Here is a 72089-nt window from a genome sequence, read left to right as displayed (position 1 = left end):
TCTAGAAAATAATCCATCAATAATTGGTAAAATTAATTTTTAAGAAAAAATGCATTTTATCTTGGGACAACATGTGCCACTGACTTAATTATATTTTTCTTCCTCCACCCCCTTTGTTTTTTTTGGTCTTATATAGTATATTTGTTTGGGCAGTTGTAACAAAATGCCACACGCCAGATGGATTAAATGGAAGAAATTCATTGTCTCCCAATTCTGAATACTAGAAACATGATTTTTTTTTTAAAAAAAAACAAAAAATAAAACAAAAATGAAGAAAAAGAAAGACGATGAGAAATTTCAACAAAATTCTGGAGATAGAAAGCTGATGGAGAGTAGTGCCCAGTAAAGGAAGCTATAACCCAGTGCCTATATAGAAAGTTATCTATAAGAAACATCCTTTCTTTCCTTTTTCTTCTGTTTTCTTTTTAGTCTTATTTGCCCTCCAGACACCCAGAAAGGTTTAAGACATGGAGACACAACGTGCTGGAATGTTGGTAGTGAGGTTTGCTGAAAACAACGAGAATGTTTGAAAGTGGCTAGGTTTCCAGATTTTGTCTCCTGTCTCACAACCCTAAGCTAACTATTTTTTTCCCTGTTTTCTCCTGACTTTTCACTCTGCAGGATACCAATGTCCTAACCTCTAGTTGAATTATTAGATATGAGAAGCTCTGGAACAGGGGCATTGGTCAGAGTGAAGTACGAGCAGGGAAAAGGGACTGAAGCCGAAGGGATTAAGTACAAGTTTTCATAGTGATTACTGGAACACCAGCCCCATTCCTCTACATTGCTCCTGGAACACAAGCACTAAGAGAGAATGTGATGGTTAATACTGAGGTGTCAACTTGATTGGATTGAAGGACGCAAAGTACTGATCCCAGGTGTGTCTGAGAATGTTGCCAAAGGAGATTAACATTTGAGTGAGTGGGCTGGTAAAGGCAGATCCACCCTCCTTAATCTGGGTGGGCACCATCTAATCAGCTGCCAGTGCAGCTAGAAAATAAGCAGGCAGAAAAACGTGAAAAGACTAGTCTCCTAGTCTACATCTTTCTCCCCTGCTTGATGCTTCCTGTCTGCAAACATCAGACTCCAAGTTTTTCAGTGTTGGGACTCAAACTGGCTCTCCTTGTTCCTCAGCTTGCAGCCAGCCTATTGTGGGACCTTATGATCCTATGAGTTAATATGTAATAAACTCTCCTTTATACATATATCTATCCTATTAGTTCTGTCCCTCTAGAAAACCCTGACTAATACAGAGAAGAAGAGAATTCTTCTCTGAGGAACCAAATGACCGCTAAAGAAAAAGATCTATTAACAACAACAATTATAACAATATACTGTTTACAATTTCACAGACAGAGGGTTCATTCTTACTGTAGATCCTAGCAACCTCAGCATACAATTTTCTTTCCTTATTGAGTCAAGAACTTTCACCTTTTCATCTAAGGGACACACTTAAAGGTTTCTCTTTGGCATATCTGAATGGCCAGCATCATTATGCTTGCTCTTTGGGACAACTGTTAAGTAAAATAAGGGTTACTACAACACAAGCACTGCAATACTGAGATAGCCGATTTGATAACAAAGAAGGCTACTAAGTGATTAACAGGTGGGTAGTACGTGCAGTGTAGATAAGGCGGACAAAGGGATGATTTGTGTGCCTGGTGGGAGAGAGCTGGATAGCATGATACTTAATCATGCTACTCAGAATGCTGTGGAATTTAAAACTTATTATTTCTAGAATTTTCCATTGAATATTTTTGGGGTTGACCATGGATAACTGAAACTGTGCAAAGGGAAACCATGGGAAGTCGGGGAACCACCCTACTTTATTCTTTCTATTCTCTTTCTGCAGGGCCCACAGGGACTCTCATCTCTTCAACTTTCTGTGTGCCTGATTCATTACTCTCTTTCTCTACAGAATAGATGTCTCTGTGTTACTTAATCAAACCCAAACATAGCCATTCCAAGGTCAACTTAAGTGATCTCCCTAAATAATTCAAAATTGCTGACTAGGATTTCTAAATTCCAATTCCAAATGCTTGCAAGGGAGAATCCGATTGGCTCAGCTTGAGCCAATCAGCTGTGTGTGTGTGTGTGTGTGTGTGTGTGTGTGTGTGTGTGTGTGTGTGTGCGCGCGCGTGCGCGCGCCCATGGAGGATGTCATATGACCTAACCATTTGCTCTACTTACTCAGCTCTCTTTATAAGGACTCAAAAGGTTTCTTTCTATCCCTAGCCCCATTTCCCAACAAAGTGGACACTCAATAAATACGGAGTGATTGATAAAGATTTCAAATGAGATGGAAATGTGAAAAGTGTAAAGAAGAATGTATGTTTCCCTTCTCATTTTTGAGTAACTTTTTTTTCACATGTATGCCTGGGAATTCTAAATCAGGGGTGTAACAGGAACCTCCTGGTCCCATTCTATTTTTTTATTTCCTAGAGATATTCCCACAATTGACCAGCATTTTAGGCAAAAATGATTCCCTGGTGCTGTGAGTTGTTACTTAATTTTCACTGTGGCTACCAGTGGTATGAGAAAAGAGTCTGTGTCATGGGAAAGGTTTCCAGAAGTTATTGTTCATGAGTTTGTTGCTTTGCCTATTATTACAGAATATAAAAATTACACATATATTTCCTGCTATATAAAACCAATTCTTACATCTCTATCCATTTTATACTGTATGCAGGCAAACAATAAGGAACACGGTTAAGATAATGAGTGATGGGCTGGAAGAAATATATTAGATTCTAAAATGCAAGATACTTGAACTAGCATGTTAGCCCCATTAAAATATCATAAATATTCATTTCTTGAAAATTGTCATTTCCTTCTAAAGTTGAAAACAATTTTAAATTACAATTATGTTAAATGACACTCATATCTTGGCTTTCCCACCTAAGGATATTAAGGGAAAAATTTCAAAAAGAAGAGTGAGAGGAAAACCCCTGTGTCTTAGCAGGGTTTATCAGCAGTGTTTTTATCGGTTAAAGAGGTTTCATTTTAGGTTATAATATGTGGCAAAAGACATGAAACAGTGTGTTTACAATTTCATTTCATTTCAAGTATTCATAGAAAAGATAGTTTAGAGTAGGTAAGTGGTTATTTTATAAGGGTAGGAAACCATCTGGGCTTCCTGGATATCTGGCTGAAAATTCAAGACAACTGTCTTTAGATTTTACAGATATAAAGTAGGTGTATTAAAGTGCGGATAAAAATGTAACTAATAAAAATTACCTTTGCTTCCTCTGAAATATTATTTCAAATATACATGAGACTTCTATTTAACAGTCACCAATAAAATATTACACAGTTTGCTAGATCATCTTGTACTACAGCTGAATGATGAATGGAAAAGAAAATAGAAATCATTCATGAAGTGATGACTTCATTGCAGTGATTATTTTTAACCACTTAAAATTTATTTTAAATGGTTAAAACATTCATGTTTATTTTTAACCACTTAAAAATCAGGTAATATGTGCTTTCAGGTATTGTCACATTTAATCTTCTTACGAACCTTCTGAGATAGGTATTATTACCTTCCATCAAATGTGACAGTCAAGGATTTATGCAAGATCACATTGTTAATAGCTGATGTAGCCAGAAATCAAGTCAAAGTTTCAGGATTCTAAGAATATCAGTGTTTTAGTATGTTGGCTACAATTGAAAAAATAACTATTTCAACACAGTTTCTCTTTGGCAGTAACTGTGAGAAATGGCATGTCCTTATTTTTGTTATGTATTCATTCACATCATTATTTGCATGCCTACAATTTCATTTGGGTGTCTATTCCTTAATGACAATTTCTTCAAAAACAACTGTCTCCTTATAGGCTTGTCCACTGGTAATTCAAAGATACATTTCAGAAGCTCAGCTACATGAGTCTTTCAGCAAAATACTTTTATATTTTACTGATTAATATTATAATTTTTCTTCCTCAAATTAATCATTTCTTTCTATCTTCTCACTTAAAAAACCTGCCTATTTAAGTTAGTTTCATGTAACTAATCTTAAACGATCATAATTTGAAGCTTTACAGAAATACTCTCAACATCAGACTAGTGCACTCTGGTTGAACTTTTGTTTTTCAGTTAATTGTGCTGAGTGTGCAGCTCAGGTTGATAATCTTGTCTGTGTTGACACTCAAATATCTACTCATTGATATTATGCTGCCAGTTATAACTATTTTCATAAGTGATAAACCAAATTTAGCTCCTGATAGTTCCAAAATATTTAACTACTATCATTAACACTTCTCAAAAAATGATACCAACATCATTTTTGTTTTTCATTTCCTAGCATTTTTAGAATGAGAAAACTCATGCTCAAAATTAATGGTTTAAGATGTTACTTGTCTGTTTATGAACTAAATGACAACATGCAAGACCACTTTATATTTTAAAAATATATAATCTGAGTCTTCATGTTCTATGCTCATGTTAAAACAGGCTAGATTTAATAGCAATCATAAATACCATTTCTATTAAATTATTCCTTAAATTGGCCAGGTGTGGTGGCTCACACCTGTAATCCCAGCACTTTGGGAGGCTGAGGCAGGCGGATCACAAGGTCAGGAGATCGAGACCACCATGGCTAACACGGTGAAGCCCCATCTCTACTAAAAGTACAAAAAATTAGCAGAGCATGGTGGCTTATGCCTGTAGTCCCAGCTACTCGGGAGGCTGAGGCAGGAGAATGGCGTGAACCCAGGAGGCGGAGCTTGCAGTGAGCCAAGATCATGCCACCGCACTCCAGTCTGGGCAACAGTGCAAGATTCCGTCTCAAAAAAAAAAAAAAAAAAATTCCGTAAATTAACAAATTAGGTATTGCCTTAATTAGGGCAACCAATATATTAAAATGGATTATTTTTCGCAAGTTTGATTGAACATGTTGTATATTTCAAAAGTGCTATATTCTTTTATTTTCAAAGAATTCTGATGAGGCAAAAAACACTAGGTTAAGAAAAGGCATAATTCTTCTTGAAAGTCTGCAGTGTATAGAGCTCTATAATTCATGAGATTTGTAACTTTTCTTCCTGTATATGGATGTTGTTTGATTTCTATTTTACTGAGAACTTTAGCTGGGAAATTTGCCAGCAAAATTATTTTATAACAGAAAATAGCATGCTTTTTTTTCAACATGACTATTGTAAAAAAATTGACTGAAACTAGACTGTTAATGCCTCTTTCCTCTTTTTTCCTAAAGAAAGTAAAGAAGTTACGATATAAAGTAAAATAAAAATATGGAGAAAGCATAGATTTGTGAAAGGACAAGTCAGATTCAGAAATTTCTCCTAGCCTAAAGCATTACAACAGATACTGCACGCAGGCAGAATTTTTAAGGGAGTCTCCTGTATCATCAAGGGTCTAGATTACATCATCATTGATTTAATCTTTTCCATCCCCTAATTTTGATGGTTTTGCTTTCCCAAAGGCTGTTGTAATTTATCCCATGAGTTCTCAAAATAAGTAAAATTTAAAATAGAAACACTGCTTCTGTGTTATCTTTATTGTCTTTGCCATTTGTTAAAACCACACCTATTTATAGAGGTAACAGTATCTTCTGCTCCAGTTCCAATGAAAATGCTTTTTATATATTCACTATTTTGTCACTGAGATCAAGAAGAATTTTTGCAATTTGTAAAATGAAAAACCAGTAACACGTGTACTGTGCTTTAGTGTAAAACTTAACCAAATGGATTTTGCTGAATGCATGAGACAAGAGCCATATCCAAAATAAATTTGCCAGAAATGGTTTGCATCATGAGATACTTCAAGTATAATTTTATTTTTCTTCTTAGATCAGACTGTTGCAAGCCTTCCCCAAACGTTTTAAAAATAAAAAAATTACAGTAGTTTGTACTTCCTAATATGTTCACTTCTTCAGAGATTTACTAGGAAAGAGAAAAAATTCTTGAAGAGGATAATGAGTCCCAGCTGAGAATCATGTGCCAAGATGCTCAGTGACTCTTTTTCTTTAAAGACATAGATAATGAGGATAGGAAACAAGTTTTAGTTAGTTGGAAGTGTTTCTTTAAAAAGAAATTTAACATCTAGAAGTTGCCACCTTGAAAACAGATGAGCTACCATTTCAAATTTCCCTAATTTATCTAGTGGAAGGGATTTAAGAAGTTGTCAGCCATTCTCAAAGCCATGTGGTGCCAATCTAGGTAGAAGTTGTCACTGGTCTCTGGTAAAAAAAAGTTAAATTTCCTCTATTGCAGGGACTGTTGTGTAGTGAATCCTTACAACTCCTTTGGTGTTAAATTATAATATTTTTTTATTATACTTTAAGTTCTAGGGTACATGTGCACAACGTGCAGGTTTGTTATATACATATACATGTGCCATGTTGGTGTGCTGCACCCATTAACTCATCATTTACATTAGGTATATCTCCTAATGCTATCCCTCCCCACTCCCCCCTCCCCACAACAGGAACCGGTGTGTGATGTTCCCCTTCCTATGTCCAAGTGATCTCACTGTTCAATTCCCACCTATGAGTGAGAACATGCAGTGTTTGGTTTTCTGTTCTTGCGATCGTTTGCTGAGAATGATGGTTTCCAGCTGCATCCATGTCCCTACAAAGGACACAAACTCATCCTTTTTTATGGCTGCATAGTATTCCATGGTGTATATGTGCCACATTTTCTTAATCCAGTCTGTCACTTTTAAGATGAAATGATGTGAACTAAATTGTAGCTGTTACTTTTAATGTCGTCGCTTAGCAAAATAAAAAATTGGCAACCTTTATTTTTTTCTCTTCACGCTTTTCCTTAAAATTTTACTGGTTCACAAAGCTCCCTAATAAGTGACCACTGATTTAATAGTTCTTCTTTGTCTTTACACAAGTACTTATTGAAATACTCTGGCAAAGATCGTCAGCATGACATACAGGTGTCAAACAGAACTGAGAGTTTAGTGACCGACACGTGTAATAATTATAATTGATAAGATGGGTGTTTTTGGAGTGAGGGAAGCTGAGCATATGAGAAGGGCCCATAACCCCAATCTGGGGAAGTCAGGTAAGGATTTCTAGGAAAGAGATAAAAAATGTAAATAGGGGTATGTTGTCCTCATGACCCATTAACTCGTCATTTACATTAGGTATATCTCCTAATGCTATCCCTCCCCACGCCCCCCTCCCCACAATAGGCCCCGGTGTGTGATGTTCCCCTTCCTGTGTCCAAATGATCTCATTGTTCAATTCCCACCTATGAGTGAGAACATGTGGTGTTTGGTTTTCTGTTCTTGCAATAGTTTGCTGAGAATTTAGGTATTTAGGGTTGGTCCTCTAGCCCCAGTCAAGACTATAGACTCAGATGACATCTCCATTGATATACCTTGAGCCGGAATCACCCAGCTAAGCTGGGAACCATCTTGAAGGCTCCTATGACAGTTGGCGACCTTGCCTATAGCTTGTTAAATATTTTGAATATCACTTTCACACATGAGTCAGAGTAGCCTGGAAAGAGGTGAAGGCAGCAGGATAAGGCAAACCCCAAACTGAGATTAAATTTTTGTCTTCCCCAAAGAATGGTACCTCAAATAAAAATTGAGCTTTACAGACAACCAAAAGAATGTGAGAAAATATTTACAAAGCATGCATCTGACAAAGGTCTAATATTCAGAATCCATAAGAAACTTAAACAGTTGAACAAACAAAAAACAAGTAACCCCATTAAAAAGTGGGCAAAGGAGATGAACAGACACTTCTCAAAAGAAGACATACAAGCGGCCAACAAACATATGAAAAAAAGTTCATCATTACCAACCATTAGAGAAATGCAAATCAAAACCAAAGAGATACCGTCTCCCACCAGTCAAACAAACAAAAACAAAAAAACAGATGTTGACAAGGCTGTGGAGAAAAGGGAACACTTATACACCATTAGTGGAAATGTAAATTAATTCAGCCACTATGGAGAGCAGTTTGGAGATCCCACTACTGAGTATATACCCAAAGGAAAATAAACCATTTTGCCAAAAACATACCTGCACCCCTATGTTCACTGCAATAGCATTCACAATAGCAAAGACATGGAATCAACACGGGTACCCATCAATGGTGGACTGGATAAAGAAAATGTGGTACATATATACCATGGAATACTACAGAGCCATAAAAAAGGATAAAATCCTTTGCAGTGACATGGATGTAGCTGGAAACCATCATCCTAAAAAAACTAATGCAGAAACAGAAAACCAAATTCTGTATGTTCTCATAAGTGGAAGCTAAACATTGGGTATATGTGGTCATAAAAATGGGAACAGATACTGGGGAATAAGGGGAAATAAAGGAAATAAGGGGAAAAAGGGGATAGGGAGGGAGGGAGGTAAGACTTGAAACAAACAAACAAACAAACAGAAACTACATATTGGGCCGGGTGCAGTGGTTCACATCTATAATCCCAGTACTTTGGGAAGCTGAGGCAGGCGAATTGCTTGAGCCCAGGAGTTTGAGACCAGCCTGGGCAACATGGTGAAAACCCGTCTCTACAAAAAATACAAAAAACTAGCAAGCGTGGGGGCATCCACCTGTAGTCCCAGCTACTGGTTGGGGACAGTGTAAGGCAGGAGGGTTGCTTGAGCCCAAGCTCGGGAGGTCGAGGCTGCAGTGAGTCTTGATCATGCCACTGCACTCCAGCCTGGGTGACAGAGTGAGAACCTGTCTCAAAAATAAACAAAAACAAAAACAAACAAAAAAAACAACCACCACCACCACAAAACCTCAAATTATCTACTGGGTACTATGCTTACCATGTCGTGGCTGGATTCATTTATACTTCAAACCTATGTAACAAACCTGCACATGTACCCCAATTCTAAAATAGAAGTTGAAAACAAATTGTTTCATAAAAGTGCAAATTTTGTTCTTGCACACCTGAGTTTGTGTACTGAGATTCATAACTACTGTGTCCCATGTAACTGTGTCCCAAGAACTGCCAAAGTTTTATTCTGCTGCTTTAATTCTTTAAAAGAGATAATCAGCAGCCCTCTTCTGTTGCAAATATTTTAAAAAGAGACAATCCTTCTCTTTGAAACTTAACTTTACTAGTCATGTGAAGCCTAGGAAGCACTCTGTCTCCACCCATTAGGCACTGATTTCATTATATTATTCCTTCTGGCAGTCCAGAGTACAGACCTCTATTAATTACCTTCCCAGAAGAGCATCTGTGCAGCACAGCAGATGCTAACTAAGGCTGCCTTGGCATTCAAAAGAGAGAACAGCAAGATGACATTGGGGGGCTGCATATTTACGCAGCATTCATATTTCACACCTGTAATCAATTATCTACTGTTGGAAAATACTGATAAAATTTAGCCTTGCTTAAGTTTATTAACAAGCAACCATCAATGATATTATGGCAGCTAGCCATTGAACTACCTAGGGGCATTCTGAGTGCAGTGTCTTTGGAATTTTCTAGTATTTCATGGACACCTTGAGTTCTAGAATTTTAGAAATGCTGCAATTTTTCAGAGTTATACTGTTATTCTTGGAAAGACATTTCTAAAATTCTAAATTACTTGGATATATTTGGCATCTGAGTAAAAAAAGGAAGAAGAAATACGAAGTTCTAGGTAATTTACCAATGGTAGTAGTATTAAGTCTCCACCCATAAGAAGAATGAATGATTCCTGATTTGTATCTCACAAAAACAAGTCTCTGTGGATTATAGGTATTCTACCATGTCTTTTCTTCAACACAAGGCAACCATTGCTGAGTTATTTATTATATACTAGAAAAAGACATTTTGACTAAAATGGGTAATTCCCATGTCAAATCACTAGTGACTTCTGAAGAACACAGACCCCTACCTCTCATCAACAATTCTTTATCTAATAGTGTTAGGGTAGTGCACACCTAGAACAGAAAGATAATAATAATGGCTACTATGGCAGCCATGAGGTATACTGCTTGAATCTCCCTTCAAAAAAGAATTTGCTGAAGTAGTACAGGAAGTTGACAGCCTCCAGCTATTAAAACCTTCAGGATTAATCTCAGCTTTTAAGCGGGGGCCATGCCCTTCTGGGTAGTCCCCAGCCAATAAATGAGCATGTCACTACACAAGGCCTGGTAATTTCTGTCAATTGTGGGTCTCCTCTAATAGGCAATCTTTGTTCAGAAGCTTCTCAATGAGTTGGCTGATACTCTGTCAAATCTAAATCATGGTCTACGGCTCTTCCTGCTCAATCATTCTTCCTACCCACTTGTCTTACACAGGCATTATATATGCGTCATGGTGTAAAAGCTCTCTATAACCAATTTTGCTTCCTCTTTCTCTTATATTTCATATAGAGTGCTCCCAAAAAATCTCTTGCATTTCTAACTCCATCTCAAAGTCTGCTTCCCAATGGACCAAAATGATACAGCTACTGTTTACTAAGAACCTACAATGTGACAGAATATATCACAAGATATTTGGGGAAGTTATTTAACCTCTCCTAACTGTTCCCTCATCTGTAAAGTGGGGTTGTTTAAGAATTAAACAAAATAATCTAGGAAGAGGAATTTGTACAGTTCCTGGTATACAGAAAGTACTCAATAACTGATATGTACATTGAAAATATTATTATGCCAGACTCTGAGGAATTTTGTGTTTGTTACTTGTAATCCTTTTTATAATTGGCAAGTATTATCATGCTTGTTTTACATAGGAAACTAGCATTCAGTGAAATCAGCTTGCTCAAGTTACTTAATGTACATTGCTAGAATGTGTAACCTGAGATTAAAACCCATTAATCTCCACAGATGAGAGGAATGTAGATGTATGTAGGCAAAGAATCCATTGCTGTCACCTAGAATGTAAAGGTGCTCCACACCCTCTCTGGCATGGTATGTATAATGTAATTAACATAAACTATTTTGGAGATTCTTTCATAAATTTAAGTCTATTCTTCTAATTTCATCAAATATATGAACTTAGAATCTATCAATGGGTGCTTAAGACTAAGCACTTGTCTAAAACTTAGTTAAGAGGAATATAGAATGGCACTGCTACCCCATGATGAGTATTAGTTATTTTTGTAGAATGGCTCTCAAATTGTGTTTGTCTGATGTTTTCTAATAACTCAATTGAGGTTCTACTTAAAATAATCTTGCATATTGCTAGAAAAATTTTATCAACTGAAACCACCCCCCATCGCACCTCCATCCCCACTGAACACACATTCAAATTTATTATTTAAAGATCCAAAAGAAATGTGTAATAGAAACATAATGAACAGAATGAAATTAAAATATTCTATTGGTGAAAGAATTTCTAGAGAGGTGGTAGCAATTTAAGTGGCGGCTTTTGAAGCATGTCTCTATTGTTCCTTACTTCAAAGTTTTAAGATAAACAATTTTAATAAAATTTTAAAAATTATGTTACATAAAATTTTGAAAAATAGAGATCATGCTATTTTCTCAGGAGGGAGATGGTGATGCATAGGTCTAATAGAATGGATTTGGGGGTAGGCAGTTTTGTTAGACATTCTGCTGGGAAACTAGTCTTTTTTTCCAAATAAAACCGTGGAGTTGACCAAATAGGCCCTCTTAGGTACAAAAGAGAGTGTGATTTATGGTCTAGAAGAGAAGATGACCACATTATGCTCAATGTGGCTATTGTCCTTTAGGCCAATTTAGGCCAAGTAGTGAGTACGACCATAGAAAAAGATGGCCAGTAAAGAAAATGACATTCTGGTCTGGTGACCAGAGTAAGATAGCTGAGAACTACAGGTCTGAACAAATGACTTGGCCACTTGTAACTAGAGTAATGCTACCAAACTACCAAAGAGAGGGACTATTCAAAAATAAAAAATTACATCAATAATAGACTAACATGCATAATGTGACATTCAGTATATCTGCATGAGTTTGCCATAACATAATTTATTTATTGTGAATAAACACCTTTTTGAACATCTTTTTCAAGTAAAGGATTCAGTTATAGTCCTACTATAGAAAGTAGAGTCTAGATGGTCTTCAGGGACCATCAGGTCACATTAATAGTATTTAGGGACTCCTGGATATTTGGTAACCAAAAGAGATGTTTATGAAAATACATTTTTGTACAAGGAGTTACATTTACACAGATTTATGTGTGTATCAGAATAGAATATGCACTTTGGGGAAACTAAATAAATATCATTTGAAAAAGTAGACTCTTATGTATGGTTATAAATCTCAAAAAGAAACATCTAATTTATTGCCCATGTGGGGGAATTCTGGGTGCACTCTTTCTGGATGTACTTTCCTTTTCACTGTTACAACTATGGCACAGAGGGGTAATTATCAGTTTGCGAGATCTACTGTGAAAGTACCAAAGCAATCTCACTGGAAATGTTTCCCAGAAACTCCCCTTTCCTGTCTAAAATAATTTAACTGGGTATGAAATGATGGCTGGCACATTTAAAGACATATATATTACAAATGATAACAAACTTTAAAAAAAATAGACCTGCCTAAATGCTACAGTTGTGCCAGCAAAGGGGGGACTGGGTATTGATTTGGGGGAAACACATTAATTATACAATCTTTTAAAAATGTAATAAAAACAATGTTCAGTAGATTCCTAAAACAATTCCATATTAATCTGGTTTTTGGTAAATAAAATTCTAAGAAAAATTTCATTCTGAACAAGATGCGTCACAATGAAAGTCTGGTGACATGGAATGAAGATTATTTTCTGGTGGCATGGAATGAATAATATTTTCACTTAAATAAAAAGGGATTATGGTTATGACCCACTAATTAGAAATAATGACATAATTTAAAAGCTTTTGTAAATTTCATAGGAGAGTTGTAGTGAGACCAATTTACTGTGATGAGTAACTATCACAGTAAATAGGAGTTACAAGCTGTGTTACATAATGTGGGACACTAATTCACTATGATTAAGAGTAGGACAAAGCAGACAGAAGATTCTAAACAAATGGTTTGGTGAAGATGCTGAATATTGCAAAATCAACTAGAATAGCATTATGTTCCATCCTGTGAAATAACGTACATTGTATAAATGCTATAAAGTTTATTAAATTTAAGAGGTTGCTTTAGTCCTTCACAATGTCTGAAGATATTAATTGAATTAAGTAAACCATAAAAAAGATGTATTCTAAAGTGCTCTGTGGACTAATTTGGCTTATATCCTGTGAAATAATGTACGTTGTATAAATGCCACAAAGTTTATTAAATTTAAGAGGTTGCTTTAGTCTTTCACAATGTCTGAAGATATTGATTGATTTAAGTAAACCACAAAAAGATGTACTCTAAAGTGCTCTGTGGACTAATTTGGCTTATATCCTACCTCAAAGAAAATGTGGGCTTATTTGAAGTTTTTCCTGTATCACTCTAGTTCATCCCGATTTATTGTCATTCCAACTCTTCAAACATAATCTTGCAAGAAAAAAACCAAATCACAATTTAGCTTCACACAAAAAAATTACATTTTCCTTGTGCTGTTGATATCACTAAGTGAGATAATGCTTCCTGTGCTGTCTGACACATCTTATTCATAATGTGAGTACTAATATAACCTAATATTTGGATGCCTGGATATTTCCTTGGTATTTGTCACCAATATTGGGCAATGTTCAGTCAGAAAAACTGGATTAAATATTTTAAACATATGTGAATGAAAATTTTTCCAATGAGTGAGAGGGTAAGAGGTAAAACTTTGAAGACATCTTGTAAAGGAGGAGCTACAGAAGGTAAGATTGATGTTTATGTTTTCATTGTTACAGTTTTATTTATAGAAGGTATTTTTTTAATTTAGTTATAATTACATGTTATACAATGTTAAAGAAGAATATAGAATTCTTGTCACTGACATACCAGTTTTTTCCTAAGTGTGCCTGAGGAAGGTAAGTTTTATTAGACATCTAAAATGTTGCAATCTATAAGCAATAATTTTCCCCACTTCAGAGTACTGTTGGTGACAAAATTTCTCCTAAATATATTTTTCTCAATATTGTATCTTTCATCTATGATCTAACCAACTGATCTCCATATGAATCACCTATCTTTGTTACCTGCTAGTGGCAGAAACTTGGGCAAATCATTTCACGCTAGTGTCTCAGGTTAGGAAAGATGATATCCATTGGTGTTTTTTAAACTATGAGTCATGATCTCATTCCTGTGCCACACCAGTAGTTTTATAAAAAAAATGTAGCTGACAAAATTTGAATACAAAATGTGGAGGACAAGACACATGACAAAGCTAGTTTGTAAATTTTGTTTCAGTTTTAAACACATGTACATATACTATGTGACAATGCAAAACATATTCCTTTAGTATGAGTTGCAGGAAAAAGAAGTTTGAAAAATATTGTTCTCAAGAATCATCAGCCCATTCTAACTCAAAAATGAAATTACTCTATTTTCCAGCTTAGAAATTCTGAAAATGATGACTTTTAACTCAGTGTCATATGGCTTACCACTTGACAGACAATAGTAGCTAGCTATGGGATATTTAGTTGAAGTGATTAGAAAATATGTATTCCCTCAATTAGTTGTAACCTTTAAAAACCATTGCAAGGCTTTAAAAAAGAGCTCCTTGGGCTTTCCTAGAGGCTTTAGACCCCTCAAACAAATCAACAAAATGTTAAGTGTCAATAATTTTGTGAAAATATTAAGTGGCTCTTGTACGCAACGTATTTTAGTAAGCACTGAGAGATATAAAAATGAACTGGTATGGTCGCTGAATTCATTGAATTTATAATTTTTAGGAAAGTATTGGCTATAAAAAGAAAACATCCTATGCTTAACTAGAGTTCATATGTGTGCTGTTAAGAAATGTTATTCTTAATAATCATTAATACAAGCTGTCATTTTTAATCTGACTCATTCATTCAAAAAACATTTTTACTGTCTCCAGGTGTTTTTCTAGGCTTGATGTTCCAAGGTTAAAAAAACAAAGTTGGTACTCTGAAGCAGCTTAAAGTGGTGTAAAATACAGAAAGTAAGCAAGTAAACAAACAAAAAATCAAATAGTGATAAGTGTCATGATGATGGATAGGCATTACCTAAGGGCTACTTTTTATTGGATGGTCAAGAGAGGTCTATGAGTACATACATTTAAAACTGAGATATGAATGACAAAAGGAAGATGGTTTCTAGGAAAAGGAAACAGCTGGGCAAATGCCAGATACAAGGCAGATAGAATCTTGGTCTGTTTGAGGAATAGGAAGTAGACGAGAATGGCTGCGGGCTAGTGAGGAGAGATAGAATAGTAAGAGATGAGGTAGGAGAGGTTGACAGATGTCACCTGGCTGAGTAAAGCCTTGTAAACTATGGCACATGGTAAAGTGTTTGAAGTATATTTTTATTGCCATGGGGAGCCATTCGAGGCCTATCATCAAGGGACTTCTGTAGTCTGATTTTTTTTTTTTTTTTTTTTTAAGACCAGTAGCATTGTTGTATTAAAAAACCAGATTTTACACAGCAAGAATGAAACAAAGGTGGCTAGGAAACTATCACAATCATTCAGGAGAGACATGGTTGTGACTTAGATTAAGGAAGTAGCAATAGATACGAAAAGCAGATGAACTTTGGGAAGTGCAATATAGAATTTGCTGATAGACTAGATATGGGGAGTGGTGTCAAAAAAAGGAATCAAAGGTACTTCCAATAATTTTAACTTGTGCAACTAGGTAAATGATTTCCTCACCTATGACGGGGAAAAGCAAGGTGGGAATGTGCAAGGTAACAGCAGGAATCCAGAGTTCTGTGTGGGCTATGTTAACTTTGGGATGCGTATCAGCTAGCCATCTGAGTATGTCAAGCAACCAGACTAGGTTTTGGGAAGGTTTATCAGTTTGGGACTGATCAGCATATAAACAGTATTTCTAGACATAGGATGGTACTTCCATGAGAGTGCCATGCTGGGGCTTTAGCTGCAGCATCTGTTTTCATCTTGATTAACAACACAAGGTCGTTATTTTCTTTTTATACAGATAATATTAGATTTTTATATATGAGCCTTTTTGATGTTTAGAGAGAAATACAAGCTGAAAGTCACCCAGCTACTAAAAGGTAGAGCCTGGATTCAGATCTGGGAGTTCTTGTTCTTCCTGTTGCACCAGGTTGCTTTATTGGAGCATTAAAACATGTGAATTTCTGAGTAGAGTATTTTTTAACTTTTTGAATGAAAGATTTTTTAAAAGTCTGTTTAGAAAGAATGCCAGCTCATTCAGAATTCAATCCAAGTGTATAAATTCACTAGTCTTTTCTGTTGTTAAGTGACTTCTCTGGGGTAGATGACCTGATGTCTTTTTTTTCCTTTTTTAAACAAACAAAAAAACTTCTGTGGTTGACAGGAGCCAACAGGTGAGGAATGGAGAGACGTTGGTCAACTAGTACACACTTTTGGTTGTAAGATGAATATGTTCTGGAGATCGAATGTACAGCATGGTGACTATAGTGATAATTCTGTATTGTACACTTTGAAGTTTGCTGAGAGATTTTTAAGTGTTCTCACCACACACACACGTACGGGAAATATGTACAGTGACGGATGTGTTAATTAGCTTGCTTGTGGTAATCATTTCACAATGTACATTTACATCTAATCATTACTTTGTATACCTTAAATATGCACAATTTCTGTCCATTATACCTCAAAAAAGCTGAGAAAAAAAGCCCTCCACTCTTTTGACTTGTGGGATACGATTATTTCTACTTCTCAAATCAAATGCCCCTTCTTCACTGACCCATAACTCATGGCTGCATTGCAGTGATTTTTAGTTTTTCCTCAGCTTACATATTCCTCCTCTACAATCTCATGTCCCCCTTGCTTCAAATACTAAATATATGCTTATCATCCTCAAATTTTTTGCCTCCTGTCCAAACACTTCTCCTTAAGTCTAGGAGATGACGTTCAAAGTTTCCTAAAAGCATTTAGTCTGGTGGGAAAGGAGGCTGCCCCATACACCCAGGAGTAATGAGGAGCGAAGTTCAGGAACTGTGAAGGTCTCATTCTTACATACTCGCGACAGTTTCAAACCTAGTGTGGTATGCAGACATGGATGAAGCAATTACAGGCAGGAGGAGCGTTAAAGAAGGGTACAAGCTAGCACGAGGGCATTCAAGGGACCTTCAAAGCTCAAAGGATGAATCCCACTTACTCCCTCAAAACTTTGGAGTTTATCCGTTTAGTCTATTAAAAAGTGAACGGAAAGCAAATCCCATTAGGGAAGGAGGAAAGTTGGGGACAAATAAGGAATTCGTGCAGAAGGCTACACTGCGGCCGGCCAAGAAGAGAATAAGGGTACTTAAAGGAGTGTGAAGAGAATGAACACGCCTACGTAGAAAAAAACTGAAAAGCCAGGATTGGCGGACACTAAAAACCCAGCATTTGTTAAAAATCCACGGCAAAAAACACAAACAAAAACAAAACACACACGCACATACACACACAACAAAACACTCACACACACATACCCCTACCCCTCAAGCCGAGCCAGCACCGTCGCCCTGCCGGCAGCCAGAGTATTCTCAGATTCCGGGAGCACCGCGCACCGCCCACCTCGCTCCGCCCACTGTCCAGTTCGCTCCGCCCATCTTGTTCCGCCCCCTTCCCCGAAAGCCCCTCCGCAGAGCCGCGTGCACGTGTGTGGCAGATACCGCCCCCACAGCTCTCTTGGCCAATGAGAAAAAGCAACGTAACTCTCCACCGCCCGGTGGAGCGTCACGTGACTGCGTCTCCCCGCCCTCTCACCCCGCTGCTTCTAGGTTCTGGGAAGATGGCGAAGGTCTCAGAGCTTTACGATGTCACTTGGGAAGGTAACTTCGGGTGGGGACGGGTGCGGAAAGACTAAAAGCGCTGGGAAGCCGTTCGGGAGTACCCGCTGCCTTCGGAGAGCTGGATTCGCCGGTCTCTTTTTGGTACCAGAGCCCTCAGTGGACGGGCCAAGCTGAGGTGGAGGCTGAGGCTGACCCCTTGGCCCGGGCGCGTACTCCGCGGCGTTTCCCACGGTGTCTGCTCATCGGTTGACCTGCCCTCCTCCGCGCCAGTCCAGCGGCCCAGGGCCGCTTTTATTTATGAGGCGGCCGGGAGGGACTTGGGGCTAGGGTTGTCACACTCTAAGCGTGGTTGCTGGGCGGTGCGGAAGAGGCGGAATAGGTGGTTACTGAAGCTTCTTCGGAGCCAAGAAACACAGGGCCTCTAAGGCCCTTTACTAAGTGCTATGTGAGGATTACAGCTCTTTGCAGAAAAGCTGTGTAGAAGTTGCGTGAACAAATGTGATTCTCATATGCCACTCTACATTTAGTTTTCTCCTTAAACCTGGATTTCCAGTTTCTTTTCCTTTTAGTCTAGTCTCTGTCCCTCTCCATCTCAAAACACGTTTACACACACAACACAACTTCCTTCTTACTCCCTACTAGTAGATTTTTTTCTGAAGGGAAAAATAACTGATTAACTCTGGTCTACGTACGTGCTTACGTGTGATGGTCACTTTTCCCTATCCTTAGTTGATCTAGAGTGGGATATATTCTTTGAATCTGGGAACAGCCAAACCTTGGATCAATTCTGTGTGCTTAAGAAACTTGAGTTTCATTAAGGCGTGGAATTTGTGTAATTGGAATTCATATTTCCAGCATTTAGCATAATACAGGAGACTTCAGTACCTAGTTTGTTCAACGAATGCCTTCTTGGGATGTTTTAATAATGACCTGAAAACGTGAAAGTTATATTTTCTGTTTTATCGTGAATAAATGTATCAGGTATTATAAAGTTGTAAATCCGTTACAAATAAAGCAAAGTTCCTTTATACTTGAACTGAATTAAATGATTTGTTGGCTTTGCGGCCTCTAGCACGTTGTGAATCTCAGTATTTATACCTGAATTGAGGGATTTCATTATATTAAACAACAGTGTTGATTTCTTAGTGCAAAATCTTGGATCTATCAACACACAGTCCATACTTCCAAGGAATTCACAATCTAATGGAGAAAACAAACCTATAAACACAGTTTTGAAAGGCTTGTGTCAGGGTATCTTCCGTAAGCTGGATGGTAGATAAACGGCTGTTATTTTTAATGCTTTTAAAAAACTGTTTTAAATATTATATAATTTTTAGAAAGTGCTATTATGAAGGTATGTTCATTATAGCTTTCCTAGATGATAGTAGCATATGTAAAATCCTGAGGGGCGAGTAGCTGTATGCTACCAACAGACAAGGTGATTTAACTGAGTAACTTGGACCTTACCCTGTGGTCATTCTAAAGAGGATTGATGTAATTGATTTGGAATAAATAATTACTACACAAATTTGTAGGAATAAAAGAGAAACATTTTTAAGTGTTTCGTAAACTGTTAAGTACTATATAAAAGGAGGTGTTATTATTAGCTAGTACTAATATGATTATGTCCCTCCTCTGTGATCTGGCCGTTGTCCGTGTCTCCACCTTTATTTCGAGCCATTCTCCCTCTCTCTCTGTGAGCTGCCTATGCTGGCCTTTGTTGAATGCCCAAAATTGCTATGCTGCTTCTTAAAGCTGGCACATGCTAGTCCTTCCACTGGGAGTGTTCTTCCCTCCTTGCCTCACTCTTGCCCCCATTAAACTTTATCATTTTATCAATTCCCCACAAAACTCACCTAGTACAAAAAAGCCTTAGTTGAACACTCTACTGCCCAATTCCCTTTCCTCATCTCCCAACAAAATTGAAAAAGAAAAAACCCAAACAACAAAATCAAGCAACAAAACACACCTGTAATCCTTCGATTATATATTCTCTTCTCATACTATTGAAGCACTTACCCAATTGTGCTTTTAAAATTTTGTCTCTTCTAAGATGAAAGGGACCAGGCCTGTTTCTTCACTGTCACTTCCCTAGAGCCTGACACATGGGGACGGAGCTCGGTAATTATTTGTTGACTAAATGAATTGTTAGTGGGATTAATAATAAACACTAACACATTGTCAGAAAATATTATAAACCATTTTTCTAGCGTTGAAATAATTTCTTTAGTATCTTAGATAAAGATTTCAGTATCTTAGGTGAAATTAGGCAACTTGCTTAAGTAATAGGATACAGTGTGCTCACTAGTAAAGTGAAGGTTTAGACCTTTCCAGAATTAAAATTCTAACTTAAGGGACTTTTAAGAAAAGAGTATTCTAGATTTTTATTTCAGAGACTTATGATAAATTTTTAGGATGAAGGATGATGGAAAGACTCTCAGGGATAGTGTTTTCAGATTTTTTGGGGGCATGTGTGTCAGAGGTGTGTCCTTAGGAATTCCACTGAACAGTGTTGTGAATTGGTTAGTTCAGAGTGCTATAATTCTTGTGATAGGAAAATTTATCATTTGTTTATAAAAGACCTATGTAGTGAGTTTAACACTTCCACATCTGTGTTAGACTCTACTAATAGACTATTTGGTTTGTTTCTTCAGCCAGTTGAAAGTGATTAATACTTATTACGTAGGGAAGTTATTAGACATTTGGAGGTGGGCAAGAGAATTTAGACTTGTAAGGAGAGTATATTCAAGTTTCTTGAGAATATGATATTTGGGCAGGACATGGATAGGATGCCTAGAACAATGCCAGGCACATAATAGGCATTAAATGAGTATTTGTTGAAAACAAAAAATGTATGAGAAATGTTTGAGAGCAATTTAGTTGTTTATGTTCACTGCCCCTACTTCCTCTCTTTTTATTCAGACCTTCAACCTCAATTTGATTTCCATGCCCTACCACTCCACTAAGATCTCTAGGAGACCTAATAATAACATGTATTTTGTATACTTTTACTACTTTTGCTATTGTAGATCACTCCTCTGTGGAAAACTCTTTCTTTGCTTTCTTAATGACATTCTTCTTGTTTTCTCCTTTCTTTTTGGGCCTTTTCTTTGTTGAGTTCTCTACATGCATTTGCTCATTTTTTGGTGTTTCAGTGTTTCTTAGTCATCGTCTTAATCTGTTATTCGTGGTTTTTAAGTTTGAGATCAATAGACTTTAAATTGATGCAAGCATAAGTGTCATATGGTCTGATGAAATCGTGCAAAATTTAGTGCATGTGTAAACATACATAGTTCTGGGAAAAGATGGTTCAAAGTTCTCATTAGCTTTGAAGATACCTAAAATAGATTAAATGGTATCTGTGGGCAATCTTATCCACATCCAATTTTAGCTATCAATTAGCCTATATAGTAAATAACACATTAAACATATATTTGAGTACTTTGCACCAGGCACTGTTGTAGTTCTTGAGGGTATAGTGCTAAGTAAGACAGGCAAGGCCCCAGATTTCAAGGGACATACCCTGAAATTTCACTTGTAAACTGAAGATCCATATTTCCAGTGTTCTACAGGGCACATGTAATGGATGTTTCACAATTAACAAAACTCAAAACTGAACTCATCATCTTCCTTTTGCCTTCTGCCTCCAACGTCACTGCTGTCACCACTTAATTCTTTTCTGCATTTTCCCTAGAAATGTAGATAACACTGTGTACCTCCCCTCATTCATAAAACAACTTCTGCTCACCTTTTAAGATATAGATCTATGAGACTTCAAAGCCTGGAAAGTACAGATATGTATGGGAATGAAGTATATGCTTTGCAACGTCACTAGACGTTTCCAGTAAAATGTCTTTCTAGGTAAACTGGAAAGGTAGGTAAAAACTAGAAAGGTAGGTTGGTGTCTTGAATGCTAGACTAAGGAGTTCAGAATTCTTTTTTGTATATAGATGGGAGGCAAGGTCCTAAATTCAAAAAGAAAAAATCAATGACTCCTTTCAGTAAACTTTTGCATGTTGATATAGAATAGGGCCTTTTCTTTGGTAGAGATCTGCTGATTGAAATTCCTTGTCATGTTTAATAAACCATGTTTGGTTTTGCTTTCTTTAATGTGGAGCAGGAACATAAAGTCCCTAATATAGAAGCTTCAGTGCATAAATCTTTTAGATTTTTGTTATTTTTCTCATAATATTTTAAATTAAGTCTCCATATTTAATATGACAGCAGTTTTTCAGAGCTATTTACTTTTATGGAGTCTTTTCAAAGCATCCAACTTTGTTTTTTAGAAACCAATCTCTTTTCGCACTTAAGTTTTCTTTGGCTTATAATATTTCATTATACTATATAATTACATTAAATTTAACTGGCATGAACTGGTTTGGATACAGGTAGCTAAATTTTTAAAACGTAATAACTGTTGGAAACAGTTAACCAAGAGCTAGCTGATATGACTTATTAGCTAAGAGCTTCTAAAATCTTAGTGGCCACGATTAAGTTTTGCAGAAAGCAATTCTTTGAGTTGATTCTAACCGGAAGATGATTAAGAGAATTTTTACTGAACCTCATTAATCTCTCCATCATATTTTAATTACTTGTTTACATTCTTTACACACAGAGATCTTCTCAGTCCTTCCGTTGACCAGCCATAGTGGTGAGAATCAGAAAACAAGCTCTCAGTAAATGCTCGTTTGTTCAGTGGGTGAATGCTAGGACATGAAGCTTGTTTTTGAAGTTTGACCCACTAGTGTATGTAGTAATGGTAATAATAATGAAAATAGTATATGAAACATTTTGTGTACATTGTCTCTTTTAATCCTCGCACGTATCTTATGAAATAGGCTTTATTTCCAGTTTATAGATGAGGAAGCAAGCGAGAGGTGAAATGACTTGTCTAATATCCCACAGCTAGTAAAAGGGAGTCCTGTGATTTGAGCTGCTCTTATACACTTCTCCCCCACTGAGTTATTAACTAATTAAGTTCTTCCACCTAGGCTGTCATTCTGTTATTCTCGGAATATGCCAGATTAGTTTCTTTCTCCAGAATTTAGATTTGCTGTTTATGGTTGGCTCCTTCTCATTCCTCTCTTAGCTTGAAAATGACCTTCTTAGAGAACCTTCTCTGACCACCCTTTCCAAAAGCTCCTCCTTTCTCCCAGTCTCCTAACTTTATCATATGGTCTTTTAGTTTTATTTGTGTAATTTCACTATCTGAAGTTATGTGGATTTTCATCTTTTTACCTATTAGACTCTAAGCATTATGAGTATATAGGATATCTTTTTCTTTCTTTATCCTCAATGCCCAGATCAGCCTGACACGTAGTAGGCATTTAGTAAATATTAGTTGAATGAAGAAGAACAATATTTACTCCAAGAAGTAAGTATTAGTTGAATAATGAAGTAAAGTTCCAGTCATACACTATACTGCCTCAAAGAAGGTAGAAATCATTAGATATCTTAAGAATTTAAATTGTAATGAAGTAAATCTTTAGAAATGTCTGCTAGTAATTTACAGATTGAATTCGGGTGGAGAGATCAGTTTGGAAGCTATCCTAGCAGTTTTAGCATGGGGTGATGAAAGCCTGGGCATGGATAATAGCAGTGGAAATAGACTAGAAGATGTAAATCTTAGAAATACTTCAAAAGAGTCCACAGGACTTAGATAACCAAAGTAGGAGTCAGAAACAGCATTCAAAAGTGGAATGTCAGGTAGTATTAACAGAAAGTAGAATTAACAGAAATGTGAACATTGGGAAGGGAAGCCATATTTTTGGGAATTGAAGATGACTTGATTTTCGGATGCTGTGATTTTGAGGTGATGAACTATCAAAGGTGAAAACGTGTTTTCTTCAAGACAGTTTTATTTTTATGAATAACTTTTTAGATAAATGTACTTAAGGCATTTCTAAAAATAGTATGTGACTAATAGTGCAACAAATGTATTTATTATAGCAGCACTCAAGAGTGTGGCAGGGTCAGCTAAGTAAGGTATGTAGCTTAAGGTGTTTATAGGTAAAATGTTGCTTGTTTTGTAAAAGTTACATTTTCATACACAGTGTTTCTTGTTTTGTGTTCAGCTATTATATTTTAATATGTTTGTGACTGTGTATCAGACTGTTGTTTTTAGAAGTTATACTTTAAAAAAGTGTTCTCTTTCCTCCAAGAGTGTTTTTCCACAATGAGAAATACCTTTTACAAATTAACTCGTACTCAATTAAGTATACATATACATGAATCTTTGAGTGTATGTATAAACTGAAACCAAAGTTTCATTTACAAACTATTCTTCTGAGTATTGCATTCTGTTCATTTTGTTTCATTCTCCCCCGCACTCCCTTCCCTACCAATATATTCTGGAAGAAATCCACTAAATTGATTTTATACCTTATTAATGGATTGTAATACACAGTTTGAAAAATACTTCTCCTGGAGCTCTGTGTGCATTAAAATAACGCTTTCCTTTTTCAAATCAGGTTGCCTTTTCTTTTAGAATAGCTGTTCCCAACAGCCTGCAGCCAATCTGACTAGATACTTTTATGGGACTATGAATAATTTAGAATTTATTATCCTGTAGTTATCAACCTTTTAAAAGAATATACTGGTTTATGTAAATGAATCTGTAAGTGGTATTTCTGAATATATAACAAATTGAAGTGGAAAAGATACAGGATTGGCGGAAATAGTTTTGGACTAAAGAAATCAGCAGAATTAAGTAGCTGACATATTTTTCCATCTTTCAGAGGTCACCTCACTGCAGTGGCACCTCATGCAAGTTGTCATGGAAGGAATAAACAGAACAATCATAGCCACTCTCTTAACCTTTGACCTTTAGCTCATCCCACAGGGTTGCACAGTAGTTAATAAAATGTACAAGCAAGCAGTGAGCAGCTTACTTACATAGTATGTAATAAAATGACCTTGGCTTTGAGGAGCAGGCCTTTTGCAGGAGGGTGAAAGGGTAAAATGAAAATTTTAAGCCACCTTTGAGGAAAGAGTGAGGGAAGAGCCTTTATTTCTTTTGAGAGACTGAAACAGTTATCAGATTTTTTTTTTTTTTTTAAATAAAGATGACTAGAATTTTTGTAGGACTTCACATTTTATAAAATGCTTTACATGAATTTTCTAGTATTTGGTTTCCTAAACTCAAAGGCCAAGCAGATGAGGAAAATACATGTAACTGGGTGAAAGACAGTAGTGGTGCCTATGAAGAACTGATAAGTGTATATACCCTTACCTAAGGGTAATCAAAATCAACTTAAAAACAAAAATATCCAAACTGTTGTACTAACCAAGCAACTTTATATATATGTATATTTTATGTAATCTTAAGTGCTCATCCCTGAGCTAAAGGTAATCCTATCTATTCATTGTTATTGGAAACTAAGTACAGGTTCAGTAAGTTATGTAAGGTCATGTAAAAGATGGAGTTTAGATTCAAACCAAGTGTATCAAGTCCATATTCTTTCCAGTAGACTCTACGTCCTCCATGACCGGTGATATGGTTTAGCTGTGTGTCCCCACCCAAATCTCATCTTGTAGCACCCATGATTCCCATGTGTTGTGGAGGAGACCCACTGTGAGATGATTGAATCATGGGGACAGGTCTTTCCCATGCTATTCTCATTATAGTGAATGGGTCTCACAAGATCTGATGGTTTTAGAAATGGGAGTTTCTCTACGCAAGCTCTCTTTCTTTGCCTGCTGCCATCCACTTAGGATATGACTTTTTCCTTCTTGCCTTCCGCCATCATTGTGAGACCTCCCCAGCCACGTGGAACTGCAAGTCCAGTTAAACTTCTTTCTTTTGTAAATTGCCCAGTCTCAGGTGTGTCTTTATCAGCAATGTGAAAACGGACTAATACCACCGGTTTCTTTTCTTTGAACTGTTTACTCCTTTCCAGTTTATCTTTTGGGGCTTTCTGTTTTTGCTTTTGTTTCAAATTTATTTATTTTTAAAATTGACACATAAAATATAAAATTCTAGGTTTTTTTTTTTTTTTTTTTTTTTTTTGCGTCAGAATGATTTTCCTGTCAGACAGCTATGATTGTGTTGCTTTTCTTTTGCTCAGTATTTTTTAGTTGTTCTGTACCTTTAAAAACAAACTTAAAAGTTCTTTAGTATAAAATAAACGTCTTCCAAGAAACTCACTCACCTTCTTGTACACTCATTTCCCGATCCTAGTGTGTTTATTTAATTCTGAACTACCAGTAGTTCTTTCTGTGTAGGATAACTTACTTTGTTATTTGCCTGTTGTCGTTTTTCAACTTTTAAGAGACGGGGGTCTTGCTCTGTTGCTCAGAATGGAGTGCAGTGGTGCAATCACAGCTCACTGCAGCCTCAACCTCCAGGCTCAAGTGATCCTCTCACATCAGTCTCCTGAGTAGCTGGGACCCCAGGCAGGTGCCATCATGCCTCTTTTTTGTTGTTTTTTTGTTTTGTTTTGTTTTTGAAACAAAGTCTTGCTTTGTCACTCAAGCTGGAGTGCAGTGGCACGATCTCAGCCCACGCAACCTCCACCTCCTGGGTTCAAGCTGTTCTTTCTCAGCCTCCTGAGTAGCTGGGATTACAAGTGCGTGCCACCACAGCTGGCTAATTTTTGTATATTTAGTAGAGACAAGGTTTCGCCATGTTGGCCAGGCTGGTCTTGAACTCCTGGATCAAGTGATTCTTCTGCCTTGGGCTCCGAAAGTCCTGGCATTACTGACATAAGCCACCATGCCTGGCCCATTCATCACTTCTAAAGATAGTCGTAATACCAGTTGTAATGCTGTTTCAGCCTTCTAAAGGATCTGTTGCCTTTGTTCAGTTAATTTTCTACTTTATCAAATTTGAGCTACCACAGACTTCTACATGATTGTGAGTTTATTTTCCTTACCTAAAAAGTTGATTTTGTCTTGTCAGGTTTTTGACATCTATCTGGTGTGTATGCGTGTGTCTGGGTACATATACACTTAAATGTCATGTTACTTTTTTCAGAAATGCGAGATAAAATGAGAAAATGGAGAGAAGAAAACTCACGAAATAGTGAGCAAATTGTAGAAGTTGGAGAAGAATTAATTAATGAATATGCTTCTAAGCTGGGAGATGATAGTAAGTTCTTTTATTACATTCAGGCTCAGTACATGTCTCATTTATGGGCCTTTTTTTTTTTTTTTTAACTGTTCTTTCATTTATGATTTTTCTACTTGTCATGTTAATCTTCTTTGTGACTTTTCGTCCCAAGACTTTTAATCATAGTTTATTTTGAGATGGATTTATAATTGCTTGGTAGTAGTAAGCTATCAAATAGGCATTTTGTTTTAAAGCTCAAAGGGCTGCCAAATGTCTGACCGAAATGTATTGTCTAAGGACTCTTGTAGAACAGTAAAAGTATTAAATCATTGGAGATTTTAATCTTATATTAACATATTTTACACTGCTGAAACATGTAAGAATGCGTTCTTTCCTTAGTTTCAGAGATAATACAATAAATCAATTTTCAGTTGTAAGTAATATTTTCTAGAAATATCAGAAACTAGAATTCATTAATTTCCATTTGTTTTATTTTTTAATATTAAATTTAGTTTTTTTCCCACCTCTGTGTATTTCTAGTTTGGATCATATATGAACAGGTGATGATTGCAGCACTAGACTATGGTCGGGATGACTTGGCATTGGTAGGTATTTAAATGAAGTATATATTTAATTTGCTTCATGAATTGTATACCGTAGTTAAGACTTAATGTATGGCTTATATGGAATGCTTTCTATAGCTGGTTTTGAGTGCTACTCTGAACAGTAAGTGGAACTAACTGGGTATTTTAGGACAAAGTATCTTAAATCTTTTTATTAGTCCTGAGAAGTAGCTGTTTAGTATCCTAGTTTTACTGAAAAGATTTAGTTACTGAAATTTGTCTGCTTAGTAGGTAACTTATCCTATTTTATAGAGTTTAAAGTAAGAAAGTTTAAAACAATTTTATCTTTTGTGTTATTGAATGACTTTCGTAGAATGTAATGTTCAATACTGTTACACAATATTATAAACATATCTGACATAAGAAAATCCTGATGTATAGAACATAACTTAAAATACTAATAATATTTGGCCAGGTGAGGTGGCTCACGCCTGTAATCCCAGCACTTTGGGAGGCCGAGGCAGGCGGACCACCTGAGGTCAGGAGTTCAAGACCAGCCTGACCAATGTGGTGAAACCCCCATCTCTACTAAAAATACAAAAAATTAGCTAGGTTTGGTGGAACATGCTTCTAGTCCCAGCTACTCTGGGGGCTGAGGCAGGAGAATCGCTTGAACCTGGAAGGCAGAGATTGCAGTGAGCTGAGATTGTGCCACTGCACTCCAGCCTGGGCAACAGAGCAAGACTCCGTTTCAAAACAAACAAACCTAATACTATAGTTTTTAAAATAACACTGTAATGATGGCTGTGTTTTTGGACTTGTGCTAGGAACGAAGCTAAATGCTTTACTTCATGCTTTTATTGAGCCTTCATAATTATTTATTGATTTGATTTGTGTTTGATGTTATTATTATATTTATTTTATAAATCAGAAAGTAGAGGCGTCTGTTCTGTTGTTCCTATCATCTTGAATTCTTAAGTACCACTTCATGCTGCCTCTGTATTTAAACTGAAAGAAAATATACAAAAACAAAAAATTGAAATACCTGAAAAAAATTCACATCTGAATTAGTATTATCCTTTTCAAGGTTGGGTTGGCCATACATGTAAATCTAGTGGAGCTGTTAGTGGTGAAAACATTCCACAAAACCTTTGTTGGATTACCTTCAGAACCTATGAGACATAGTCTTTTGAATATTCATAGAGGTGGCAGTTTTATATCTTGAGAGAAGTTTTTATTTTTATTTTTTTGAAATAGCCAAATATCACTTAATAAAGTAGGAAGTCAAATTAGAAAACACTGTTGATTAATAAAGCAGTATATCCAGTTAAACAGTAACTTTTTAATGGTTAAGATTATTTATACAGCTAGCTTGCTTGACTGACCAAGTAATATGATTTTGCTTGATATCAAAAAAATAAATGAACATATCTTCACTTTTGACTAACTTGAATATTTTTCTTACTGTGGCAAATTTCAGCCACAAACTTTGAAGCTGTATTTCCAATTCATATTAAAACTTATTTTATTACCAGTTAATAGTTTCATCGGTAGTTAATAGCATTATTTTGGTCACACATGCATTAATATGCTTCAGTGGACCATTTGTATAATCTTTAACATTTCTAGGACTTCCAAAACTTATAATCCTTCATATGTTGCAGAGAATGTACTCAGTAAATATTTGATTATTTAGTCAAGTTGATGAGTCAGTTATGGATACTTGTTCAAAAAAATTGGTATTCCATCCGTTTAGTGTCTGCATTTTCTGACCCCCAAATCAGGATATGTTGATTGAAAGGATGATTGATTGACTGGGTGCAGTGGCTCACGCCTGTAATCCTAGCACTTTGGGAGACTACCGCAGGTGGCCACTGCAGGTGGATCACCTGAGGTCAGGAGTTCGTGACCAGACTGGCCAACATGTTGAAACCCCGTCTCTACTAAAAATACAAAAATGAGCTGGGCGTGGTGGCAGGCGCCTGTAGTCCGAGCTACTTGGGAGGCCGAGGCAGGAGATTCGCTTGAATACGGGAGGTGGATTTTGTAGTAAGCCAGGGTCGTGCCACTGCACTCTAGCCTGGGTGACAGAGTGAGACTCCATCTCAAAACAAAAAAAAAGGAAGGTTGATGGATTAATATAAAATTTCAACAGGGCAAAATTAAGCACTTAATGTTATTTGCTAGGAACTTGAGATGACTACTAAAAAACTTAGTTCTTACCAGTAGAATGCTTATGCTGCAATTAGGAAGAAAATGCCAAGCGCTGTTATCATTTAAGTAGGAGCCTGACACATAGTAGTAGTTTTTAAGGAGGAATAATATGATATTAGTACTTGAAGAGTTATTAGCGATTCTCATAATCTGCTTATTTTCCTGGTTAAGAGCATGATCAGTTTCTAAACTGATTGTTGCCTTCACTGTAATGTCGTAGTTCTTCTTTCAATCCATTGTTACTGATTAATTTTACTTCATGTTATTAGATGACACTAATGAAATTATTCAAGAAAACACATTGAAGACTATATAGGCCATTCATTATAGCCCATTTAGTATAAATAATGTAATCACTACTCAACTCTTGTTTTTTTTCAGTTTTGTCTTCAAGAGCTAAGAAGACAGTTCCCTGGCAGTCACAGAGTCAAGCGATTAACAGGCATGAGATTTGAAGCCATGGAAAGGTAACCAAATCTTGTCAACAGTGTGATCCTATTAAAACTGGCAGGCATGGAGCTTATTAATCATGGTGGCGTTAATTTTTTTTTTTTATTTCAAACATTCTAGAGTGTGTGAAATACTGTCTCATGGCTTTAATTTACGTTTTTTGATAACTAATGACGTTGAAAACCTTGTCATGTCTGCTTAGATATTCAAATAACTTCTTTTTGAAGTATATTCTTTAGTCTTTACCCATTTGAAAAATTGGGTTGTTTCACCTTTTTTACTGCTGATTTGTGGGAGGTCTTTATATATTCTGGATAAAAACTTTGTCAGATATATGTGCTGTGAATATTTCTCCCTATTCTCCTGCTCGAATATTTTATTTTCTAAATGGTGCCTTGTGAAGTAGAGAAGTTTTTAATTCCGATGAAGTTTAGTTTATCATGTATTTTTAATCGTTAGTGATTCTTTTGTCCTGTCCAATAATTGTTTTCTAATATCTCAACAATATTCAGTAGTGTTTTCTAGACAGTAGGAACAGTTAAATTATGATTATTTTTAGTTCGTAAGAGTGCTTTCAGACTATTTTTCTTTTTGCTGTCTTTTAAAATTTTATTTTCAGTACTTCTGGATGATTGTGCTGTACAGTTCAACTGTGTCCTTATATTCTGCCTATTATGTCTATTACTAACAAAGGAGTATGGAAGTCTCCAACTTTAATAGTGGATTCATCTATTTCTCCTTGCAGTTCTATTAGTTTTTGCCCCACATATTTTGATGTTCTGTTGTTCGTCACATAACATTAAAGGTTGTTGCATTTTTCTTGAGAATGAGCCCTTTATATTATGTAATGCCCCTCTTATATCCCTACTTATTTTCCTTGTTCTGAAGTCTGCTTTGTGTGAAATTAATATAGCTCCTGAGCTTTCTTTTAGTTAGTGTTAACAGCATATCTTTCTCCTTCCCTTTATTTTTATTCTGTTGTATCTTTGTATTTTGAGGGTTTTGTGTAGACAGCATTTAGTTGGGTCATGTTTTTAAATCCACTTTGATAGTCTCTGTCTTTTCATTGGTATACTTAGACCATTTACATTTAAAGTGATTATTAATATAGTTGTTTCATTATCTGCCATATTCATAACTATTTTCTATTGATTGCTCTTATTTTTTCTTTTGTCATTTTTCTGCCTTCTCTGATTTAATTGAACATTTATAGAATTTCATATTTTCTCTCTCTCAGTATATCAGTTATACTTCTTTTTAAATTTTTTAAATAGCTGTCTGAGAGATTGCAATGTGTATTTAGAACTATCCAAGTCCACTTTTTAGTAACACTATACTGATACACAGTTAGGGCAAATCCCTTACAACAGAGTATTTTTAATTCCTCTCTTTTGTCATTTGTAGCACTGCTTTCATTCATTTCACTTATTCATAAATCATAATCACCAAATACATTGTTGCTGTTACTATTTTGAGAAAACTTATCTGATCAATTAAGAATAAGAAATAAATTTTATTTTACCTTTATGTATTCATTTTCTAATGATCTTTCTTTTTTCAAATATTAGAAACTTCCAAAGGTTCTAACCAATATTATTTTCCTTTTCTCTGAAGAGCTGCTTTTAACATTTCTTGAAAGGCAGGTCTGTTGACAGCAAATTGCTTTAATTTTTGTTTGTCTAGAGTATATTTCTCCGTCACAGTTAATGGACAGTTTCTCAGGATACAGAATTCTAAGTTGGTTTTCTCTCAGAACACTTTAAATATTTCCCTTTACTCTTTTCTTGTTTGCATGGTTTCTGAGGAGAAGTCTGATATAGTGCTTATCCTTGTACCTGTATAAGTAATGTGTTTTTTTCTTCTGGCATCTTTTAAGATTTTCTCTTTGTTTTTGATTTTCTGTAATTTGAATATGTGTAGGTGTAGATTTTTTGGTATTGTGCTTGATGATCTTAGAGCTTACTGGATCTGTAGTTTTGTGTCTATCATAAGTTTGGGAAAATTTTCAAATGTTTTCTATATTTCTTTCTTTTTTCCTTCTAGTATTCCATTACATATATGTTACATCTTTTGTAATCGTACACACTTCTTGGATATTGTGTTCTATTATTTTTCTCTTTTTATTTCAGTTTTGAAAGTTTGTATTGATAATTCTTCAACCTCCTGACCCTTTTGGGTTATGCCCAATCTACTGATAAGCCCAAGACCATCAAAGGCATTCATTATTTCCTTTGCATTGTTTTTGATTTTCCAGTATTACCTTTTGATTCTGTTTTAGAGTTTCCATCTCTGTTTACATTACCCATCTGTTTTTGCATCTTGTTTACTTTTTGCATTAGAGTCGTGAAAATACGTATCGTGGTTTAAATTCCTGGTCTGTTTATGCCAATACTTCTACCATATCTACATCTGGTCTCCTGGTGCTTGTTATGTCTCTTCATAGTTTGGCTATGTGTGGCTAGTTTTTACTTTTGTACTTTGGACAAATTGAGTCAGTATTTTTTTAAGGGAAATTTTCTGTAAGTACTATATACATGATCTGCTTTACTTAACAAAATAAAACTGCAGTAAACGTTTACTGTTATGTGAAGATGGAAGACTTTGGTAACGATATATAAATGCGTTTAAAGCAATTATAAATGCATTTAAATTAAAAGATTAAAGCCAGTTTAATTTTTTTCTGTATTTACTATTTATCACCATATTTTTAAGGTAATAATTGTAGATGTTTCTTTTTCTTTTTAAATAGATATGATGATGCTGTACAGCTATATGATAGGATTTTACAAGAAGATCCAACTAACACTGTAAGTTGGCAGATTGTCTTGAAAAAAATTTAAAGTTTAATTTAAAAGATAAAATTAATTAATTGAGGAAATAATGGAAAGATACATAAGGAACTAGGTTTTATATTTTTAATTTTTAATTGAAAGATATTTTTATTTTTAATTTTAGATAGTACGTGATGGGCCACATTTTATTTTATATAGATTTAAGACTCTCCAATAAAATTTGACTTCTCAGCCTGACCAACATGGTGAAACCCCATCTCTACTAAAAATACAAAAATTAGCCAGGCGTGGTGGCACGCGCCTGTAATCCCACCTACTCAGGAGGCTGAGGCAGGAGAATCCCTTGAACCTGGGAGGCGGAGGTTGCAGCGAGCTGAGATTGCGCCACTACACTCTAGCCTGGGCGACAGAGCAAGACTTCACCTCAAAAAAAAAAAAACTTCTAGAAGATATCTTATTAGAAAAGGGGCTAGTTATGATTTGGAAAGAGTAGACTATGTGTTTGCATAAAATACTTTGAAGTTTATGAAATACTAAATTGTTTAATTTGTGCAGTTACTTTTTAGTTGTCTTAATGAAAAATAAAAGAAGCCATTTCAGTAATTAGTATATGGAATTAATGAAGGCATTTTATTTTGTTTTTACTTTTTTCTGTCTTATACTTGAATAAGAAGAAACATACCCTTTTAATTTAGTGTACTTTTGAACAAGTATATTAGTTTATTGGATAAATTATTTGTTCTAAAGGTACCTATATAGTAGTATTTGTTTGAAAAATACCCTGGTGAATTCTGTTTTTAATGTTGAGAACATTATAGTTTATTGCCATAATAGCTTTCCTCAGACTTAACCTGTTAACTAAAAAGTTACAGAGAGACTTTAGATAATATGTCAGTCATTTTAATGTTTTATGTCATTATTTCCATGCACACATATGCCTGCTAAAAGAAAATAAGTATTTTTAAAATTTTTAAACAAAACCAGGTTGAGTTTTTTTTCTTTTATAGGAGGAGAAATTGTTATATTAATACAATAAAGATACATGAAGTTTTTCTCTTATTTGGCAAGTATTTCTTTAAAAATAGACATTAAAAAAACTTATATAATGTCTGACTGTAGATTTTAAAATGTAAAATGCTTAGTAATTGAACAACAGTAACTCGATGTCTGTAGTTTCTAGAGCACATTTATCTCAGGCATTGATCATAAATCCCCTATCTCTGCTTATTTCCTTTGATAGTCTGTAATAATACTTACGTATTACAGTAGTTGATATGTTTCTTAAATGATAGTTGCTTACTTTTAATCTTTTCCCACCCCAGGGAGATTTTCTGTGGAAATTTCTTAGGGTTTTGAGTGGGTGTGTGGGGGTTTGTGTAGGGATATGTGTGTGTGTGTTTGTGTGTGTAAGTTTTATTGAACTTACAGTTTCTCATGGCTGGGGAGGCCTCACAAACATAGCAAAAGGTGAGGAGAAACAAGTTACATCTTCTGTAGATGACAGCAGGCAAAGAGAGCTTGTGCAGGGAAACTCCCATTTTTAAAACCATCAACTCTCAGTATCAGAGACTCACTCACTATCACAAGAGCAGTGCAGGAAGCACCCACGCCCATAATTCCGTCACCTCCCACTGGGTTCCTCCCATGACGTGCAAATTGTGGAAGTTACAATTCAAGATGAGATTTGGGTGGGGACACAGTCAAACCATATCATTCTGCCCCGACCCCTCCCAAATCTCATGTCACATTTCAAAACCAATCATGCCTTCCCAACAGTCCCCCAAAGTCTTAACTCATTTCAGCATTAATTCAGAAGTCCACAGTCCAACATCTCATCTGAGATAAGGTAAGTCCCTTCCACCTATGAGCCTGTAAAATCAAAAGCAAGTTATTTCCTAGATACAATGGGGGTACAGGCATTGGATAAATACAGCCATTCCAAATGGGGGAAATTGGCCAAAACAAAGGGGCTACAGGCCCCATGCAAGTCCGAAATCGAGTGGGGCAGTCAAATCTTAAAGTTCCAGAATGATCTCCTTTGACTCCATGTCTCACATCCAGGTAATGCTGATGCAAGAGGTGGGTTCCTATGGTCTTGGGCGGCTCCACCCCTGTGGCTTTACAGGGTACATCCTCTGGCTGCTTTCACGGGCCAGTGTTGAGTGTAGAATTTCCAGGTGCACAGTGCAAGCTGTCGATGGATCTACCATTCTGGTGTCTGGAGGACGGTGGCCCTCTTCTCACAGCTCCACTAGGTGGTGCCCCAGTAGGGACTCTGTGTGGGAGCTCCTGCCCCACATTTCCCTTCCACACTGCCTTAGCAGAGGTTCTCCATGGGAGCCCTGCCCCTGCAGCAAACTTCTGTCTGGACATCCAGGCATTTCCATATACCCTCTGAAATCTAGACAGGGATTCCTAAACCTCAGTCTTGACTTCTGTGCACTCACAGGCTCAACACCACATGGAAGCTTCCAAGACCTGAGGCTTGCACTGTCTGAAGACATGGCTTGAGCTCTGTGTTGGCCCCTTTCAGCTACAGCTGCAGTGGCTGGGATGCAAGGCACCAAGTCCCTAGGTTGCACACAGCACAGAACCTTGGACCTGGCTCATGAAACTACCTTTTCCTTCTAGGACTCCAGGCCTATGATGGGAGGGGCTGCCATGAAGACCTCTGACATGCCCTGGAGACATTTTCCCTGTTGTCTGTGGAATTAACATTAGCTGCTTGTTACTTATGCAAATTTCTGCAGCTGGCTTGAATTTCTTCTCAGAAAATGGGATTTTCTTTTCTGTTGCATTGTCAGGCTGCAAATTTTCTGAACTTTTATGCCCTGTTTCCCTTTTAAAACTGAATGCCTTTAACAACACCCAAGTTACCTCTTGAATGCTTTGCTGCTTAGAAATTTCTTCCACCAGATACCCTAAATCATCCTTCTCAAGTTCAGAGTTCCACACATCTCTAGGGCAGGGGCAAAATGCCACCAGTCTTTTTGCTGAAACATAACAAGAGTCACTTTTGCTCCAGTTTCCAACAAGTTCCTCATCTCCATCTGAGACCACCTCAGCCTAAATTTCATTGTTTGTGTCATCAGCATTTTGGGCAAAGCCATTCAACAAGTCTCTAGGGAGTTACAAACTTTCCCACATTTTCCCATCTTATGGGCCCTCCAAACTGTTTCAGCTTCTGCCAGTACCCAGTTCCAAAGTTACTTCCACATTTTTGGGTACCTTCAGTAACGCCCCACTCTACTGGTACCAGTTTACTGTGTTAGTCTGTTTTCATTCTACTGATAAAGACATACCCTAGAAGACTGGGCAATTTACAAAGGAAAAGGTGACTTACAGTTCCACATGGCTGGGGAGGCCTCACAGTCATGGCAGAAGGCAAGGAGGAGCAAGTCACATCTTACATGGATGACAGCAGGCAAAGAGAGCTTGTGCAGGGAAACTCCCATTTAAAAACTATCAGATGTTGTGAGACTCATTCACTATCATGAGAACAGTGCAAGAAAGAGATGCCCCCATAATTCAGTTACCTCGCTGGGTTCTTCCCATGATCCATGGGAATTGTAGGATTTCCAATTCAAGATGAGATTTGATTGGGGACACAGCCAAACCATGTGAGTGTGTGTGTCTGTGTGTGTGTGTGTGAATGTGTATGTGTGTGATGTGTTTGTTTTGTTGTTTGATGTGTTTGTTTTGTTGCTGAGAACTTTCATTATTTTGTGAAGATTCTCAGAATATAGAAAGTTCAAGGAAAACTTTTGACAGCTGCAAACCTGTCTAATAAAAAATAAAAATAAGAAATAGCTTCTATAAGCTTATGTAGATACTGAGAATAAAAAGTTAAAATTGGAAAGTTTTTGAATAATTTCCTAATCTTACAATTCTAATAGCTTACCATCTATCTTAGTTCAACAGTTTCTTAGAAAAAGCACCCATTTTTTTTTTCTGAAGATTTTCTCATGTACTTATTCTTCACTTATAAGACTTCATTGTGGTTTCAAAGATACTCATTTTTCACTTAGCCATAGATTGAAAAACCTGAAATCAAGTTTTTGAAAACAGCTTCTGAATTTTATTTTTCTCATCCCAGGTTAAAAATCAATATAATTTAATTTTGGAATTAGGAATACAATATTTTAATTCTGTCTCAGTTTACACTGGAAATTTTTAATAAGTTATTTCACTTCTTCAGAATATAAGATAATATATAATTATTGCTCTGTCTTTGTAGTACCTTTCATATTTTATTGCTTTTTGTGACTTTTAAAACTGGCTGAAAGAGAAATCCAAATGTTTCCTCCCATAGAATATGTGTGAAGTGGTACAAATTGAACATCCTTATGCTGAAAATTTGTAATCCAAAATGCTTCAAAATTCAGCACTTTTTGAAGAATGAAGTAATGTCACAGGTGGAAAATTTCACCCCTGATCACATGTGATAAGTCACAGTCAAAACACAATGAAAACTTTGTGTTCTGCACAAAATTATTTAAAATATTGTATAAAATTGTTACCTTCAGGCTATGTGTATAAGGGGTATAGGAAATGTCAACCAATTTTGTGTTTAGAGTTGGATCCTTATCACTGTGATATCTCATGTATACAGAAATATTCCAAAATTTGAAAATATCTGAGATGTGGAACACTTCTAGTTTCAAGCATTTTGTGTAAGGGATACTCCCTGTAGTAACTAAATCCCCTACCGGTAGGTAAACATTTGAGAGCAAGGCGACTTAATTCAGCTTTGCTAAATGTATTATTTTTTTTAATCAAACATGATCTAGTCTTTTCTCAGTCCCTTCTTTCCTTCTGTAAACATGTATTGAATACCTCTCATGAACCATCAAGAGTTGCCCTTACTAAGAGTAGAGATACTGTTTTTGTTCCTGTGTCCTTAGGAAGCACTGTGCTAGACATTGAAGGAGAAAACATAGCTGTGAAAGACCTAGAACTAATAAAGTCTATAAGTAGGCTCACTAATATGCAACGGTTAAAGTTACTGTGTAGAAGACATCACCGTTTCTTTTTCCAAAGCAACTTAGTGTCTCAAAGGTGGGAAAGTCCAGTTTTATTCTCATTTACTGTTCTCTGCGTTGTCAAAAAGTGATCACGTGACCTTTTATTTGTCTTATGCCTCTGCGTTTCTGGATATCCAGTATAGAAATAAAGTTGTTCATTGAAGCTTTAAGCAGCTGTACTTCCTATTCACATGCATTCATTATTCTTTCAGAGAACATTTGTTATGCTTGCAGTGTGCATGGTAGTGGGTACAAACACAAGGATGAATAAGCCTTTTCTATGCTTCTGGTGAGGTAGCATGATGTAATGAACATGCTGTAGACTTTGAAACTGATTTATTCTCTTTCTTTGGTGACTTGCATGAATTTTGAGTCTGGAAGGCCTTAAAGGAATGAGTGTGACTTAAATGATAGAAAGACATTGTATCCCAAGTGAATGCATGAATAAGCCTTAGCATTATTAAAGTACAAGGCCTGCTTAGGAAAAAAAGAATAAGGTAATTAGAATGGAAGTTCCGAAATTTTTTATTTGAGAGAATGGTGGAATGGCATACCTTCTCCCCATCTTTTTGAAAGCTCTGAAATACTCTATTGAGAAAGTCATACGCATGTTAAAAATTGTGGACAATATAAAATGATATGGTAAAAAAAAATAAGTCTGTTCCTCTATCCCTGAGTTCAGGTTTCCTCTATCCCTGAGCTCAGGTACTCCTTCTCTTAGGGAAGCCCCGTTTTTTTTTTTGTTTGTTTGTTTTGTTTTTTTTTGAGAGTGAGTCTTGCTCTGTCTCCAGGCTGTGGCTTAATGCAACCTCCCGAGTACTTGTGACTACAGGTGCTTGCCACCACACCCAGCTAGTTTTTGTATTTTTAGTAGAGACGGGGTTTCACCATGTTGGCCAGGATGGTCTTGATCTCTTGACCTAGTGATCTGTCCGCTTTAGCCTCCCACAGTGCTGAGATTACAAGCGTGAGTCACCACGCCCAGCCAGGCAAGCACTGTTAATGATTTTTTTATGTGATCTTTCAGATATATTTTTTCATGCACAAATAGGTGTGCTTGTGTGTGTGTGTGTGTGTGTGTGTGTGTGTGTGTATTCCTCTGACGGGGAGAATGGCTAGAATTGCAAATGTGGTATAGTCTGTGTAACAGTATAGTTTAAAGATCATGGCATGTCATCACATCCTTTACATTATCCTGTTGAGTAGGATTGCTTTGCATGGATATATATTCCCTTGTCTTAATGAAAAAGTTTCTTTAACTAAGTCCCCTTGGTGAACCCTTAGGATGATTCTGGTATTTCCTCTCAGAAACAGTTTTTCCATGGATGTCATTGGTGGGATGAATCTTTAGAGGTGAAATGTCTGGGTCAGGAGTTCCATGGATTTTAAATTTTGATTGATGTTACCAAATTTCCTTCTGAAAAGGCTTTTTATTCATCTGGACCCACTTTCTGTGGCATATGAGAGTGCCACTTTCCCCATGTACTGCCACGTGGTATATTATCAGCTTTTTCCTTTTAATAGTTGCCTAAATTGTTAAAAATGTTACTTTGTTTTAATTTGCATTATGAGTACTGCTGAACATCCTTTAATATTCTTTTTTTTTTTTGGACGGAGTCTTGCTCTGTCTCCCGGGCTGGAGTGCAGTAGCGCGATCTTGGCTCACTGCAAGCTCCACCTCCTGGGTTCACGTCATTCTCCTGCCTCAGCCTCCCAAGTAGCTGGGACTACAGGCGCCTGCCACCTCGTCCGGCTAATTTTTTTTTTATTTTTTTAGTAGAGACAGGGCTTCACCGTGTTAGCCAGGATGATCTGGATCTCTGGACCTCGTGATCCACCCGCCTTGGCCTCCCAAAGTGCTGGGATTGCAGGAGTGAGAACATCTTTTAGTATTCTTAAACAGCCATGGGATTACAGGAGTGAGAACATCTTTTAATATTCTTAAACCACCATTTGTATTTTTCTTTCTGAGCTGTCTCCTTTTACACTTTTTTCAAATTTCATTTCTCTTCTGATAGAGAGAGGGCAAGGTTCTGGTACTCTGCCTAGTTAACCTTCTTCTCCTCCGCTGATTTACTTCTGAGGAAGATAGTATTTTATACCTCTGAGTTGATTCATTGTACAGAGTAGCTAGAAGTACAAAAAGAAGGTCTATATTTGTTAACAACTTGGTAATTTTTAATTTTTATTCTTAGAGAATGGAGTATGAAGTCAAATTTTGATTAGGTAAATACTATCAGTTAGTTTTAGAGATAATATGTCATCGAAATAGGATGTATTTTGAAGGAGATGAGAAGAGATAAGTAATTTGGAGGCTGTTCTTAGGCTAGAGATTATGGGAATCTAAAACTAAGACAGGTGGAATTGGAGGGGACTGGGCTACTGACAACTTTTGTTATTTATATTACTCCAGTACCAGTTTTGCACTTTTTTTTTTTTTCCGGCTTGCGTTTTGAAAATGATTGACTTTTCATACTTTGAATCTTCTTTAAGGGGAAAAATTTCTATCCATTGAGTGGGAGAGTGCCCAGCATTTGGTAGGCTTCCAGTGAATACTTGTTGAAGGAATGCCTTTCAGAAAGCAGAGTAATTATTGTTTTTTAGTTGATTTCATACCTCAGAAAGATCAGATTTTGTCCTGAATTGTGAACTCTGCATATTGTGATATATCAAATATTTGTAGTTTTATTTATGAATTAGATGTAATTTTCTCTGTGCCAAGGGTAAAGATTTTTTTTTTTTTTTTTTTTTTGTGAGGGGAGGTGGGGAAGGAGGTTGATTTTTATTCAGGCTTCTCACAGTTGTTAGAGCCGCTCTGTCTTCAGAACAGTCACAACACAGGAAATGCACCACTGAGACTGCCTAGAAAAGTCTGACCAGCTAAATCTTATTACTTAAAATACACATATTCACAAAAACTGATAAATGGTAACATGCCTCACACAGGAATGTATTTGAATTTGCAAATGTCCTGACTAGCTGTAGTACCAAACCCTCCACCAACCCCTCATTCACCTTGAAAACCAGTGTCAGTCACATCTCCCTGGCCCCCTAACTATTCCTTCAATTCCCTATTAAATCTCTTGTCTGAGAAGGGTAGCCTCCTGTAGCAGGAACCAGACTGTGACATGGGAATTAAGCCCAGCTCTGCAGGTTGCATTTTCATCTTTTTCGTCTTCTCGTGTCTTGAGGGTAAGATGGTGTAGTGAATCCCACAGTTAACACTCAGCCAGTTCCCCACTGTAACTAGGGAAAGAAACTTGAGAGGGTCCGAATACATCCATTTGATGAGTAGTTAACTGAAAAAGGGTTCATTTTGGTAAAACTTTTTCGCCTTTGAGTCATTTCAATGAGTCATTTGGGATTCTTTAAAAAAGGTAAAGGAAAGGCATCAGAGGGCTTTGACACACTCTGGCCATATGCCAGCCTGCTTGTGCCTATTGGATTCAGCAGAGGGAGGCGGGCCCTGCGTTACCTCCAGGGCCAGCAAAGCTTTCTCCTGGCAATTCTGGGCGGGGCCAGTGTCTGGGCCACAGCTAGTCCAAGTCTGTCATTGAAGATCCAATCAAGCTCCTGTCTGAAATTCCACCTTCTGTCCCAAGTGGTTGTGGACACCCCCAGAGGTTGGTATGGAGGACCAGGTGCAGCCGCGGGAGGCAGACAGGCTCAGAACATGTTTCCATTTACAGGGAACAGAACACAGGCCTCTGTGTGACTGTGGATCAATGTGCAGGTTGCAGTGATGAGTAGAGTAAAACCTCTTTTTTGAGCTCAGTATCTGTGGTGAACACAGGGAACTGCAGGCAACAATGCTGCTGAATACACCCGAGTACACAGTCAGACATTTGTTCCATAAACAATAAATGTGTAAGACCAGTTACCTTGAGAGGGTGTCTTGCTCTGGAAGATGGTTTTAAAATGCCACATTTTTCAGGCTTCTAGGTATAAACCTTGGAGGCAGGGAACCTGGATTCTGCTTTCCTTTTGCTGGTCAACTGTCCAGTTCCTTCTGGGTCACTGAGTCTGGAGTGAGGCAAGAGGGAGGTTCTAGATTGTATTTTGCCTTAATCCTTTAATCCTTTTCTAGGTAATATCTCTTCCCCCAGGTAGCCTATTTAAAATAAAAAAAAAAAAAAAAAGTATGTCTTTCAAAACAAATTGCTAACTAGCCCTATTCTGTGTAACATTATAGAAGGCATGTAGCCAATTGGATGAAGATTTATTCATGGTCTTTAAAAGTTTGAAACAAATTATATAGGTTTCCATTTATGGTTTGGCATTAGTGTATATATATATATATCTTCAGTTGGAAAAATCTTACAGGAGCATGACTCTTCCAATTCTAGTCTTTATTCAGGGTCTAGCTGTCCTGTAGCCACATCCCCTTTGATTGTTTTAGTAAACATCACAATAACCTTTATGCTCACTCCACAGTTTAAACAATACAGTACTTTTCAGTTGTTCCTTATCAGCTTTATTTATATTATATTTAACACATATTTCAGATAAAAGAATGTGAATTCTCTGAAGCCAGGGATTGAACCTTGTGTATTCAGTGCTCTTTGAAGAAAATAGAATAGGATCCATGTTGTTGGCCAGTTGATTTACTTTTGGATAATGGAGTACATTGCTTGTGATTCATGGTATTCTTTTAGTAGCATTTTTTTCACTGTCATACATGGGTTCTTCAGAACTCTTGTTGCGTTTCTTAATACCTCAAGATTGTTTATTCAGAACATCAATTAGGGCTGCAGACAAATTATTTGAATTGATATTGGCTAAAAATCTTCTAAACTTTGTGAGATCAAAGAATGTAATTATTAGCATTGATTAAGGGATGATATAATTTGTTTAGCGAGCTCTGATTTTGTGAATTTTTGAAAACATTTAAGTAAAGTATGTTCAGTTAAAAGAACAGCTTATATGATCATCCAGATTTATTTTCTACTTTACAACTGAGAAAAAGCTGCAGCTTTCTACAAAGCAGAGTATAAATATGAGGAAAATGGTGAAAGGGGGAGTGGTAGAATTGAAGAACATGATGACGTGATAATGAAGAAAGGTAATGTTTATCAAATATTTACTATGGGCCATCACTGAGCTAAACACCTTACATATATTATCTCATTATCATAATCCTTTCAGATATTGTCTTTATTCTATAGGCACACAAGATCATAGAGAAGTTAAGTGACTTGCCCGAGATTGTACAGTTAGTAAGAAACTCTGGATAGGTACTTTGATTTCAGAAATTAAGGCTCTTTATCATGAGGAAAGAAGCAATGGTAATAAATGGAATTGAGAGTAGGTAGTTAACACATGACAACCAGCTGTTACTCCTACAGAAATTTTATTATTTAAATTTAGTCATTTAACAAGACTGTACTTGCCACTATTGAAGAGTATGTGAAGATGAATAACTTGTTTTTATTTTTAAAAATCTAAGCATAATTTTTATTGTGTAGAATATTATGCTAAGGAAGCTATGATAGAATTATTATTTTTTTCTTGAGACAGGATCTCGCTCTGTTGCCCAGGCTGGATTGCAGTGAGGCGATTGTGGCTAACTGTAACCTCTGACTCCTGGGCTCAAGCAGTCTTCCCACTTCAGCTTCCTGATTAGCTAGTACTACAGGCGTATACCGCCATACCCAAGTAATCTTTTAAAATTTTTCATAGAGACAACATTTTGCTGTGTTGTCTAGGCTGTTCTGAAACTCCTGGGTTCAGGTGATCCTCCCGCCTTGGCCTTCTCAGAGTGTTGGGATTACAGGCATGAACCACTGTACCTGGCCAAAATTGGTTTTTGTTAAAATCGTTTTTTGTGTACTCTAAATGAGACTCAACAGCCACAAGAAGCCTTGTTGAGCCTCATTCTGGTTGCTTGATAATCACTCAAAACCTAGGGTTTTGTGTGGCTTTTGGGAGATACGCTGCTTGACTCTACTCACAGTTAGACATTATATGAATAAGGAGTTGTACAACTGAGTAGTAAGTGTCCAGAGAGCAAGAGACTATGGCGAAAAAGAGACATGAACAGATTCAGGAGCCCCAGGATTTGCAGTGTAAGACTGCGCTTTGGTTTTTGTCTACATAAAATGAAGAGATATAATTATCACTGCCTGCTCCTCATTTCTTTCCAGCTGTAAAATTTGTGATGTATTCATTTATTCTGCAGATAGCTACCAAACTGCAGTATATACTTCCTTCAGTGCCCATTACTGCTCTGTATGAATGCACAGAAACTAAGATGTGTGTTTCTATTTTTATCTTAGGTTTTTGAACCAGTGTTTTTGTTATTATAATTGCTTTTTTTATGTATGATACGTTGTATATTGTTGTTTAAAATTTTACATAAGCTTTGAATTATGTGACAAAACTTTAAGACTTGAAATGGCTTTTTTTTTTTTTTTTTGAGACTGAGTCTCACTCCGTCGCCCAGGGTAGAGTGCAGTGGTGCAATCTTGGCTCGCTGCAACCTCCACCTCCCGGGTTCAGGTGAGTCTCCTGCCTCAGCCTCCCAAGTAGCTGGGATTACAGGTGCACACCACCACACCCAGCTAATTTTTGTGTTTTTAGTAGAGATGGGATTTCACCATGTTGGCCAGACTGGTCTGAAACTCCTGACCTCAGGTGATCTGCCCGCCTTGGCCTCCCAAAGTGCTGGGATTACAGTCGTACAGGCATAAGCCCCACACTCAGCCTTAAATGGCTTTTAAAAAATAATTTATCCTATATCATACTGAGTACTTTTTGAAGTTTTGTACTTTATAATAGATTTTAACTCCAAATATTAGAATCACTTATGCAGAAGTTTTCATTTTTAGGACTCTAATTCACTTTTGTAAAGATAGATCCAAACCAAATATTTAGAAAAAATGAGAACTTTGGCAGGAGAAAAAGTAAAAGAAAGAAATGCAAAATCGGCCTGGTGTGGTGGCTCATGCCTATAACCCCAGCACCTTGGGAGGCCAAGGCGGGTGTATCACCTGAGGTCAGAATTCTCGAGCAGCCTGGCCAACATGGTGGAACCCCATCTTAACTAAAAAAATACAAAAATTATCCAGGCTTGGTGGCAGGCGCCTGTAATCCCAGCTACTTGGGGGGCCAAGGCAGGAGAATCGCTTGAACTGGAAGGCAGAGGTTGCAGTGAGCCGAGATAGCACCATTGCATTCCAGCCTGGGGGACAAAAGCGAAGCTTTGTCTCAAAAAAAAAAAGAAATGCAAAATCAAAGTTGTTAAATATTCAAGACTATTAACATGTAGTCTTCTTAGCACTAATTTTTAACTGCTTTCACATGTAATTGACATAGAATAAATGGCACATATTTAAAGTGTACAATTTAGTAAGTTTTGATGTTTGTGTACACCTGTGACACCATCACCACAATCAAGATAGTGAACAGAGCCATGCTTAAAGTGTGCTCTAAATGAGACTCAACAGCCATGTTTGCCTCTCTTTCCATGTTTGTATTCCTATAGAGCTTTCTTCTGGGCTGCAGTTAAGTTACTTGCAAATAGTTTGAACCTTTGAGTGTTTGCTAGACCTGGTCCAGAACAGTGTTTAGACCAGGGCTAATTATACCCCATTACTGAAGCAAGATCCTTCTGGATACTCTATTCAGTGCCCATGAATCATGACATTTTCCAGGCTGACTGGTAGAAGAGACTGTTTCCAGCCCTGTATCAGTGCTGTGCACTGTTCCCCTTAACCCTTTCTGGTGTTTGTTTCCCTGGCCTTGGGTAGTTTCCTCACCCGCATGCACTGATCAGTACAAAACTAAGTACTCAAGGGGACCACTGCAGAGCCCCAGAGTCCTTATTCTATATTTTTCTCTCTTTGGCACTGTGTCCTATGAAGTCCAGCCTCTTTGATCATCGTGAACTTTCAGCTCTTTCTCCTGAACTCCTGAACTTGGCTCAACCTGGTTTTCCCCTTCCTGCATAGCACCCTTGAAACTGTCAAAGCACTGAGCCAGGATAATAAAAATGGGACTCACCTGGTTTGTTTCCCCACCTCTCAGGAGTCACTGCCCTTCATTGCCTAATGTCCCATATCTTAAGGCAGGAGGAGTAAGTCTGGTCCTGTTGTGTCTTTTTGGCCAGGATGAAATTATCTGCTTAATTTAATACAATTATGATAAAGATTGGTTCTTATGTCAGGAAAGTATGATTTTCTTTAGAAGAACTAACCTGTAAAAGGCTGTTATTTAGTAAAAAGTTTGTGACTTAATAATATACCTTGGCTCATATGGTAATGATAGTTTAGTAGGGTTTTTTTTTAAGCTACCATGTATATTTTAATTAGGAAGACTGGCTTTGCATAGCTGAATGGTTACCACTTAAACGTTTGTTTAAAATTTTAGAATAGTAGGAGATAAAACGCTATATCTTAGATTTTACATGATTGAGAAATATATTGCTCATACACTAGGGATTTGGGGACGTGCTTCTCTAATTAATAAAGCATAGTATTTATTTATTTTTATTTTTATTTTCTTTTATTTTTGTTTTCGAGATGGAGTCTCACTCTGTCGCCCAGGTTGGAGTGCAGTGGCACAATCTCGGCTCACTGCAACCTCCGCTTCCCAGGTTCAAGCAATTCTCCTGCCTCAGCCTCCCGAGGAGCTGGGATTACAGGCACCCACCACCATTCCTGGTTACGTTTTTTATTTTTAGTAGAGATGGAGTTTCGCCATGTTGGCCATGCTAGTCTCGAACCTCTGACCTCAATTGATCCTCCTGCCTCAGCCTCCCAAAGTGCTGGGATTACAGACGTGAGTTACCGTGTCTGGCCAAGCCTAGTATTTAAAGTCTTCTATCTTCCTGAAGTTTTTGTCAGATGGAATTGGTTATTACAAAATTAATACTAAATTTCTTTTTTGCATAATTCTTAGAGTCATGCTAGCCACCACAAATGGACATAATTCAAAATAATAATGAATTATTTACTTTGTAAGAAATCTGCTTCTTTCTTTTAAGAAGTCTTTTTTTTTGAGACAGAGTATTGCTCTGTCGCCCAGGCAGGAGTACAGCAGTGCGATCTCTGCTCACTGCAGCCTCTACCTCCCAGGTTCCTTGATTCTCTTGCCTCAGCCACCCTAGTAGGTGGGATTATAGATGTGCGCCACAACACCTGGCTAATTTTTGTATTTTTAGTAGAGACCAGGTTTCATCGTGTTGGCCAGGCTGGTCTCGAACTCCTGACCTCAAGTGATCCACCTGCCTCAGCCTTGCAAAGTGCTGGGATTACAGGCGTGACCCACTGTGCACAGCCTCTTTTAGGAAGTCTTATAGAAGAATCTAGGATGAGAATCAGAAATTTCAGATACCCTAGTTCTCCCTCTTGACACATTTCAGTTGGATACACATCTATTTTCCATCATTTTCAAAAGAATTCTCTTTTAAAAGTTATTTTTAAAGATTAATGATCTTTGAAACAGTCTAAAATATTGCTTTACAAACTGTATTCTGCAGAAAGCTGCTGACCTGAAAACATTGTGTTTGTATGTGTTCAACAGTAAAGGAATGATTCTGTGGTCAAATAACTGAAACAGTGAGTCAAAGTTAGGTGTTTTCAGTCCACCTTCATGAAACTTATTGTACCTAAGTGTCCAGGACAGTGTTCATGCCACTTATTACTATAGATGTGTTAGTTGCTATCATATTTATACTTTGATTTTTTTGTTTGATTTGTGGCATTTGTATGCAATATTTTCTTTTTAAAAAAATGTTTATTTATTTTTATTTTTGTAGAGACAGGGTCTCACTATGTTGCCCAGACTGGTCTCTCACTCCTGGGCTCTAGTGATCTTCCCACCTCAGCCTCCCAAAGTGCTGAGATGACAGGCATGCACCACTGCTCCCAGGTGAATCCAATTGTTTTCAACAAGTTTTCACTGCATACAGTATCTCATCTCTCCTGTTACAAATCCTGTAAGGATTGGGACAAGATATAAATATCAAATAAAGCAAGTCTGTTCCAGTCCTTTAAATATTGTTTGGTTAGAATTTTGTGGCAAGATTTAACACATGAACATTAAGCCTGGAACCAAATGTTAAAAAAGGAAGATAACATTTATTTAATATTATTATATGCTGTGTTAGTTGTTTTATATTGATGCTTGAAGGTAGATGGTATTACTGAGGTTTGCAGAGGTTAAAAAAGCTAGTAAGTGATAAGAGTTGGGATTCAGTTTCTTGTCTTTTTGATTTCAAAACAGACTTTTTGCTCTGCATATTGTCTGTGGAAGAAGTAGTGTCATGAAAAATGAAAGATTAAATTAATGTTTCAAATTTTGGTGAAATCAGATATGGCCAAAAGAAAGTTTCTTGATTACATGTTAATTTATCCCTCATCTATTGGGAGGACTAGGGACAATGCTCCCATTTTAAGTCTAAAATTCTTAATGGTTTTAGGGTTTGAGTTACTTTCAGAGCTTTACTTTTACTTCTGAGTTCTTGAGACTTTTAAAACTTTTCATTTATTGTGGTACATTTTTGTTTTACTTAGTAAAATTCTAAAAATTAAAATATATTAAAATATTAAATAAATAATTTAATTAATTAATTAAAATAAATAAATTTAAAAATTAAAAATATTTGCCTGTGCCTACTGTGTGACAGGCATTGCACTAAGGCCTTTGGCATGACCTGATTAAGGATATAGATTCTTTTTTTATTTTTTTTTTACTCTCAGGATATGCTTAAGGATATATATTCTTAAGACATCATTTTTAATTACCCAAATATTACCACAATTATTATAAACATTGTTCTGACCCTTGTTTATTAGTCTCTTGATTTCTCTAAACTTTCACTTTCATTTCTTTAGAGCCAAATCGCTCACTCGCCACCCCATGATGAGTAGCTCTTGATACTCTAAAGAGGCCATATCCGTTTTACTTCTGTCTGCATCTTGTGGGATATTATATAAAACAATAAGAAATTTTATTCATAATTAATAAGTTTAGCTTGGCCTCAGTTATAGTATGTTTCATTGTTTATCCTTCTGTATTTGAAGCAAACAGAGGGGATGTAAATTTAATAATTTATACAGTGTGCTCCGGTCCCTGACTGTTTACCTCAGCCTCAAACTTGTAGTCTTGGATTACATACAGTACTGCTTTCTCCAAGGCCTTTGCTCGTGTGTTCTTCCCACTATGCACGCGAGTTTCCATAGATAACTTCCTATTTTGATTTTTAATGTCTACTTACTCTTTGTTTCAGTACGGGTATCACGTGTGGGACCGTCTTTGCTTTCTGTCTTTCCACTTTGTCCACTCTGCCACAGCATGTGTCAGGATCTCTTCCTTATTTTCATAACACCCTAGATATCTCTGTCATTGCTCTTACTGCATTAAATTTTTTATTTGATATGTTTTTGTCATGAGAATGAGCTTCTGCAAGGAATTATCATTTCTTTTTTATCTTTATATTTTCATTGTGTAGCACAATATTAGCAAACAGTAGAAGTCTCGTACATATTTGATGAATGCACAATAAATGGCACTGATTTTTATGTTTATCATTTTAAAAACTTTAGAATACAACTTTTAATTGTTTTACTTATTATACAATATTTATTTCAGGACTGTATTATTCTTGTGAAAGACTCATGGGTAGATTTTCTCTTAAAATTGTGGAAAAGTTGTCAGAAACCATATTTATATAATGATATTCAAAGGCCATGCCATGGTGAGATTTTTTTCCCCCTAATCTGCACCATTCCTCCACCTCTTAGGATACAGATCTTATGAATGAGACAGAGTAAAGGACTTTAAGTTGGATAAAGATTAGGATTCCCTGCTGGCTAGTAATTATCAGAATCTGGATGGTTATTTATTTGGATGAAACGGTGCATACATTGTGTGCATCAAAAGTAAAGCATATGTGATTGTTAGAGGAATGTTTGAATTCCCCAGTGGGATGTCATGGGGTATGTTTATAAACTCCCACTAAGCAGTAGTTCTACAATGGAATTTCTCTGGCATTGAGATAATAATTTGCACAGTCAAATTACCTTCTTTACAAAACCCCAAGGAATCATGAGGGCCTAATCCTTTATTAATGTCAACCCACAGGCTGCAAGAAAGCGTAAGATTGCCATTCGAAAAGCCCAGGGAAAAAATGTGGAGGCCATTCGGGAACTGAATGAGTATCTGGAACAGTGAGTGTTTTACAAGAGGATCGTGTTTTGTTATTCTGATAAATCTTTTTTAATTAAAATGGAATTTGCATTTGATTTTCCTGTTTATCTTCATGCTGTTCATTTGCAGAATATCTACACACTTTTTTTTTCTTTTCCTCTCACCAGATTTGTTGGAGACCAAGAAGCCTGGCATGAACTTGCAGAACTTTACATCAATGAACATGAGTAAGTTATTAAACACACTTAACATTTTGTTGAGTGCAGGTTTCATCACTGTAAGTTCAGAAAGCACTGTGGTTTCCAGAGGATTGGTGAGAAGGTGTGAATCATGTTGTTTGAAATGAAAAACAAAACAAATCAACAATTAAATGAAAATAAATCAATAATTTGCTGGTCATAATATGTGAATATCTTTAACTGGGTCATTTGTGTTTTGCCATATTGTTTATGTTTAGGAAATAAGTTTGTCTTTCAAATATAGATGACATTCTTTGGAAGTAAAAAGGCCTGCATTTGCTAAGCTAAATTTATTTTTGGTGAATCAAAAATGTGAATTTTTAGAGTTCAGATTGTTCTTATAATACAAAGAGTATTATGCTCCCTGCTGTTTAAAAATTCTGTTAATTGTATGCATGTATTAGCCTTAGTACTGAGAGAATGAACTCTTCCAAAGTAGAAGCATTCTGTTGCCTGGGTAAAAAACTGAGAATAATCAAGAATGTTGAATGCTGTAGGATCTTGCTTATTGGATGTTTAATGTTTTTGTTAGCTTTTTTATTGCTGTAGTGACAGGAGGAAATCCCAGTGTGAGAGGATTAGTCCAGAGTCTTAGTGCAAGTTTGCTAATATTACAGCATTAATGCTAACCTCCATCTAGAGGCATGTTTTTTATTTTTTTTCTTAGTTCTTCTGAATCTGAAGTATATGACATTGCCTCTTTTCCTTCTTTTTTGACAGAATAGAATCAGATTCTTATGCACGTTTTCTTGTGCATGAATATTTAACCTTGTTCCCATACTACAAACAACTGATGAGAAATAGAATGAAGACATTTGTCTGTTGTCTGTGGTCTATATATATAATGTGATAGAGAGGATTGAAGTCTATTTGCATAAGTCTAAGAAAAGTGGGAGCTAAAATAAAAGTAATAGCTGTGATTTAATGAATGTATACTATATTCTGGGAACATTTTTGAAATTCTCTGCTATACTCTGAAACAGATACTCTGGTTTTGATTAGGAAATTATTTCCTGAATCACATTCAGTATAGATGATATGCTTGTTTGTACGCATATGTAAACATACTTATGATTTCTTATGCATGTGAGACAGTGTATAATACTTATATTTAAATACATGAAATTGAATCTTTAGAATATTGTAAAAATAATTAGCATTAATTTTATTTTGTTTCGAAAACAGTTGACAGTCATTTCACGTTTTTTTGTACTTTTTAAAACTTTTCTAACTGAAAACATTTTTAAACATTTCAAATTAACAAGGATTTTTTTTTCAAGTTAAAGGAATACCTAATGCAGAAAATTTGAGAAACACAATAAAGCATAAAGACCAAGACAAAAATTACATGTAATTCCAGCATCCTAAGTTAACTATAGTTTGAATTTTGTCCTTCCTTACCTTTTAAAACAAAAGCCCAAAATAAAACTATCTTTCGTAGTTTATACTTTCCCTTATATTTTGTCAAAAATTTCTTGTCACTATAACAATCTGCAGTGTGTTTTGAATGGTTTTATATTATTTCATCTTACCAGTTTGCCCTAGTATTTTTAACCAGTTTCCTAGGGAGATATAAAGGTATTTTTATATTTTTATATATAATGCTGTAGTGATCATTTTTATTTTGTTTCCTTGGGTTAAATTCTTTGAACTAAAATTGCTTGATTAAATAAGATGTACGTTTTCTGTGGTTTTGATAATAGTTCCTGATTGTTCCCTAGAATGTTAACATCAGTTTACCAGCACACCAGCGTTTACTAGAGTCCCTTAACAATATTGGATATTGTGATTCTTTTTTAATCTTTACAAGTTTGATAGGTGAAATTGGTTCTACCTTTTTAGTTCATTTTTAAGAGCTCTTTTTGTAAAGGAGAGTAACCGTATGTCAAAAGTATATCCTTGTTATATGCTTTTTAAATACTGACTTCTTAAAATTATAGAAACTTTACATTTTTAGAAAATCAGATTCATCAGTTTTTAACATTATCATGTCTGCTATCCTTTAATAGCTTAAAAAATATATCACCTTTTTTCCCCTACTTCATTTGTAATTTTATTTTTTTGCATGTATTTCTAATATTTATTTCATCATCAAATTTAGGTTATACCTTATTTTTAACCTACCATTAAATTTATTTATTTGTTTCACCATGTGGCACCATGTTCAGTTTTGCTTTGTTTTGAATCTAAAGAGTTTATTAAAATAGAGGTGAATATACACTTAAGAGAAATGAACTGAGAAGTCTCAAAAAATCAAGAAATACAAAGATGTAGGAGCACCTGAAAAAAATTTTTTAGACGAAATGATAACTATGGTCAGCCTACCCTTTTATCTAGTATCACGAAAGTCTTTTTGGTCTTGAAGGTAGTTACAAAATGACCATTTATTTTTTCTAATTGAACACGTAGAAGGAATATTTATGTTTAGGTGAGTGGAAATACATATCTACAGATTTTTTGAAACTGAAAATTGCAGTCAATTCATATTCATTTGACATGTTTGAGCAAGTCATTATAGGAGGAGTTTTTTGGTGGAATGTTAAATTATCGTAGGATATCAGTTTTAGCACCAGTCTCGTGGACACAGTGGCAAAAATGTAGCAGTTTTCAAAATGTTAGATATATTTAACATTTGATATTCTTTTCTGCGTATGAACAGTTATAAGCTTTTTTAAGTATAATAGGTCACAGGCAGCTTTGGTAGCCTAGATCTAGAACTATTTTTTTTTCTTTAAGAGACAGAGTCTTACAACATTTCCCAGACTAAACTTGAGCTCCTGGGCTCAAGTGCTCTTCCCATCTCAGCCTCTTGTGTAACTGGCACTACGGGTGTGTCACTATGCCCAGCTCTGGAATTTTTAACTCCAAATAAATATCTGTAGTATAATTTTCATATAGCCCTATTTAATGTTTTTATAGAGAGAAAAAGGGATATAGAATTATGCCACATAACCGTTTTATATTTTTAAGTTACTTTTATAAGTTCGTTTCTGATTTATAAATTATAGTTTCTTTTTAGTTATTCCAGGGGTATATGTTACACCCATTGACCATATCGAGACTCTTGTTCTAAAGTTTTAAAACTACAGTTAATTTTTTGTGTGTCAGCACTACCAATATGTATTACAGGTTAAGTATCCATAACCTGAAAATCTGAAATCCACAATACTCCAAAATCTGAAACTTTTTGAGTGCCAACATGATGCTCAGAGGAAATGCTCATTGGAGCATTTTGGATTTGGGATTTTTGGGTTAGGAATGTTCAACCAGTAAGATAATGCAGATATTTTAAAATCTGAAAAATTCTGAAATCTGAAACATTTCTGGTCCCAAGCATTTTGGTTAAGGGATACTCAACCTTTGTGAGCAAAAATGCATTCACATTATGAAAGACAAAATGTTTTTACTCGATTTGTAATTGAAACTAGATACTATACAGCAAGGAACAGTTTAGTATAATACATTTATTATGATTGTGATTATAGTTCCTTTTCATAGGTCCAGCCTTTTAAAATTCCATATCAAAGGGAATTACCACAATTCTATAAGGAAAAATCGTGATGTTGGTAAAGTAACACACAGTACCAAATACTGTAACCTTTAGTTATATATACTTTTGTAAGGAAGAGAAGAAACTTTATTTAGTTCTAGTACTGACTCTAACATTGTAATAACAATTGTTATTCTGTTTTAAGTAGATTCAAATTATTTTCACTTCTCTATTCTTAGTCTTGTTGAGTCACTGTATATAATGAATTAACTTTTCTGTGCACCTAGAATAGTACTGGCTATGTATTATCCCTGACAAGATTGAGGAGATAGTCACTTTTTGTGTGGCCTAACAATGGCCTAGAAAAGCTGGACTAGACCATATCTTGAGCTCCTTCTAGCCCTAATTTTATTTAATTCTATATTTTATCCACAAAATTAGTTTGATACCATACTTTGTAAAATTGGGGGAAGGAATCCTTTTCTCATATGTGATGCTAATTGATTTTTGATAAGATATCTTGGTATTCATTTTACCCTAAGAGCTACTACTACCTGCCCATTTTATCTTGCTTTATGCACCAGTGTCACAGTTGTGCTCAACCCATTTAAAGCTCTACGAACTTTTATTCTTAGTCTCAACATGAATTTTTGGTATCATACTTTATAATTAAAGGAACACGTTTAGAAGAAAACTGTCTTTTGATAAAGTGTTTTAAGGTAGAGACAGATTCTCCCTTTTCTTTTAGAGTGATAAATAGATATTAAGTAGGTAGTCATAATACTTTTGTTTTAGACATTTATTTAGTCATTTGTTCAGTCTTACTAAATACCTATCATGTGTCAAGAACCAATGCTAGGTTTTGAATTTAAAAATGGAAAGGGCTAAATAGCTGCATGATCTTAGATGAGAGTATATATATATGGTCCTTCATAAATCTAAAATGCTGTAGTTATTAGGTAATCTGCAGGGTGTATTTTTCTCCTCAGTCCCTGTGGGTGTGACTGCTGTACACATTTTCATGTTACCATTGAGATCTTCAGTTTTTCAATGTTATGTGTAATGCATATAAACAGCATATGTAGTGGTTAAAGAGTACAGGCTGTCTGGAGTGGCACAGCCTGGGATTCAGTTTACAGCTCTGTGCCTCAGTATTCTCAGCTCTAGCATGGTGATAATAATTTCCTTCTTCCTAGGATTTTGGTAGGATTAAATGAGTTAATACATGTAACACACATAGAAAATGCATGACACCTAATAAACAATTAGTAAAACTTAGCTTATACTTGGGTGAAACAGGAAAATAATTTTAAAAGTATATCAGGCATTAGTGTCAAGGTAGATACTTTTGTATGTTGGTAACAAATGCCAAAAATAACTTTAGGTAACCTCTTTTTGTTGGGTAGTGTCATCAGTTCCTCACTGGAAAGAAATCTTGTAACACCTGTGTTCATTAGGATTTCCTATAGATAGTGAGGATAGTCACATGGCATTAAACATTTAAAATATATTTAGTGAATTATAGTCACATGCTTTAAAATGTTTTTCCAGAGCTCTTTCTGGCAGTTCTCTTTCCTTAGGTTTTCAGCAAGATTTTTGTTTTTTCTACCACAAGATTAAATAGTAGCACAGTGTATATCAAAACCAACTTGATCTATTTTTCATGAGCTTAGAAATTTATAACTTTATTATAATTTGGCATTTGACAGTAAACTTAAGTAATGAGAGAAATCTTTGTAATAGAATATGTTGGTAAATATATGCCTGTGAAGAATTTTTAGTGAGTAGAGAATATTTAATAAAGTATTTATTTTCTCCTTACACATTAGCTGTTTGAGTATTTTTTTAAATGATCAGTCAACTTCCAAAAGTTGTTCTATATACAACTTGATCCAAGGTCTTGAAGCCTTTCTTACTAGTAATGATGAGATGTAGTAGGAGTGACCAAATTTTTAAAATGCAGTATCTATTGATTGTTTACAGGCTGCTTTAAGATTTAAGCCTGTGTTTATTAATTTCATGATAAAATTTAATGTCATTGATATTTATGAATGTCAGATGACAAATATTTTATTAATAAAGCTATGTAAATTATTTTGTGAATAAATTGTTTAACATCACTAAAGTTGTTTTTAAATTATTTCAAGGTTTAACTAAAATAAAAATTTGTGACTTTTAAAATTAATTTCTCCTCTTGATGTGTTTTTAGCTATGCAAAAGCAGCCTTTTGTTTAGAGGAACTAATGATGACTAATCCACACAACCACTTATACTGTCAGCAGTATGCTGAAGTAAGTGTTTTCAGAACAATGGCATGTAATTTTATTTTGGTTGCTATTCGGTATTATTATGGAACTAAGAATATTTCCTTCATGTTAAGCAATTATATGTTTAAAACATCTGATGAACATTACATTGTGGGAATAAAAGTTTAAATTTTTTAACATTGCAGTGGTAATACTGACTTCAATTAAGACATACTTAAAACAGTGAAATTCCTTGTATTTTTATATTTGTGTACTATTTTCTTTCCTAATTATAAGTTATATCACATTTGCCACCACTTAATGGCTTCTGAGACATTTATAGTGATTATGATTGTTAAATCCATATTCTGGGAAATTTGTATTAAAACCAGTTGGGACATAGGAAGTATTTATTTAATTTGCGTACTGTTAAGAATAGCAGTACAATTGAATGCTATAAGGCTAGAAGGGATTCATTATTAAAGAATGTCCGTACAGATTATGAAAGGACAATTCAATATTTAAGTCCACATTTATAATGCCAGTAATAGAAAATACAATGTGAAGTGAAGCATTTGTGAGGCAGCTGAAATAGAAATTATTCTGGCTTTTTATTGTGGCAGCATTTTTGTTTTAAAAACTACTCAGTCATCTCAATGTTCGTAGAACAGAATAGCTTTTTGGGGGAAGGTTATGTTTGAAATTTTAGATTAGCTTTAAAAACCTTTAGGTGAATTCTTTTAACATCTTGTATTTGTTTTTAGAGAGAATATCTGTTTCGATTACTTAATGCCTGTGGTATGATGAAACCATGCTATATTTCAAAGTAGTAAAATAAACGGTTTTCAGCACTTTGCAATTTTTAACAGGTTAAATATACCCAAGGTGGACTTGAAAACCTCGAACTTTCAAGAAAGTATTTTGCACAGGCATTGAAACTGAACAACAGAAATATGAGAGCTTTGTTTGGGCTTTATATGGTGAGTTGCGGTGCATGTTTAATGTTATTTTTAAAAATCTGTCACTTAAAATCCATTCAACTATCCCCTCCAATCACTCCTCTCCTGTTTTTTGTATTTTATTGATAAGCATATAATATTTTTCTGTAATTAATTCTGAGCAATAGCTTGTAAGCCAGTTTTATTTTTCAATGTTACTACAGCCTGTTTGACTTTTTTTTTTTTGTAAACTATCTTTTATCGTATCAGAATTGAAATCTGCCCTTACAAAGTTAAATAGTAACAGGAAAAAAAACATGATTTCTTGTTTTGATATTCTTGGGTTTATGCCCAACATTATTGTATTTCTTCCCTAAATTATAGTTGTATGATGTATTTTTAAACTATGCCAATAAAATACATTAGAAATAAAATCCCTAATATATAAAATTAAAACATTTTTTATGGTGTAGAAAAACAGTTTGTAAATTGTGGGAAGTATATAATGATCTCTTGTTTAGGTATGCCAAATGCAGAGTTTAGAAAAGTCAATTAATAAGAGTATGGGAAATGGAGGAATAATTTGCTGACCTTTAAGACATGTATATAAAGTGAGCACCTCTCTAAAATAAGAAAAGCTGGGAAAAATAAACTTTAATATGTCAGTTAGTTCTTTGAATTTTTTATTTATCCTGTTCTTTTGACAGACTTCTTGATAAGTGTCTTCTAGTTGCAGCTCAATGAAAAAGAACTGATTGAAGAAATGGAGATAGGAAGAAATAAAAATGAAATAATTTTTAAAAAGGAATGGCAAAATATGATTAGAAAATGGTTCAAATGTATTTCAAGAAAATTTTCCTGGATTCTAGCAAAGCGAATTGCAATGGCTTGAAAATATACTATAGTAGAAGTATCTCTTTATCAAATACGTACTAATTTTAAAAACTATATGATATACAACATATTATTAATAATAGTTTATACATAGCACTTTATGTGCTGGGCCTTGTTCTGACCTGTTTTTTTTATTTTAAATCAATAAATCCTCACATCAAGTATTTGAGTAGGTGCTCTCAATACTATTTTCAGGTGGTGAAACTGAGACACGGATTTAATTAATTTGCCCAAAGATGGGCACAGAGCTCCTAAATGATTGAGTTGGGTTTCCAGCCCTGGAAGTTAACTCCATAGTTTTTCTCGTAATAAAAATTCATAAGAAGAAGGTAACATTAAAGTCATAGAGGTATAAAAGTGAGATTTGGGGATATAGATTCTTCACTGGCAGAGACGGAGACATAGGTGAAAGAGCCTATAGCACAGCCTGGCATAAAACAAAGGCTTAACCTTTTTCTGAATCACATGGTCAGATTCTTTTAAGAGTAAAATATATTTAAGAATAGGATTAAAGTTATATCTTACTCTTCACAGTAATATATACATTTAATAATTAGCATATGATTTTGGGGTTTTATGGATTCTTTCACAGATCCCAGATTAAGAACTGCTCATTTAAATACATTTTTAAAAAGGAGAGGGTGGATCAAATTGCAGGGACTAATTGATTCTCTGAAACACAGTTTGAAAACTCATGGTATAGTGAAAAGAGAAATGGATTAGAGATAAAGATCTTCTTTATTTCAAAGACCCATTATTTTGCTTTGGTCAAGTTAAATCTCTCCTACTGGACTTAAATTTCTTTTATCTATTAATGTAGAATGTCAGGCTAAATTATTTTTGAGTTTCCGTTTTCTATAAATATTCAATAATTATGTGATCCTGACCATAGACAAGCTTATGTAATTCAATAACAAGAAATAATACCAGTAATATCCTACAGTGGTAAAGTGCTTTTGGTTTATAAAGTGTTCTTCTATAGCTTCTTTATTTAAACGATACGGAGTTTTACCTTTAAGAGCTGTTACAGATACATAATTAAATAATTTTAGGTATTATTTAAAATATATTTTCCCTTTCCACTATTTTGGATTTATACTATATTTTAAAATGTATTTTCATTTTTAAGCACTAATATTCAATTTTATGTTTATATTAAAAATTATTTTGGTACAGTTTTTAAAAATTCTTTATTATCATCCCATTGCAACCATGTCCCTTATGTTTTTGATTGTCTTGACTAGCAAAAAAGGAATTTTGCTTTTGATGTTATTGTTTGTTTGTTTTTAGTCGGCAAGTCATATTGCTTCTAATCCAAAAGCAAGTGCAAAAACGAAAAAGGACAACATGAAATATGCTAGTTGGGCAGCTAGTCAAATAAACAGAGCTTATCAGGTTAGTATTTATTGATCATTTTGCTATGTAGGTCAGTTAATGTATTTCTTAGTTTTGTTTCTACAAACTACAAAGTCAGATGTCTGGCATTGGACTTATATGCCTTTGGGACTTTATGAAATGTATTTTGTGTAGAATTAATTTGTGGTTTTAAGACTACCTTTTTATCCCCTCAAGAGGAATCTGTTAGTATTATTATTTCATAATTGACCTTACAATCTGGAAATGTCAGTGGTTCTGCATTTGGCAAACGCAAACTAATTCTAAAAACTCAGGATAAATAAATATGTCGCATTTCAGAAGCAGATGGGGTATGTGAGTATATTTTTAATCATAAGTCTCAAGAAATAGAAAAGAAGGAAGAAAAGCCTTAAAGTAAACTAATCAAACTGCGTAACAAAGTTTGTGCAGTCTGCTTATACTTCAGATCTTTTACTGAAACTTCTCCATTTGTATCTTCATTTTCTAAAGCTCATCCTTAGCAGATTTTTGGGAAATTATTTTTCATGAGAAATTTACTCATGGGAAAACACATCTTCTTATATCTTTAGCCTTATTTGTCTATAGCCTTTATATTTAAAGGACAGTTTGGCTTTTTATATACCCGTTGATCCTTTACCTAAGTATCTTAAGCATATTGTTCAGTTGGGTTTTTTTTTGTTTGTTTTTAATATGGACGAGATCTTGCTACATTGCCCAGGCTGGCAGTGAACTCCTGGCTTCATGCGATCCTTTTACCCCAGCCTCCTAAGTAGCTGGAACTACAGGTGCAGGCATCACCATGCCCCACTGTTTCATTCTGTTTCAGAATAAAATGTTGCCGTCAAGAAGTATAATGCCATCTTGACTTGCTTTTTGTCATAAGTGACTTTTTGTCTGGTTACCCAACGGAATTTTTTCTTTATCTTTAAAATCCAGTAGTCTTACTACGATTTGTTTTATTGATTCTTCTTGGGTCAGTTTTCCCAAATACACAGTACACCCATTTAGTACATCAATTTAGCCCTTTTAGTTGAGAAAAGTTGCTTATAGAATTACAAGTATTTTTTTCTCTGCTTTGTTTTCTTTTTCAGGGTTTCAGTTACAAGTATATTAGACTTCATTTTTCTATGTCCTTTATTATTCATTTTCCTTCAAATTATTTTGTCATTTTCTGTATTTTATGTTTTCTCCATAATTTTTTATGAAGTTGATTCATATTTTTCTTGTCCTCCATGTTTAAATGAGGTAGTGTTCCTGGACTATTAGGAGGAGATGTTTATGGAATGGCAGGAAGTTGGAGATAGATTAGGGTAGCTTTCCCAGCTTAGCTATTCTATGGCTACCTCCTTTTTTTGCTAAAGAGAACTCAAATATGACCTCTTTGTGTAGCCAGTCTTTCTTAGAACTGAGTGTGAATGGAGAGTCTGTCTTAGAACTGAGTGTGACCCAGAAAGATTTTCTGGCTTCAGCCCACTGTTCTGTTTCTAGAGGCCTCAAGATCTTGAATTCTGAAGTGTTGCTGTCAGCTTTAAATGTTGCATATTGTTGTTACAGTTTGTGTTTCTTCCTTTTTGTTTTGTTTCCTTCTGGGATTGCTGCCTCTGGGCATCACTCCTTTTCTCACCTCTCCTTATCTGAACCATCTCTCCTTCTTGCCCTGGTGTTTCTGCCCTGTTAGGTTTGGTTTCAGTTTTTAATTGTTTTTCTTCAGGGTGTGAAGTTTTGTCCTTCTGGAAGAGGATGTTTGCTAGATATTTTAGAGATTTTAAGATAGTAGATGGTTAGACTTGTCTAATCTCACATTTGTGAATAGTTTTTTACACTTATCTTTGTTTTGGAGCTTATGAAGACTTCTAGGCCCTTGGCAGATGCATCATCTCAGGTTTTCTTGTTTCGTGGATTAAGAATTCATGGTTTGGTTGGTTTCTGGTTTCTTGTAGAGTAGTAGGTTGTCCTCTATTTCTATTTCTCCTACTACACAGTTGTTAATCTTCTGTAGGTCATGCTGCTCTTCATGCCATAGTCACATTCTAGGGTTTAGAAAATTGACACCTAGTTTTTTTGGAAATGTCGTCTGTGGGCTTGGGTTCTATTATGTTGGTTTTGGTGCTGGCTTTTTGTTGTTCGTTTTTGCCCTTCTGGTTGGAGAAAATTTAGGAGATTTAAAAAATGTAATGCCTCCATAATCACATCATCGAAAGTCACCTTTGTGTATTTTTATTGCCTGTTATAGAGCATGTTAGTTTTGTTGGCATATTGTAAGTCAGAGTATTTATAAATATTAGCGAGACTGTGCTGCTTCAAATGTAGTTTGGGATAGCTCAGATCTGTAATGGAGTTCCACACAGAGTAGACTTGGGAGTATGTGGGAGTGTGTGATTTAAAGGTTAGATTTGTATAATATAAAAGTAATGCTGTGCATACTACATAATCGTTTTTAAGACATTTATGAGAAACAGCTCTTCAGAGTGCTTTTTTGACATAACTATTTTAAAATCAATTTTTACTAAATTACAATATAGAAATAAGAATTATAACAGAAAAAAAGGATACAAGTAATAAATGTGCCTTTCAGTGACTAATATAAGGTAAATATATCCAGGCTAATAAATATAAACACTGCAGCATCCCAAAGCCCTCTTGGTAAGTCCTCTTCATTTCTCCTCTTGTTTTCCTTAAGAGTACTCACTTATAACCCTGTAGTTTATGGAATCAGCCAGTATGTATTCTTTTTTGTCTTGCATATTTCTATCATTATTCAGTTTATGGGATTTATCCTTATTTATGTCTGTAGTTCATTCATTTTCTTCTACTGTAGTTCATTGTATGAATGTTATACTTTGTCTAGTCAGTTATTGCTATGCATTTGGAATATTTTCTGTTTGGGCTATTTTGAATAAACTATACTGAATATCGCTGTACAGATCTTTTGGTGGACATGTATGTGCAGTTCTCACTGTATGTGCAGTTCTGTATATCTTTGAGTGAAAATACTGGGTCATAGAATATATGTATATTTAACTTTAGTAGTTAAAGGCAGTTTTCCAAGTTAGTTTGCTCCCACCAGCGGTAAGAGTTCTAATAGTCCCACATCTTCACCAACACTTGGTTCTGTCAGTCTTTGTAATTATAGCCATTCTGCTACATGTGTAGAGTGGTACTTCATGGTTTTATTTTGCATGTCCCTGATGATCAGTTCCATTTGGATATCCTCTTTCATGAAATATTTTTCTCATTAGTATTGGTATGACTTATTTCTTTAGTTTTTTGCTTTGAGCCCTTTTTTAGTTATATATATAAGCAAATATATATAACTTTTTACTTTTTTGCTCATATGATCTTGAGGAATAGAAGTTCTGAAATGAAATGTGTTCAAATGCCTCAGTCATTTGTTTGTGTTTTTTGTGTTCTGTTTAAGAAATCTTTTGCTACTCATGGTCATAAAGAATTCTGTGTGTCTTCGGAATTTCTATTTTACTTTTCATATTTAATCCACAACACATTTGGAATTGATTTATTTTTAATTTTTAATTTTTATTTTTTTGAGACAGAATCTGGTTCTGTCGCCCCAGCTGGAGTGCAGTGGCATGATCATGGCTCACTTTGCCCTCAACCACCCAGGTTGAGTTATCCTCCTGCCTCAGCCTTCCAACTCGCTGGGACTGTAGGCGCATGCTACTGTGCTCAGCTAATTTTTAAATTTTTTGTAGAGATGAGGTCCAGCTGTATTGTACAGGCTGGTCTCAAACTCCTGGCCTCAAGTAATCCTCCTGTCTCAGTCTCCCAGTGGAGTGCCAGGACTATAGGTATGAGTCACTGCATCTGGCCTGGAATTGATTTTTATGTATGATATGAAATAGGGAGTCAGTTACTCCCCATATGGATATCTAGTGTTTCTGTCCATCTTGTATTCTATCATGAGTTCTGTCCATGGAAGCTAGTTCAGTGTAGTTAAAGAGAAGATTACAGATGCTGGACACATGTCTGGGTTCAAATTTTGACTCTGATATAATTATTAGCTATGCAAACTTGAGTAAATTACCTAACATCTCTTGGCTTATCTTTTCTTCTGCAAGATGGCCATAATAAAATATTCTGAGAATTAAAGAAGTTAAAACATAAGTTATTTTGTTTTTCCTTGTCCTTGTCTCTTCAGTGTGACAAGACCCCCTTGAGGTGTGTTGAGGTATAATTTACATGTAATCAAATGCGTATATTTTAAGTATATAGTCTGAGTTTTAACAAATATGTATACCCCCTTACCAGCCCCCCACTCAAAATAGCATTTTCATCACCCAAGAAAGCTTTCTTCTGCCATTTTGCAGTCAACCTCATCCCCCACTGGGAGATAAACAAGCACTGATTTGATTTTTATCACCAAACATTAGTTTTGCCTGTACTATAACTTTGTATAAATGAGTTTATAGGCTATGTGCTCTTCTGTGTCTGGCTTCTTTCACTCAGCATGTTTTTGAGATTCATTCATTTACAATCCATTTCATTTTTCCTATTACTTTGTCTACCCATGTATTTTCCACAAATTATATAAAGATACCAAGCAAGGTATCTCAGTTATTACAATGCATGAATCACTGACCTCTGAATTTGATAAGCAAGTTTTTATTATTTGGTTGTGTTTGTGTTTTTTCTGGTGAGTTTTCTTATAGATCTTACAAAGAATTTTGAAAGATTTACTTAAGCAAAATCTAACTGTATGAAAACAAAAATACAGAATTTGTGAATCATGTAGAAGAGTATAACTTTCAGAGAATGACATTTTTGATAACTAGGTAAATCTTTGGGATCTCAGTGAGAATTTCTTAATCGTATCTAAACATGTAAACCAGTATAGAGTATATGATATTTAATATGTGATTTTTCTAGATATTTATGAATTAGGGAATATTAGGTTTCAAGAACTGCTTTTCTTTCTTTGTTTCCACTTAATGATGAAACAGAATATGGCTACTATTTGCTCTTCAATTAGGTAATTGGTTTAACATGTTCAGTAGAAGCAGACACATTTGATTAATGCACATGAAAAACTTTAATGTGAACTTACTCACAATGATTTTCCAGATAAATGCTTCTTTGGTGCACAGTTAAATCTGTGCTAGTGATTTATATGTTATTTATGATTGCAGCGGTGATTCTGTTACTGTCCTTTTGGGAAACAGAAAATTAAATCATGATTTGGGAGAAAAATGATTCTGACTTAATCAGTTAAATTGCCATACAATTCTGGAATAGACAGAATAATTGCATGTCACATTAAATTTGAAGTGATAGATTTATATTTCCAACTTTCTTTTATTTGTTCTGACACAAGTAAATTCATTTGGTTTTTTCCAAATTGTACTGGTTGTGAGTAATGTTGACACCATTTTAGGTGACTCTTTAAAATTAGCTAATTTTAAAAGATCACACTGTATTATTTTTATGTTTAAGTATAAACCCAGAAAAATACTGTATTTAAAAATACATGTTATGGTTTTAGCTCTACAGAATTTTTTTAATTTTTACTTTGCTATTTAAAAGCAATTAGAATAAATGTTATGTGGTAATGTTACTATGTGATGTCCTATTCTGTACCCCTAATTTTCTCAGAATCAGACCTTTAAGTATCTGATTAGGACCATTCCTATTTATATTTCATAAATGGTGGTAAAAGGAAAAGCTTTCTATTTCTGGTAAATCCTTGTGTATTGTGTAATTTATTGACTGGGTAGCAAAAGTAGTAAGCATGCCCCACAGCCTTTTGTCCTCAGGGAAAATTATAAAAGGACAAAGTTTTAAATGTGATATTGCTGTTACCGTATTTAACGTATGAATTCCTTAAATTCGTGATGCCTTTTGAAAGGCAAGGTGATATTGATTTTTATGAGAAGTTTTTTTTTTCCTCTGGCATTTCCACTAGAAACATCCTTTATTTACTTTTTCAAATCAGGATTCAACTACAGAAACTAATCTAATGGTTTAGAGTGTAGGAAGTGTGAGGGAATCATAATGTTAAGCTGTAGCCAGAGGGGTCGGAGACAGGTTACCAGTTCCTGAAGCCTGTTGCTTCTATGATGTTACCTGTGCTTGATCACTTAATCTTTCTGAACAGGTCATGAGAAGTTTTCCAAATTAAGGTAATTACAAAAGACAAGGAACACATCGTAAATCAAGTACTAAGTGCTTAAGACAGCATTGTTATTTGAAGAAATGATCAGTCACTTGAAAATGTATTGAGTGGTTTGATGTTAACTTGAAAACACTAGATGTTGCTAATACCAAGTATTTTAATCATATTTAACCAGGGGGAAAATGGGTAAAGTATATATATATAAAACAAACTTTCTCCCATCTCCAACAAGGAACACTTGCTTATCTAGTAAAGCTTTTGTTTTAAATCAGGCTATTAAATGATGGGAATTGTCAGTGGAGTTAACAAACTCATTTTAAAATCAGCATGTGGTATTCAACAGTGTTTCCCTCCAGCGATTATGTGTATGATACTGAATTTAATATGCCATGGATTTGCTTTTAAATACACAAATATAGGGTATATTTTGTGTATGTATTGATGTATTATATTTTGTTTTCATAGTAAAATCCAATCCCAATTAGTTTTATAATGTAAGTAAATTACAATTAATAAAGTAGAAATGCATACTTTAAAACATTTTTACGTTGTTTTAATGTGTAGCGTAGGTTTTTACTTGACAGCTGTTTGCAGAACCGTATCATTTAGTTAACTAATAAATCTGGAAACTTAAATTATGAGCTACTTTAAATAATTTTAGAGAGTACTTGCAACTTTAAAATGTTTAGTGAAATAACTTGTATTTATGTTGTACCTTTGTTTGAAATTGTAAAAATCTGTTTAGACATCAGATGAGTAGAAATGGTTCACATTCCTACATAAATGTAAGCTAAATTGCATTTTAAAATTATACTTTTTATTTCATGTTTTTTTGATCTGAGTAGGATAGTTTCAAATCTATGATTTTATAGGTTATTATACTACGTAAACATTTAAAACATTTAAACTGGCCAAGTGTGCAGTGAAATCTCTGTACACTTCTACTGAAGGTAAGACCTTAAAGGAAAATGTCCTTAATACTCAAATTTTATTCTTACTGAAAATAACAAAGAATATATTTGATTTCCTGCTAGTTATAAAATAGTCAATGTTAAGTTTCATTAGCAATATGAAGGTAAGATTGTCATTTTGAACCTGCCATTGAAATTGAGCCTAATTGAGCTTTTTTTTTTTAATTAGTTTGCAGGTCGAAGTAAGAAGGAAACCAAATATTCTCTTAAGGCTGTCGAAGACATGTTGGAAACATTGCAGATCACCCAGTCTTAAGGTTTCAAAAACTCTTTGACATTAGATTTCACAACTGCACAATTGAACTTATTGGCCTGTAACTTATTTACTAAATGCCCAGTGCTGTTTATATACTACAGTGATTTTCTGTTAAGAAGGCAGTTGTAAAGAATGTGTTTATATAAACCTAAAAATGCCTTTTACTGCTAAGTGGGAAGATGGGGGAAATCCATGGAAGAGAGATTTAAGACTTATTGATTGTACATCAGTCTCTTCATATCACACATATATATATATATATATATATATATATATAAAACTCTAATGTAGAATAACCTTGTTAAATAAACCATGATGATTTATTAAACTTGCGTATGAAGATTCTAACTTCATTTTATTATACTCACAGTGGATATATTGTTTAAGAACTCAGTTTCTAGTTAACTCCTTACTGGTGATGGCAAAGACACAGCATATGTAGCTGACAGAAGCAGATTATTTTGACTTTGTTTATATTGTTGAATTGGATTTTGCTGTACATTCCAGTGGACTATTTGAATTGTTTTATCTGCTGTAATATCCTTCTGATGAATCTTGCTTAAAACATGTCATTCTCCAAAGTTCAGCAATATTTCTTTGTAAAATTTTTGTTTTGATATAGGACATAATTGAGATTTTTACATATAAAATGCCTTAAGGTAAATATGTTATGACACTTAAATTTAACTTTTATGCAAGTTATATTTATTGAATCCTTTAATAGTAAATTATTTGAAAGAATATTCAAGAATCATATAGAGTAGGGATTAAGGGGTTTTAGTGGCTGAGTTATTTTTAATTTTGAAAAAATAAGAAAATTAAAACTATTCTTAGAAACGAAAATATTAAAATTTTCCTGTTCTATCATTACCTTAGTTAGAATTTTTTATTTTTCTCTTTTCATAATAAACAACCATTAGGCTACCTTCAACAGTATTTGACATGTTTCAGTAAAATAGAAGAGACTTTGAAAGTTAAATTTCATTTAGACACAAATCAGGTTTTAAAATAGCAACCGTTCATAGCAAATATTTATGGTATTTATAATAAATATATTTAAATTTATTTTTACTAAAAATATACAGAGGCATCTGCAGACTTGCCATTACCGCTTTGGGCAAGTGGGGATTGTAGAGGAATTGACAATCTAGAAGTGTTTAGAAAGAAAAGTATTGTCAATATCAGCTGCTTTTAACCTTTTGAATAGTTCTGCTAATAAATTATTCTCCATATCTAGTCTAATTTTTCATATTACAGTCATTTTTGTTTTAATCTGCCATGAGTAATAGGCAGCTAATTAATATCTTCCATGAAAGAACTCTTTTCATATGAAGGTAATTTTCTGCTAATCTTTGTTACAACAAAGATCTACTCTTTTTACACATGAAATTAGTAACTGCATTTTCAACATGATGAACCATTTGAAATTTACATTTTCTGTAAAGAAAATAGTGCCTGCACGTTGTCTCACTGCCTTTTCCCCTTCAAACCTCCTCCGCATCAGTCACTGGATTAGTGTTTACTCTAGCAATTATATTTGTGTAATAAGTAATTCCGTGCCTCTTATAGCTGTCTGCCTTAGTTTCACTTTTTTTTTTTTTTTTTTGAGACAGTCTCGTTCTGTCGCCCAGGCTGGAATGCAGTGACGTGATCTCGGCTCACTGCAACCTCCACCTCCCAGGTTCAAGCGATTCTTGTGCCTCAGCCTCTGAGTAGCTGGCACTACAGGCATGTGCCACCATGCCTGGCTAATTTTTGTATTTTTAGTAGAGACGGGGTTTCACCTTGTTGGCCAGGCTGATCTCGAACTCGTGGCCTCAAGCGATCTACCCGCCTCAGCTTCCCGAAGTGCTGGGATTACAGGCATGAGCCACTGAGCCTGGCCAGTATCACTTTATTTTTTCAAAATTTTAATAACTTCTTGCCAAGATTTTATATTTGTTAAGCACATTGTCATTCCGTAGTAATTTATAAACTTCAACTTAAATGTACTGATAATCCCATTACAGTAGGCAGTTGCCTACAGCTGTTACCTTTATTTCTTCTTTAACTGTACCCTAATTTGATCCGATAGTGGCAAGGATCCCTTTTCCTCAAAGACATTAGGACCTTACCCGAACTCCAGAGGCTGCACCTTCATTGATCTGAACCAGAAGTGGTGGTTTTATTCCATATAGTCTGTTTAGTACAAGGCAGCACTTTTTGCAGTGAAGGAAATCAACCATCTGTTCTGTCTGTCTGTTGTGGTAGCTACTAACCATATGTGATATTGAGTACTTGATATGTGGCCAGTGCAATTGAGAAATTGAATGAAATGAACAGAACCCTACTGAGAAGGGCTTTCCTTTCAAATTAAAAAATCAGAGCTTTGTGTGAAAACAGTCTTTGCCTCTTTCTCCTCTTTCTGACCAACAACATGCCTAAAGGTGCAGCTGCCATCTTAAATAACCATGAAACAGCAAATATGAAAATGAAAGTTACATTTCAGAGATGGAACTGGAGGAGGATTAAGGGGATCCTGGGTCCCTTATAAGGCATTGTTGAACACCCAAACCAAGATGAGCAATTGCCAAACTCCGCTGGGTCCCTGATGGAATTGTTGAACACCCAAACCAAGATGAGCAATTGCCAGACTCCCCAGTTATTACATGAGAAATAATAAACTCCTGATTGTTTAAGACATTGTTTGATTTCCTGTTACTTCAGCCATGTATGTTTCTGACTAATATATCTGCTTATCCACTCTTCAACTTTTTTTAACGTGTAAAATTCTTATTTTAGGCATGTCAGGAATACTATTTCAGAATTGAATCATTTAAAGCAAGCAGATAATTGCATATAACAAAAGAAGTAATGTCTTATTGCAGCTCAGCACCTAGCATTCTGAGCCAACAGAGGTGAAAAAGGGACATGTTTACACCGCTTTAACCATAAAAATAATACTGATTTGGGGGCACAAGAGGATGTAGAGAAAAATATAAAGGGAAGACCAGTATTTTAATATGCTGCAAGCATATACTTCAACTTTTTATTGATAAATATTTCAAGTAATCTTTTTGTCTTATATATTGTAGCCCACTTACCGTCAAAGTAACTTCATTTTAATTCATTTCATAGAACCATAGGATTTTAGACAGGACTTTGGAGATGATTTTGTTGTACTTCATGTTAAGATTAGGAGATCTGAGGTTCAGATAAATTAACCTCTTGTGTTACAGAGCATGGACCAGACCCAGGATGTCGGCTTTCCAAGTCAGCATTTTTTCTGGTATCCTCTGCTGCATCTGGCTATCTTGTGATGTTCCAATTTTAGAGTGACAAAAATGAGAGCCAGTTATATGCAAGGGTCATAACTTGTTAGCAGATCAGGGATTATAATTCAGATGTTCTGATTTATAAAACAATTTTTAATTGAATAAGAAGGTAAATTATATTTTAATTTAAATTGTGTTTAAATTAAGATATTACTTCATTTACATTCAACATGAGAACTATTTTGAAATATTTAGAATATAATATAATGCCATTTTGCTCCCTCCCCCTCTGCCCCCACCATTAAAACTCTTGTTGTTTTCCATTTATTGGCCTTCAAGGATCTGTATAGTATCAGAATCAAGGGGAGAATTCAGATTTCTTTAATTGTAAACAATGTCCTTCCACTTTCCCACACTTTGAATTCAGCTACGCTTAAAGTGCATGAAGTTGTTATACTTCCTTCTTCCACAAACATTTAGCATCTACAAAATAATGTGATGAAAGACTAAATGCATTCCTCTTAAGATTAGGAACAAGATAAGGATATGCACACTCACCACTCCTATTCAATGTAGTGCTTGACATCCAGTGCAATAACGTAAGAAAAGGGGATAAAAGGCACAGAGATTGGAAATGAAAAAATTAAACTTTATATTTGCATTTAACATTATTTTCTACATACAAATTCCTCAGAAATCTCCAAGAACTTACAAGAACTAGTGAGTTTAGTAAGATCACAGAATACAAGATCGACCACACAAAAATTGTGTTTCTGTATGCTAACACCATTTAGAGTTTTGAAATGTAATACTAAGTATAAATCCAACAAAACACCTACAGGACCTTGTTGATGAAGAGTCAAACTCTAAAATATTTGAAGAGATTTATTTTGAGCCAAATGTGAGTGACTAATGGGCTGTGACACAGCCCACAGGAGATCCTGAAAGCATGTGCCCAAAGTAATTGGGTTACAACTTGGCTTTATACATTTTAAAGAGATGTAAGGCATCAGTCAATACAGGTAAGATGTACACTGATTTAGTTTAGGAGGGTGGGACAACTGAAAGCAGGGACTTCCAGGTCATAGACAAATCCAAATATTTTCTGATTGGCAGTTGGTTATTATCAGTAGAAAGGGATGTCTGGGATAGTGGGTTGTAGAGACCAAGGTTTTATGCAGATGAATCCTCCAGATAACATGCTTCAGAGAGATAATAGATTCAGAGAGATAATAGATTGTAAATGTCTAGACTTAAAGAGTCTGAAGCATAACCATTTATACGAATTGGAAGACAATATATTAACTAAGTTGCCCCCAAGTTGATTTATGGGTTTAATACAATTCCTATAAAAATCCCAGAAGGATTCTTTGTTGAATAATTCTGATTCTAAAGAATGTAAAATTTCCACCACAGGTTTAGCTACCTGGGAGGTAGAGGTTGCAGTGAGCTGAGATCACGCCACTGCACTCCAGCCTGGGCGACAGAATGAGACTGTCTCAAAAAAAAAAAAAAAAAAAGAGAAACTAAGGCAGACAGCTATAAGAGTTACTGAATTACTTATTACACAGGTTTTGCTACCCTGGAAATCAGTTTATCATACACTTTTATATTACAACTATCATGCACCTTTCATTTGGAGCATTTATCACTTTAATTATATTTTCAAGTAATTATCTGTCTCCCTCAGTAGATTCTTAAATTGCATGAGGGCAGAGACCCTGTATGTTTTTGGCCATGTTTACCTTATTAGTTTCTACCATGGTGCTTGCATATGGTATGTATTTGAATGAATTAAAAATACTATGCACATTTAAGTATAGTTTTAACAAACCTTACTTGCAGAAGTAGCTTAATTCTACGTCTGCACTTAGTTCTCTAGTAAAAGAAACTGCAATCAGGAAGTCACTTCAGAAATCTAATCTGCAGGCTGGGTGTGGTGGCTCAAGCTTGTAATCTCAGCACTTTTGGAGGCCGAGGTGGGTGTATTGCCTGAGGTCACGAGTTTGAGACCAGCCTGGCCAACATGGTGAAACCCTGTCTCTACTAAAAATACAAGGTGGCCCATGCCTGTAATCCCAGCTACTCAGGAGGCTGAGGCTGGAGAATTGCTTGAACCCGGGAGACGGAGGTTTCTGTGAGCCGAAATCACGCCACTGCACTCCAGCCTGGGTGGCAGAGCAAGACTCTGTCTCAAAACAAAACAAAACAAAATCTAATCTGCATATCATGAACAACACAGTAATACAACTAAGATGATCTTATATATAAAACACATAAAGAATAGGAAAAAATAATTCTTAGAAATTTGTTTAGTTTGAGAAATG

General features: G+C 35.4%; 1 protein-coding gene across 2 annotated transcripts; it reads left to right on the top strand.

Moving 5' to 3' along the window:
* The first annotated feature begins 17680 nt into the window (after positions 1 to 17680).
* On the top strand, positions 17681 to 67740 carry EMC2 (ER membrane protein complex subunit 2). Of its 2 annotated transcripts, XM_011976551.1 has the most exons (11): positions 17681 to 17767; positions 26703 to 26816; positions 27318 to 27382; positions 29936 to 30021; positions 32754 to 32811; positions 49905 to 49990; positions 50138 to 50197; positions 55909 to 55990; positions 56815 to 56925; positions 59068 to 59172; positions 66422 to 67167. In XM_011976551.1, exons 1-11 carry the CDS (start codon positions 17728 to 17730, stop codon positions 66506 to 66508), a joined length of 894 nt encoding a protein of 297 aa, XP_011831941.1. In that variant the 5' UTR covers positions 17681 to 17727; the 3' UTR covers positions 66509 to 67167. The 2 variants fall into 2 exon arrangements, with proteins under 2 accessions (XP_011831941.1, XP_011831942.1); XM_011976552.1 differs by lacking the exon at positions 59068 to 59172 and having other exon boundaries at positions 66422 to 67740.
* Positions 67741 to 72089: the final 4349 nt, after the last annotated feature.

Source organism: Mandrillus leucophaeus, unplaced genomic scaffold (assembly GCF_000951045.1).
Source record: "Mandrillus leucophaeus isolate KB7577 unplaced genomic scaffold, Mleu.le_1.0 Scaffold1686, whole genome shotgun sequence".
NCBI lineage: Eukaryota > Metazoa > Chordata > Mammalia > Primates > Cercopithecidae > Mandrillus > Mandrillus leucophaeus.
This window is presented reverse-complemented; position numbering and strand designations above follow the sequence as displayed.

Bases quoted from the DNA above. Each gene is read 5' to 3' on its own strand.
- EMC2 (XM_011976551.1), top strand. From the start codon at position 17,728: ATGGCGAAGGTCTCAGAGCTTTACGATGTCACTTGGGAAG. The intron at 32,812-49,904 runs GTAAGTTGGCAG...GTCAACCCACAG, and splicing joins AAGAAGATCCAACTAACACT to GCTGCAAGAAAGCGTAAGAT. The intron at 50,198-55,908 runs GTAAGTTATTAA...ATGTGTTTTTAG, and splicing joins CTTTACATCAATGAACATGA to CTATGCAAAAGCAGCCTTTT.